Consider the following 72089-nt stretch of genomic DNA (forward strand, 5'->3'; position numbering starts at 1 on the left):
CACATAGTCTCTGCTCCAACCATGTCAGCTCCACTGCTAGAGAGAAAAGCAGCCCTTACTTACCATGTGGGAGTGAAGTGGGTTGGGGGGGGTGGTGGCTTTCTTCCAATAAAGCTATTAATAAACTAGGCTGGGGAGGGGCGGGATTTGGCCTGTGGGGCCTTCCTTTGCGGACCTCTGCTCTATGATAAAGCACTTGCTCAGGACTTTGACGCAGTTTGTAATTGGTTCGTTTGTCTTTCTCTTAGAGGTTTGTGCAGATTCTCTGCGGGCTCTGGATCCCAGTCTTGTGTTGTTAATTATCTACCATGGTCTGGAAATTGGAAGCAATGATGGTATTATAATGGACCACTGCTCCAGCCTTGCCTTGGAAGTTTCTACCCCAAAGTCCCTGAGGGATAGACGCGGGTGGTCACAGGGAGCCACCCCCCACCACATTCACTGCGAGGGGCATGCCTGCACACGCCTGCACACAGCAGCTAGAGCCCGAGTCCCTCTGCTCCTCCTGCAGCGTGTCTTGGAGCCAGGATGGGCCACAAGATAGATGTCCCTGACTTGTTCAGATGGACACATTTCCTCAAAGGAACATCAACTCCATGTGGATAATGAATCTTCGTGCCACCAGGAATTTTTTCTCAGCTGAAAGGAATTTTGCAGCTCTTCCCACCACGGATGATCAGAAGGCCGCAGGGGGGTGGGGCTCCTTCTCTGTTATGAGCCAAACGTTCTTAGGCTGGGCCTTGGCTGACTGGGCATTTGGAGGAAATTGCCCACTTTCCTGGTTGCTCCACAAGCAAAACAATCATTGTCTTTGCACTGCAAAACTTTTTTCACAGTCCCCCGGGTAGCCACAGCTAGGTCAATAGTGGAGTGGCCGCTTTGTTTGTGGGGTCTCATTTGAGCGAGTGTGATCATCTCATTTTGCAGCAAGAAAACGGAGGCTTAGAGAGAAGTTAAATGAGTTGAACAAGATCAGAGATTCAATACTGAGCAACCCAAATACTTTACCTCAAAACCCGGGCCCTTCCCCACTGGACTGTACTCAGATATCCCCTTACAAAGATTGGGCCGGAAGGACTGTAATTGGAAATCTGGTGAAGTTTTCACACCTAGTGTATGAGACCTCTAGTTCTGGGTTGGGGGGGATGGGTGTCAAAGGACTCGTTATCAGGGCCCCCCAAAAGCTAGCTGCAAAGCTGAGATGAGAACCCAGATTTTCTGGGTCCAAAGCTTTCCTCACAGCTTTTCCTATTTAAAAACTTTGATTGTATGATATCAACCAGGATATAAGCTGCTTAACAACAAGAATTTATTCTGTCTTTGTCTTGTACCTAGTGGTGTGTCTACAGGGCATTCATGATGGAGCCGCTCCATTTCTTGAACAAATGGATCATAAAAAAATAAGTAGTACGCGGTAAGTGAATTTGGACTTTGCTGTAGCTCAGTCAGTAAAGAATCTGCATGCAGGAGTGCAGGAGACCTGGGTTCATTCCCTGGGTTGGGAAGTTCCTCTGGAGAATGGAATGGCAGTTCACTCCACTACTCTTGCCTAGAGAATCCCATGAACAGAGGAGCCTGGCTGGCTACAGTTCGTGGGGTTGCAAAGAGTTGGACACGACTGAGCAACTAACCCCTTGTGTAAGTAGATTGATTTCATCCTGCAAGAACGTTTTTTTCTAATATTTTGGGGGAGCGGTTCTGGGTCTTTGTTGCTGCATATGGGCTTTCTCTAGTTTTGGAGAACAGGAGCTACTGGAGTGGGTAGCCTTTCCCTTCTCCAAGGGATCTTCCCAACTCCGGGATCAAACCCAGGTCTCCTGAATTGCAGGTGGATTCTTTACTGTCTGAGCCACCAGGGAAGCCCAAGAATACTAGAGTGGGTAGCCATCCCTCCTCCAGGGGATCTTCCCGTCCCAGGAATCAATTGTTGCAGTTCTAGGGTTTCTCATTGTGGTGGCTTCTCTCATCACAGAACAGAGGCTCTAGGGAAGAGTGAGTGGGCTTCAGTAGTTAGGGTGCATGGGCTTGGTTGGGCTTCCCTGGTAGCTCAGCTGGGAAAGAATCTATCTCCAATGCAGGAGACTGGGTTGGGATTCGATTCCTGGGTTGGGAAGATCCCCTGGAGGAGGGCATGGCAACCCACTCCAGCATTCTTGCCTGGAGAATCCCCATAGACAGAGGAGCCTGGTGGGCTGCAGTCCATGGGGTCGCAGAGAGTCGGACCCGACTGAGTGACTAAGCACAGCACATGGGCTTAGTTGGCCCGCAGCATGTGGGATCTCCCTGGACCAGGGATCGAACTTGTGCCCCTGCATTGGCAGGTGGATTTTAACCGCTGGACCACGAGGGAAGTCCCACCATCCTGCAAGACAGTTTTGATGCTGTTCCTCTCTCTGGCTCCCTCTCAGGTCTCCACTCAAAGAGGGTGGCTGGGTGCCCAGACGTCAGCCAGGACCAAAGGCCAAAAGGAAACTCATGCTGCTGCTAAGTCACTTAAGTCGTGTCCGACTCTGTGCGACCCCATAGACAGCAGCCCACCAGGCTCCCCCATCCCTGGGATTCTCCAGGCAAGAACACTTGAGTGGGTTGTCATTTCCTTCTCCAATACATGAAAGTGAAAAGTGAAAGTGAAGTCGCTCAGTCGTATCCAACTCTTAGCGACCCCATGGAATGCAGCCTACCAGGCTCCTCCGTCCATAGGATTTTCCAGGCAAGTGTGCTGGAGTGGGGTGCCATTGCCTCTTTTCCTTATATCTTACTAAAATCATAAGCACGAAATCGTTTGTCTCCTTGACAGAGCCTCTCATCACAAAGAGATATATAGAAATATGGGAAATTCTGCTTGTCTCATCCAAAGTGGCTTTAGATGGTCAACTGTTTTTCACTTGCAATTCTACCCATTTAGAACACTCAGTTCCTTAGGAATGAAGGGAAGCTGTTCTCAGTCCCTGCATGTGGGGTTTATCAACTCAGTGTGTTGCTTATTCTTGTGCAATTAGCAACATGATTTCTGCATTAAAAAAAAAAAAAAAAAAAGACTTTCAGGACTGAATAAAGCTATCTGTGTCATTTTCCTAGCAGCTATTATGCTTCTTTCTGCCTACTCTCATTTCATACCAAACTTGGTTTACGGGAAGTTTGGGTAAACAAAGCTCTTATGAGTAATTAGTATTTAATTAGGCTGAGTTTCATGTCTGTGTGAGTCAAGGCCTCTTTTTCCAACCTCTGGGAAGAATTAAGTATGTCAGGGCTCTGTTTACAGAGCAAGGCCCAAAGCGGACTGCCCTGGGCATTTTAAAAGTTGTTTAGTGGCTGGACCCCTGGATTAAGCTACTTGGTATTTTTGTTGGCTTTTGCTGCTGGTGAAAGGCTGAAGACTAGTCACCCAGTAATCTAGGTCCTTCTTCTCTGTGTTTGTCTTATAGGAGGTTCCACAACCCACCAGCGTCTCCACCAAGAAGCTTCACCCTGACACAGAGGGAAGGTCACAACACTGCCTTCTGGGCAAAAAGGTCATGACCCCGCCTTTCCCACCATCATCTTATTTCAAAACGAGAATTTGGAGTGAGAGCCTCTTGGCTGACAAGCATTTATGCCTGGTCAATTTTTCCCAACTTTGAATTATGAACACATTCAAGGATACAGAAGAGATAAAGGAGGAAACACAGTGGGACTTCCCTGGTGGCCCAGCGGTTAAGACTGGCTTCCAAAGCAGGGAGCTGGAGCGGGGTGGCAGTTCAATCCCTGGTCATAGAGCTAAATTCCCACATGCCTCACAGCCAAAAAGCCAAACATAAAAAAAAGAGAAGCAATGTCGTAACAAATTCAATAAAGACTTTATAAATGGTCCACACCAAAAAAATCTGGAAAAAAAAAAGGAAAGAAATACACTCACCAATTAGAGTCAAAATCTCAGCCTACCAATTGTCAAAATTGTCCCAAACTGTTTGAAAGTGAGCTGTGCTTCACATATTTCTTCCTGTATATCCTGAAAATAAGGATATTCTTTAATACACTAAGTAATACTGTGAAAAAATTTATCATTTCATTTACATTATTGAAGTAATTGGTGTAATATTGCTCATATTTTCTATTATCCTTTTAAATCTTTTAGTATCTAGTGATGCTTCTATTTCATTCCTGAAGTGGTCATTTGTATTTTCTTTCTTTTTTCCTGAATAAGTCTAGTTAAAGGTATATCAATTTCATTGTGTATTTTGTTTTCAAAGATGCAACTGTGGGTTTCATTCATATTGATATTTTGTTGTTTTTCATTTTGTTGATTTCCACTTTTATGTTCATTATTTCCTTTTTCCTGTTTTTGAATTTAATTTGCACTTTCTCTTTACTAGAATTTTAAGGTGGAAGTTCAACTCATTTTTAAAAACTGTACCTCACAAATTTTGCTTGCATTTTTATTCTTATTTAGCTCAAAATATTCTTAATCTCCCTTGTGGTTTCTCCTTTGGGCCATGGATTATTTAGAAGCATGCTGTTTAATTTCCAAATATTTGAAGGTTTTCCAGATACTCTTCTGTTGCTGATTTCTTATTAAATTCTGCTGTTATGCAAAGCATAAACTTTGTATGATTTCAATCCTTTTAGAGTTTGTTGAGGCTTATTCTGTGACTCAGCACATAGTCTATCTTGTATGTTCCATTAGCACTTAAAAAGAATGCTTTATTCTGCTGGTGTGGGGAGACCTTTTTTTGTCAGTTACGTCAAGTTATGAATAATATCCTCGCTGAGTTTCCGTTTACTTGTTCTATAAATTATTAAGAAAGGAATGCTAATATTTCCAACTAAAATGGTTGATTTGCCTAGTCTAGCAGGCCTGTTTGTTTTTGCTTTATTTACTGTATATATACACACATTTAAGATTGTTATGTTTTTGTGGTAAATTGACCTCTATCAGTATGAAATATTTTTCCTTATCCATGTTCATAATTCTAAAATCTATTTTCTTTTATGTTAATGAAGTGAAGAGAAGTGAAAGTTGCTCAGTCATGTCCAACTCTTTGTGATCCCATGGACTATACAGTTCATGGAATTCTCCAGGCCAGAATACTGGGGTGGGCAGCCTTTCCCTTCTCTAGGGCATCTTCCCAACTCAGGGATGGAACCCAGGTCTCCCACATTGCAGGCAGATTCTTTTACCAGCTGAGCCAGAAGGAAAACCCAAGAATAATAGAGTGGGTAGCCTATCCCTTCTCCAGGGGATCTTCTGGACCCAGGAAACGAACCCAGGTCTCCTGCATTGCAGGCAGATTCTTTACCAACAGACCTATAATAAAGCTGCTCAATTTATCTTGTTTACTATTTTCGTGATCTATTTCCACTTTTTTACTTGTACTTATCTTTGTCATCACATTTAAAGTAGGTTTTCTGAAGATCACAGTTTTGTCTTTCTTTTTGTATCTTAGAAGCTCTGTCTTTGGAGTGTAGACTATTACATTGTGGAAATTAAATTTATTATCTTGTTGCATTTTCTGTTTGTCCCATCCCTTCTGTATTTCTTTATTCTCTTTCCTTTCTTTCTTTTGGATTATGTGTATTTTTTTGCTATTCTATTTACATGCATTATTGCCAATAAGCTATTCTTTTCATGTTTTATTATTTTTAAAGTGATTACTCTTAAAGTTTATAATATTCAGCTTTAATATATCACAATCCACATAGAAATAATATTATGCCACTTCATGTATATTATACAATCATTAAAACATTATACTTCTGTTTTCCCCCTTCTATTTGTTATTGTCACATTTTATGTTTCATATATTAAATACACAATACATTTTTATATTTTTCTTAAATATTCGATTATCTTTTAAAAGAATTTTTAAATGAAGCAAAAAATATATATTAACCACATATTTTCCAATTTTTTTAACTCTCCATTTCTTTATCTAGATCCAAGCTCTCATGTGATTCCAAGTTTCATATTCTTTTGATACAAAGAACTTGGCTTTAATTTATTGAAGAGCAGATATCCTGGAAGTGAGTTATTGCAGCTTATGTTTGTCTGAAAAAGATTTTAATTCCATTTTCAAAAAGATTTTATTTTACTTCCGTTTTCAAATTCCTGAATATAGAATTATAGGTTGACAAGATTTATCATCTATCTATTTATCTATCATCACTTTATCTCTTTTCCTTTAATACATCATTCCTTTGTCTTCTGACCTGCACAGTTTCTGGCAGGAAATCTGCAGTCATTCTTACCTTTGCTCCTTTTTGCCCATCTTTTCCCTCTACTTTTAGAGTTTTTCTATCACTGGTTTTCAGCTATTTTATTGGGATGTTTTATGGTGTAGTGTGTGTACGTGCTTTTTTTTTTAATTGGAGGATAATTGCTTTACAATATTGTGTTGGTTTCTGCCATACATCAGCATGAATCAGCCACAAATGTATGTATGTCCCCTCTCTCCCAAATCCCCCTCCCAACCTCCCTCCCCATCCACCCCTGTGTATGCCTTTGTGTTTTTATCCTACTCTGGATTCATTGAGCTTCTCTGACTATACGATTTTCATCAAATTTGCAGGCATTATTTCTTCAAATAATTTTCTGCTTACTTCTCTTTCAGAGATTTCAACTACCATCATGTTCAGTTCAGTTCAGTTGTTCAGTCATGTCCGACTCTTTGTGACCCCATGAACCGCAGCACACCAGGCCTCCCTGTCCATCACCAACTCCCAGAGTCCACCCAAACCCATGTCCATTGAGTCCGTGATGCCATCCAGCCATCTCATCCTCTGTCGTCCCTTTCTCCTCATGCCCCCAGTCTTTCCCAGCAACAGGGTCTTTTCCAATGAGTCAGCTCTTCACATCAGGTGGCCAAAGTATTGGAGTTTCAGCTTCAACATCAGTCCTTCCAATGAATATTCAGGACTGATCTCCTTTAGGATGGACTGGTTGGATCTCCTTGCAGTCCACGGGACTCTCAAAAGTCTTCTCCAACACCACAATTCAAAAGCATCAATTCTTCAGCGCTCAGCTTTCTTTATAGAGTCCAACTCTCACATCCATACATGACCACTGGAAAAACCATAGCCTTGACTAGACAGACCTTTGTTGGCAAAGTAACGTCTCTGCTTTTGAATATGATGTCTAGGTTGGTCATAACTTTCCTTCCAAGTAGTAAGCGTCTTTTAATTTCATGGCTGCAATCACCATCTGCAGTGAATTGGGCTCCCAGAATCACCCAAATCCCGGGAGCCCAATTCACTGCAGATGGTGATTTGACCATTATGTTAGGGGGCATGAAAATTTTCCACGAATAATTGAATCTCAGTTCATTTTTTCTCAGTTTTTCTCTCGCTCTATGCTTCATTTTATGTAAATTCTGTTGTTATATCCACAAGTTCGTTGGTCTTTTCTTCTGAAGTATTAGAATGTACTATTATTCCTTCTGCTAATGCTTTTTAAATTTCCTTTATTGTAAGCGTCATCTCTTTAATTTCCATTTCAGTTCAGTTCAGTCGCTCAGTCGTGTCCAACTCTTTGCGACCCCATGGACTGCAGCAGGCCAGGCCTCCCTGTCCATCACCAACTCCCGGAGCTTGCTCAAACTCATGTCCATCGAGTTGGTGATGCCATCCAGTCATCTCATCCTTTATCGTCCCCTTCTCCTCCTGCCTTCAATCTTTCCCAGCATCAGGGTCTTTTCCAATGAGTCTGCTCTTCACATCAGGTGGCCAAAGTATTGGAGTTTCAGCTTCAACATCAGTCCTTCGAATGAATATTCAGGACTGATTTCCTTTAGGATGGACTGGAACTAAATTTCCATTTAGTCGTTTTAAATGTATCTCATGCCTCTCCTCATTATGTTTTCCTTTAAATATTAAAATCTACGTGTAATTCCTGATTTAATGTCCTCATCTACTAATTCCATCATCTGTAACTTCTGCTTTGCTTCTAAAGATAGGAATTTCTCCTAGTCATAGGGATTTTTTTGGTAATTTTTTCAGGCTACTGTAAATGTTATGTTTTAATGTCTAGATTTTGTTGTTTTCCTGTATAGAGTGATGGACTTTGTTTTGGAAGGAGAAAAGTTACTTGAAGGTCAGATTGATCCCTGTGAGCCTTGGTTTGCTAGGGAAGGGCCAGAATAACTTGACTCCACAGAAAGTTCAGCCCTGCCAGTATGGTGTGACTGCTCTGGGTTCCTCAATGAATGCCCCAGGCTGTAACTGAGGACTCTCCACTCTGACTGGGCAGAATTAACATTACACTTCCTTCAGCTTACAGCACCTAGCCAGTCTTTGCCTATATCCACCGCATCCAGAAGCAACCCAGGACTTAGCAAACATCCAAGGAACCTCGATGCACGTTCCTGCAGCTTTTTTTTTTTTTTCTGAGTAGCTCTTTCCTGTTTGGGAACCTGCCCTATAACTTCGTCTAGCCCCAATCTCCCTGAATTTTGATCTCTGTCTCTTCAAGTCATGAAGTGACTGGGCTCTGTCTTGGTTGCCCCTCTGTCACCTACGGTCAGAAAAATGTCTGGAGTTAGGAAGCTGGAGCAATCGAAAGGCTTATCTCTTTTGTTTCTCTGTGAGTAGGGAGGATGTGAATGTGAAGTCGCTTCAGGTGAGTCTGACTCTTCTTCTGTCGAGTGCAACCCTACAGACTGTAGCCCGCCTGGCTCCTCTGACCATGGGATTCTTTGGGCAAGAATACTGGAGTGGGTTGCCATGCCCTTCTCCAGGGGATCTTCCTGACCCCTGGGATGGAACCCGCTTCTCTTGCACCTCCTGCATTGGCTGGCAAGTTCTTTACCACTAGCGCCACGGGGGAAGCCCACTAAGGACTGTAGATCTATGCTATGTATTGTCTAATGTCCAAAAACAGTTGTCTAATCAATTTTGTCCAATTTTCAAATAGTTTACAGTGAGAGGGTAAATCAGAGCTTTGTCTTCTCTCATGGCCAGAGATGGTTCTCATTATATTTTAACTTCCTCTGCTTTGTTCATTATTTCCTTTGTCATTTATGTGATTATAGTTGTGCTTCTCCCTCTTTTCCTAAGTAGAGTTGTCTGCGTTCTTTGTTGTCTTTTTTTCCCGTGAACTACATTTGAATTTATTACGTATGCTATGTTTTTAAAATTTCTATCTGATTACTTATTGCTTTTATCTTTATTATTTTCTTTCTTCTGCTCTCTTTTGTCTTGCTTTCAAATACTTTTTAATTTGGAACTTCAATTTCTTATTTTCTTTTTTAGTTAATTCCTCTAGCTGAAGCTAGGACTGTACTTCATGCCATGACCTTGAAATTCAAATCTCATACATTACTTTTTAAATATAATTTTGTTGAGATATAATTCACATACCCCCAAATTCACCTTTTAAAAAATGTATGACTCAGTGGCTTTTCATATACAGGTGACCCTTGAACAATGCAATGGTTAGGAGAGTTGACCAGCCGCATCTGAAAATACATGCATAACTTCATAGTCAGCCCTCTGTGTCTGCCATTCGGCATCTGTGGATTCAGTCAACCATGGATCATGTAGTTCTATACCATTGGGGAAAAAAATCCATGTATAAATAGACTCACACAATTCAAACCTGTTTTATTCTAGGGTCAACTGTACTTACAAATGTGGGTGACCAACACTGTTATTTTGAAACATTTCCACCATCCCCAAAATTAACACTGTACCCACTCTCAGTCTCTCGTTTCTCCCCTCTTTCAAGCCTTTGCTGACCACTAATCTGCCCTCTGTCTCAACGAATTTGCCTAATACGAACATTTAGTACCAGTAGGATCATACAGTATCTGGTATTTTGTGACTAGTTCCTTTCACATAGCATAATGTTTTCGAGTCATCCATATTCATCACGTGTCAGTACTTCATATCTTTTTTATTATTGCTGAGTAATATTCCATGGAGAAGGCAATGGCACCCCACTCTAGTACTCTTGCCTGGCAAATCCCATGGGTGGAGGAGCCTGGTTAGGCTGCAGCCCATAGGGTCTCAAAGAGTTTGACACGACTGAGTGACTTCACTTTCACTTTTCACTTTCACGCATTGGAGAAGGAAATGGCAACCCACTCCAGTATTCTTGCCTGGAGAGTCCCAGTGACAGCAGAGCCTGGTGGGCTGTCGTCTACGGGGTTCACAGAGTCGGACACGACTGAAGCGACTTAGCAGCAGCAGCAGCAGCAGTAATATTCCAATCAATAATTGCTTATCTATTCATCAGTTGGTGGATATTTGGGCTTTTCTACTCCTTAACTAGCACAGATAATGATTATATAAGTATTAGTGTATAGATTTTTGTGTAGATATATGTTTTAAATATGAAATAGGTCCTTGAATTGCTGGGTCATATGGTAACTTTATGTTTAAATTTTTGAAAACTGCCAAACTGTTTTCCAAAGTCACTGCCACTGCACTATTTTAAAATACTATCAACTAGAGTCTACAGATGTAGCCCATTCTTCTCAAATGAAGCCTAATGCTCCTTCCTCACCTCAGAGGATGCAGGAGCCTCAAAAAAAAAAAAAAATACTATCAACTAAATCATACTTTAATTAAAAACAAAAGACCATCAATAAATGTAATTCACTATTTAAAAAATAAAATAGTACCATCTATGAATGAGAGGTCTAATTTCTCCAAATGCTTGCCAAATTTTGTCTTTTAAAAATTTTAATCTTCCTACTGGGTGTTCAGTTCAGTTCAGTCACTCAGTTATGTCCAACTCTTTGCAAACCCATGGACTGCAGCACACCAGGATTCCCTGTCCACCACCAACACTTGGAGCTTGCTCAAATTCATGTGCATTGAGTTGGTGATGCCATCCAAACATCTCATCCTTTGTTGTCCCCTTCTCCTCCTGCCTTCAGTCTTTCCCAGCATCAGGTTCTTTTCCAATGAATCAGTTCTTCACATCAGGTGGCCAAAGTATTGGAGTTTCAGCTTCAGCATCAGTCCTTCCAATGAATATTCAGGACTGATTTCCTTTGGGATTGATTGGCAATCCAAGGAACTCTCAAGAGTCTTCTCCAACATGGTTCAAAAGCATCAGTTCTTTGGCATGCAGCTTTCTTTGTAGTCCAGCTCTTACATCCATACATGATTGTTGGAAAAACCATAGCTTTGACTAGACAGACTTTTGTTGGCAAAGTGATGTCACTGCTTTTTAATATGCTCCTAGGTTGGTCATAGCTTTTCTTTCAAGGAGCAAGCATCTTTTAATTTCATGGCTGCAGTCACCATCTACAGTGATTTTGGAGCCCCCCAAATTAAAGTATGTCACTGTTTCCATTGTTTCCCCATCTATTTGCCATGAAGTGATGGGACCAGATGCCATGATCTTAGTTTTCTGAATGTTGAGTCTTAAGCCAACTTTTTCACTCTCCTCTTTCACTTATATCAAGAGGCTCTTTAGTTCTTCTTCACTTTCTGCCATAAGTGTGGTGTCATCTGTGTATCTGAGGTTATTGATATTTCTCCCAGCAAACTTGATTCCAGCTTGTGCTTCATCCAGCCTAGCATTTCTCATGATGTACTCTGCATATAAGTTAAATAAGCAGGGTGACAATATACAGCCTTGACGTACTCCTTTTCCTAATTGGAACCAGTCTGTTGTTCCACGTCCAGTTTTAACTGTTGCTTCCTGATCTGCACACAGATTTCTCAGGAGGCAGGTCAGGTGGTCTGGTATTCCCATCTCTTTCAGAATTTTCCACAGTTTATTGTTTTTCCAGTGGTCATGTATGGATGTGAGAGTTGGACTGTGAAGAAAGCTGAGCACCGAAGAATTGATGCTTTTGAACTGTGGTGTTGGAGAAGACTCCTGAGACTCCCTTGGACTGCAAGGAGATCCAACCAGTCCATTCTAAAGGAGATCAGCCCTGGGTGTTCTTTGGAAGGAATGATGCAGAAGCTGAAACTTTAGTACTTTGGCCACCTCATGTGAAGAGTTGACTCATTGGAAAAGACTCTGATGCTGGGAGGGATTAGGTGCAGGAGGAAAAGGGGATGACAGAGGATGAGATGGCTGGATGGCATCACCGATTCGATGGAGGTGAGTTTGAGTGAACTCTGGGAGTTGGTGATGGACAGGGAGGCCTGGCGTGCTGCAATGCATGGGGTCGAAAAGAGTAGGACACGATTGAGCGACTGAACTGAACTGATTGTGATCCACACAGTCAAAGGCTTTGGCATAGTCAATAAAGCAGAAATAGATGTTTTTCTGGAACTCTCTTGCTTTTTCCATGATTCAGCGGATGTTGGCAATTTGATCTCTGGTTCCTCTACCTTTTCTAAAACCAGCTTGAACATCTGGAAGTTCACGGTTCACATATTGCTGAAGCCTGGCTTTTAGAATTTTGAGCATTACTTTACTAGTGTGTGAGATGAGTGCAATTGTGCAGTAGTTTGAGCATTCTTTGGCATTGCCTTTCTTTGGGATTGGAATTAAAATTACCTTTTCCAGTCCTGTGGCCACTGCTGAGTTTTCCAAATTTGCTGGCATATTGAGTGCAGCACTTTCACGGCATCATCTTTCAGGATTTGGAATAGCTCAACTGAATTCCATCACCTCCACTAGCTTTGTTCGTAGTGATGCTTTCTAAGGCCCACTTGACTTCACATTCCAGGATGTCTGGCTCTAGGTGAGTGATCACACCATTGTGGTTATCTGGGTGTGACATGTATCAAATTTTCATTTAGATTCACATCTCTTAACTGATGATATTGATCATCTCTTGGTCTTTTCTTTGCAGAAATGTCTGTTTAAATGCTTTGCTCATTTTTAAATTGGATTATTTGTCTTTCTGTTAAGTTGCTAGTGTCCTGTATGTATCCTGGATATGTGTATTATCAGATATGTGATTGACAAATGTCTTCTCTCAGTCTGTGTCTTTTGTGCTTTTTTTTTTTAATTTTGATGAAGCCCAATTTATATGTGTATTCCCTTGTCATTTGTGCTTTTGGTATTGTAGCTAAAAATTACTGCCAATTCAAAGTCACAAAGATTTATTCCTCTGTTTTCTTTTTAAAAGTTTTGTAGTGTTAGCTCTTACATCCGAGTCTATGGTTCATTTTGAGTTCATTTTTGTGTGTGTTGTGAGATAGGGTTTCAGTTTTATTATTTTGCATGTAGATATCCATTTTTGAAAAGTCTTGAATCATTTTTGTCAAGAAAGAAAAAGCACTCTTCTAATATGTAAATGAATGACTTTTGAGTTTCATACAGTCATAGGGCATTGCCTCTAAAAACATGCTAAGAGGTAACTTGTTTGAATGTCTTCAAACAAGTCAGTTGATTTGCTGAAGGCCCTCCTTGTCCCCATTCTATTTCCCACTGATGCATCCATCATCTGCACCAAACCAGGAACGGTGCAGCTGGTCGACTACTCTGTTACTGTCAGAACTGGTTTTTCCTTTTAAGCCCCACATATTTATATTTCCACTCAGAAACTGAAAGTCTCAAAGACTAGTGGATATAGAGGTTTGTGGCATGGAGGGTTTGGGGAGAGATTGCTGGTAAGACATTTCATCTGAGAAAATAAAGTTCAGAACAAGCAGATTCAAGCAGAAGAAGCCTTAGAGTTAGTGTGAGAAAGAACTGTGGTTTGTTTGTCTGTTTGCTTTTTAAAAACACCCTTCTTTGGTAGAGAGTTCCAGAAAATCACTGTATTGTAAAGACCAGTACTTAAGTAGCAAAGTCACCAATGATGAAGACCTCTTGGATCTGGGATTGTGCACAGACATGTTCCATCTATCACTGAACTTTTGGGGCAGTAAACTTTTTACAGGCTCACTCAGATGCCATTGCTACTGCCTTTTAGTGAGGTAGATAAGTTTAGTTGCTAAGTCATGTCTGACTCTTGCGATCTCATGGACTGTAGCCCCTCCACCTCCCCCCCTGCCAGGCTCCTCTGTCCATGGGATTTTCCAGGCAATAATATTGGAACAGATTGCCATTTCCTTCTCCAGGGAGTCTTCCCAAGCCAAAGATCTAACCTGGGTCTCCTGCATTGCAGGCAGACTCCTTACTGACTAAGCCACCAGGGAAGTTCAACTTTTAGTGAGTCTTCCAGAATAACAGATGCTGGGAAACCAAAACCTTTACTTAGGGAGAGCCAGGATGGTGTGTGTGACTTAATTTCTTACAAGTCAATACCTACATGACACCAGAAGGATGCAACTGATACGAGGCAGTGCCAAGCACCGAGAGACTGGAGGTCTTTGCAAGCAAGGCAGCAGACACACTGGCTCCCCTGGGGCAGCTCTGACGGAGATTCTGAAGTCTGCTTCCTAATAACTTCGGTACTGAGCAGCGAGTGATGAGACTGAGGCAGTGAGCACTGACTGAGGTTTCCTCTAGAAAATCTCCACACACTGTTGGGCGTTTCCCTTGGTTCCCATTGCTTCCGGTTGTATAGCAATCAAATCTCATGTCCTGGGTCTCAATGAGATTCTGTCAGTTTCATAATACCATCTGAGAAACCACTTTCCTTTTTTTCTAACTTTAATTTTTTAATTGAAGGATGATTGCTTTACAATGTTGTGTTGAATTCTGCTGTACAACAATATGAATCAATCATAATTATATATATGGTGGCTACAGTCCATGGGGTTGCAAAGAGTTGGACATGACTAAGCACAGCACAACAACAACATATATATATACATACACATATATACATATATATATACATACATACATATATATGTATGTATAAAACTCCCTGCTGGCTCAGACAGTAAAGAATCTGTCTGCAATGCAGGAGGCCCAGGTTCGATCCCTGGGTCAGGAAGATCCCCTGGAGAAGGGAATGGCAACTCACTCAGTATTCTTGCCTGGAGAATTCTGTGTACAAAGGAGCCTGGTAGGCTACAGTCCATGGAATCAAAAACAGTTGGACCTAACTGAAGGACTAACATTTCATATATGTATATATATATACACTTATATATATATATATTTTTTCTGTTATCTGCCACTATGAGCCTTGACCAGTGTAATCAGCAATCTCATTAACAATAAAAGGACAGTGAATACGTTTTTCTGTAGGCCAAACTTAAGTCTAGATAATTGTCTCTTCTTGGAAGAGTACTTCATTTCTAAAAGGAAAAAATAGATATGTTACCAATTTGAATACAAAATTCAAAAAAGTTGAAAGAAGCAACAATCCTGAAGACTCAGAGGAGGATGAAAAAAACTTCTGAAAATCACTTACTAAAGGAAAAATAAATGTTATTTTGGAGATAGTTTTTCATCCTTGGTAGAATACAAGATGGTGATACCTCCACAAAACAAGATCAGAAAATAACAATCTAGGAACTGACTGTGGTGAAAGAGAAAGAACAGTGAGCATTAAAAACAGAAAGGTGGTAGGTAGTATACTGTGTGAGGGACAAGTTTGTCACCAGCTCCACAAGACTCTTGGGCCCGGTAAGGTGGGGGAACAGTAACTGTATGAGAACCTCGAGGAAGGAGCACAATGTGTGACCAACGGCCCAGGGTGTGCTCTGCTCTGTGCATCCGATGTGGTGGGCCCTGGCCTGGGGTGTTCTGCACGCACGTGGCACCACCTCCCTGGAGCATCAGTGGGAATTCAGATCCAATCTCTCCTTGTATAGAGATCACAGAGAGATGGGAACAGAGGAGTGGCGTGGGCTGTCTGGCTTCACTCAAGGTCCCAGGATGGTCTGAAGGCTCTTGGTTACCCTCAGTGGCTGTCCAGCTGCTGAAGGTTGGCGTGCCCAGCCTGCCCCTGGAGACAGGGCTGCAGCCCCACTGCCCAGGCATCAAGTGGGTAGGGGTCAGCACGTAACAGTCTTCACTGCTCTTCCACAGATGATGGAAATAAGGTTGATGAAAAATAAACACTGCAGGACTTCCCTGATGGTCTAGTGGTTTGGTTGAGACTCTGCCCTTCCATTGCAGGGGGCGTGGGTTCGATCCTCGGTTGGGGAACAAGGATCCCACATGCAGTGTGGCCAGTGTTACTGTCAAGTACTTCTATACACCGTCAGTTTGATTGCAATTTAAAAAATTAAAAAATAATAAACCTCTCTTTCTTTAAAAAGAAAAAATGTAAGATGAGCCAGGAGTATAAGATGAGGAAAACAGGCCTGGAGAGATGAGGAAGAATTCTAAGGAGACTAAAATGACAATAACCTAAATACAGTTTGCAGGAGCCAAAGACTACAGCCTCAGAGCTGATTAATGAAATACGCACTTGATTTGCTTTTTTCACCATTTAAACTTTTTACTTTTCATTGAAGTGTAGCCAGTTAACAATGTGATAGTTTCAGGAGGACAGCAAAGGGCTTCACCTGTACATGTATCCACTCTCTCTCAAACTCCTATCCCATCCAGGCTGCCACATAGCATTGAGCAGCGTCCCACAGGTTATACAGTAGGTTCTTGGTTATCCACTTAAAACATAGCAATGTTATGTATCTGATTCTTAAAAACATATATATATAATAGATAAACTCTAGACAAATATAATCAAGAAAACAGGGGGAAGGGAGCAAATATAGAAATGAGAAAAAAAATAACTAAATTTCAAGCAAATATAATCAAGAAAAGGCAAATAAGAAATTATATGTTAGAAAGTTCAAGGCAAACAGTGTTGGAGGGAGAAATATATATTCAAAAAAAAAATGTAGGAAACTTAACCAATCGTAAAGTATGGACTCAAATCATAAACATGTAGAAGATAATTGGGGAAAGGTGAAGAATAAATAGATATTTGATGGTAGTAAGAAATTATTGTTACTGTTTTAGGTGAACAGTAATATTCTCTTTAGCTTTTAGAGTCTTTGTATTTTAGAGATAAAAGCTAAAAGAGCTATAGATAAAATTACGATGGCATTTGTTCAAAATAATGGAGGAGAGGGGACAATGAGTGAGCCTGTGAATGAGGTACCAAGAGAATAAAGTTGTCCCTGAGATGGTCATTATTGAAATCAGAGGATGGAACATACTGTAAATCAACCATACCTCAATACAATTTCAATAAATAGCTCAGATTAGGAAAAAAAACACCAACGATGTCAGTAGCACCCACTTTTTAATAGTGGCTTAAAGGGAATCAAATTACACCTAAAATAAATTCACAAATTAAAAAAAAAATCCTCAGGGAGAACTAGAACTAAAAGATTCTTCTTTCATACCATAATAATTATACAAACACATGGCCAACATCTTACTAAATAGTGAATCACCGAAGGCATTCCTATTAAAATCAGAAGCAGGGCAGGCGTGGCTGCTTCGAGCATTAGTGCTTCATGTTGCTTAAGATCTGACTCATGTAATAAGATCTGAAAGAGAAATAAGAACTATAACTGTTGGAAAGGAAGAGACAAAATGTTTACTATATACAACCTTAAGATTAGGCGACCTAAACATCTAAGGGAATCAACTCTGTAATGTGTGGAATTTAAAGGAAAGCTTAGCAAAAGAGCCAGATTTTAAAATAAATGTGCAACAGTCAATAAGTTCTACACCAAAGAACATCAAGCAAGCTGAAAATATAGCTCATGGAGAGCAAAGATTTCTTATTAACAGCATGAAGAAAAGAATAAAGCTTGATGGAGACGCAGCCCAAACACAATGAGAAAAAGCACGTTAAAAATGGACAAACACAGCCCTTAAATATCTGCAGTGATGTGTGAAAACATTCTAGAAAAAACAAAACTGAATAAACAAAACCTAGAATCCATAAGAGTATATTCACTATGATTCCTTTTTGTGGGCTAGAAATGATATAAATCCCAGGAAAAGAAAAATTAAAAAGATTTCAAGTAAACTTAAGAGATTTAAATAAGTCTATAATTATTTTTATTTTAAAATTATTTATAATTTTAATAATTATTTTATGAAGATACACTTTCAGATCATTTTCACTTTCTCTATATTTTTATGCAGTATTATCTGCAACAAGCAAATATAACTTTTGAGCTGGTCCAAAATTTTTTGACTTGTTGAATTGACTTAAGTTTAAAACCAAACAAGTGAAATATAATAAATTTGTTGGCTACTTATAATTTTCAGAAGTCAAGATTATGCTCCTGTGAATCAATCTGAAGAGCTTTTCTAAAACATGGGGTAATACTCAAGAGCAAAGAGTCAGACGAAATTCAAATGGATGAGTGGAAATAATTCTCTGGCTGTCCCGAGCTGGCCAGTCTGCCTAGAAACTAATTTAGGAATTTGAAATGACATCACTGCAGGTGTTCTTTCAAAGTAATACATTCATTTATAATGCTCTGGTTGACAAACCTGGCAGGTAGACGAGAGTTTAAAAGCCTCAAATATTCTCTTTGTTGATGCTCACCATCTTTATCTTCGAATAAAAGTATTTCTACTTTTTTCCTCTGCCCCTTAGGCTCTAGTTCTTGGTTAAGAAGTGTCTCATAAACTTCAGAAGAGGAGAAAAAACATAAGATGATAGTCATAATCTTCTATTTTTTAAAACTATAAATATTTTAACTTCTAGAAGAGACCACCTATCATGAATACTTCAGTATTCCTAAGTCTTATAAAGATTAACTATAAAGTTTATTATAGTTTCCAAATTCAAGTAGTATATGCCAGATTGGCTTGACACATTTGGAAATAAATATACTGAATGTTTGCCAAAGGTCAAGATTAACGTCAAATTCAAAAGCTGAAAAGTAAAAGATGCTATCAAAAAATTAAATATATAAAATTTACTGAATAATTTTTTTAAAAAATCAACAAGTTATACCACTAAGCAGGCAGAGCCTAGCACTTGCTCACAATCCAATAAATATTAAGTACCTGCTATTGACAAAGAATGGTGGTGAGCACTGCAGTTGAGAAGTAGTAAAATATCTCAAGGAATTTGGAGAGTAACCAGGGGGAAAGACAGGTACAAAGGTAAATAACAGAACTCCTACAGATTAACATGAAACACCAAAAAACCATTTTAAAAACCGTCAAAAGACTTGAGCAGACATTTCACAAAAGAAGATATATGAAAGGTCAGTAAGCATATGAAAAGTTACTCAGCAGTATTAGTCAGCAGAGAAATGAAAATTAAAACTACAGCTAGATGCCATTACACACCCACTGGAATAGCTAAAATAAGAAAAAGACACACAATGCCAAATGTTGGCTGCAATGAAGAGCAACTGGAACACTCTTACATTGCTAGGAGGGAGTGAAATGGTCCAACTGTGTTAGCGATCTCTTTGGCAGTTCTTTTAAAGTTCAACAGTCATCTGTCTTATGACCCAGCAATTCCATTTCCAGGTACTTACCCCAGAGAAATGAAAGCATGTCTACAGAAAGACACATGCAAGATTTATTTACAATAACCAAAAAAATAAACAAAAATGCCATCAACAGGAAGAGGGATAAACAAAATTGTGGTATATTCATACAGTGGAATACTACTCAACAATAAAAATCATCAGATCAAATCAGATCAGATCAGTTGCTCAGTCGTGTCCGACTCTTTGCAACCCCATGAATCACAGCACGCCAGGCCTCCCTGTCCATCACCAACTCCAGAGTTCACTTAGACTCACGTCCATCAGGTCAGTGATGCCATCCAGCCATCTCATCCTCTGCCATCCCCTTCTCCTCCTGCCCCCAATCCCTTCCAGCATCAGAATCTTTTCCAATGAGTCAACTCTTCGCATGAGGTGGTACTGGAGTTTCAGCTTTAGCATCATTCCTTCCAAACAAATCCCAGGGCTGATCTCCTTCAGAGTGGATTGGTTAGATCTCCTTGCAGTTCAAGGGACTCTCAAGAGTCTTCTCCAACACCACAGTTCAAAAGCATCAATTCTTCAACCCTCAGCCTTCTTCACAGTCCAACCCTCACATCCATACATGACCACTGGAAAAACCATAGCCTTGACTAGATGGACCTTTGTTGGCAAAGTAATGTCTCTGCTTTTGAATATGCTATCTAGGTTGGTCATAACTTTCCTTCCAAGGAGTAAGTGTCTTTTAATTTTATGGCTGCAGTAACCATCTGCAGTGATTTTGCAGCCCAGAAAAATAAAGTCTGACACTGTGTCCACTGTTTCCCCATCTATTTCCCATGAAGTGATGGGACCAGATGCCATGATCTTCGTTTTCTGAATGTTGAGCTTTAAGCCAACTTTTTCACTCTCCACTTTCACTTTCACCAAGAGGCTTTTTAGTTCCTCTTCACTTTCTGCCATAAGGGTGGTGTCATCTGCATATCTGAGGTTATTGATATTTCTCCCAGCAATCTTGATTCCAGCTTGTGTTTCTTCCAGTCCAGCGTTTCTCATGATGTACTCTGCATATAAGTTAAATAAACAGGGTGACAATATACAGCCTTGATGTACTCCTTTTCCTAATTGGAACCAGTCTGTTTTTCCATGTCCAGTTCTAACTGTTGTTCCTGACCTGCATACAAATTTCTCAAGAGGCAGATCAGGTGGTCTGATATTCCCATCTCTTTCAGAATTTTCCACAGTTTATTGTGATCCACACAGTCAAAGGCTTTGGCATAATCATGGATAGATGCAATTACGTGAAAGCATCTCAAAAACGCTGAGTGACAGAGTCATGAACACAAGTAACACATCCTGGAAGAGTCCATTTAATCGAAACACTAGAACAGGCAAAGCTCGTCTGTGATGACAGAAGTTATACAGTGGTTGCCTTCAAGGTCATCAGAGTAGGCCGATAGCTAACTGGAAAGGAACAAAGGGGGACATTCTGGGTTGATGGATGAGCTCTACATTTTGATAGAGGTGGACAATAGTCCAAACTTCTCAAACAGGGAATTGGCTTCCCTGGTAGCTCAGCTGGTAAAGAAGCAGCCTTCAATGCAGGAGACCCTGATTTGATTCCTGGGTTGGGAAGATCCCCTGGAGAAAGGATAGGCTACCCACTCCAATATTCTTGGGCTTCCCTGGTGGCTCAGCGGTAAAGAATCTGCCTGTAATGAGGGAGACCTGGGTTTGATCCCTGGGTTGGGAAGATCCCCTGGAGATGGGAAAGGTTACCCACTCCAGTATTCTTGCCTGGAGAATCCCCATGGACAGAGGAACCTGGCAGGCTACAGTCTATGGGGTCACAAAGAGTCAGACACGACTGAGTGACTAAATACTTTGAACTAAACATGTAAAAGCTGTGCATTTTATTATGCTTCAATTATACTTTAAATGTTAAAAAAATGGTCAGAAAGTGTAAAAATAGAAACAGTAAACATTTGTGAGTTTGCATAGTAGGGACTACTCATCCTTGCTATCTTAACTCAGGGTGCTGTGACAAAACATCATGGACTGAGAAGCTTAAACGGCATGTATTTCTTGCAGTTCTGGAGGCTGGGAACACTGTGGAACATAGCCGAGGAAGAACAGCAGAGGCTTACAGAACAGGACTATGGTATACACCACTGCCCAAATCCTACATCGACCTAAGCGGGACTGTGAGGGGAAAGTGCCAAGAGATTCCATTCTTGGTGAGAGTCCTCTTCCTGCCTTCGTGCCATGCACTCACAGGAAGAGAGATTAAGTTCTGGTGCTATGTCCTCTCCTTACAAGGACACTAACCCCATCATGGGGACCCCACCCTCAGAAACTTATCTCACCCTAGTCACCACCCCAAGGTCCCACCTCCTTATACCACCATGTTGGGGGTTATAGCACCAGCACATCAGTTTAGGGGGAATGCAAGCATCCAGGGCACTGCACTTGTTAATATCACGATAGAGTACAATTCTGCTGATAAAATGTCCCTCTGCCACATGAGGCAGTCAAGAGCCAGCTCTGGATAATGAAGCCACAGTGAGGCCAGGAGTTGAGGGGGAGCAGGAAGCACCTCTGAGGACCATCTCTGCGGGGGGCTGAGTCTCAGAAAAATATAACTCCCCATACCTCCTGAACCTGTACAGTAGCTAGTCACTGGAGCGTCTGGGGAAGAGGGTTCAGGCAGATGGGGAAGCCATTGCAAAAGTCCTAAGGCAGGAGCATCAGACACATTCAAGGAATAAGGAGAAGATGGGACTTCCTGATGGTCCAGTGGTGAAGAATCCACCTTGCCACGCATCTGAGCTAGCAAATACTCAAAAGGAGAAACTTACATCCAAAAACGTATTCACTGTGCAAGACAGACTATTAGAAACATCAGATAAAGCCACAGAGAATGTCTTCAACGGGGTTTAAAAGGACAGAGAAATCTCGCACCCCAAGGAACAAAACCACATTAACCAAGATATTCACCCATCATACAGTCACCGCCCCTCAGAATCTAGCTCCATCTGAAAGTGATGAAGTTTACATTGGTTCTGTGATCCGAAATGAACTCGTGGAAAACTACTGGAAACCTTACTTGTTTCACTAAGATACACCCCTTCAGAGTCTTTAAAAAATTGTACCACATTAGTATATTCTTGGTCAGGATACTTTTGTTGGGACATAGATGATACAAATGGAGAGTTGCCTTAGAAGAGAGTTTGCCCATAGCAGACAAGAATAAAGGTTAGTTAATTTCAACGTGTCCACATCGTTGGTCCTCAGCACTCTCCCTCCCCTCACATGTGCAAGGGGCAAGATGCATCACTGCCCTTCAGCACTGATGCCTCCTTAAGACAGTGTGTTCTTCTAAAGAAGGGAGCTGTGCAAAAAGAGGTTCTGGGGGTTGGAGGAGCTATGCTACACCGCTCCCCTCCCCCACCAGGAGAGTCACTGATTCTATCAGGGATTAAAGGAATCCAGTACCATTTGCCGTTTTTTTTTTTTTTTTGACTCAGACCCATCCTTCATTCTCTGTATCCCCAACACCATACGTGATCTGACTCCACTTCCTTCTTCTCCAGCTTCGTGTATCCTCCCTTCTTGCCAACTTCTAACCACAGTGGACTTCTCATTATTCTTTTTTTCCCCTTTTTTAGAAATGTTGGCTGTGTGGGCTCTTCATTACACCATGCAGGCCTTCTCTAGCTGAGGCATGGGCTTCTCTTGCGGAGCACAGACGGGCTGTAGACTGTCAGTACCTGCAGTGCTCAGGCTTCGTTGCAGGGTTGAGCCTGCATCTCCAGCATTGCAAGGTGGATCCTTTACCATGGGACCACCGGGGAAGTCCCACCTTCTCCTTACTCCTTGAACATGTCTGACATTTCCGCCTTAGAACTCTTGCAGTGACTGTTCCATGTGCCTGAACACTCTGCCCTAGATGCTCCAATGACTAACTCCTTCACCGCTTGCAAGTCTTTTCATAAAGATCATATTCTTAGTAGGACTGACCTCTGTCCTCCCAACAAGTTTTACACACCCCTCTCATGTTCTATACTTCCTTGTTTACAGTGCCCTTATCACTTTCAACATCCCATAAGTTTTATTGTATTTGCTCATTTTATTATATTTATTACCTTACTGTATTATACTTAACTATTTTATCTTATTATGTTTCATTGTTTGATGTCTGCTCCCCCGTGACAACGTAAGTGCCCGTGTCAGGGATCTTTATTTTAGTCACTGACATCTTCTAAGCACTAGGACCCTACTGGTCACGTGCTTAACAATATTATCAACTGAATCAGGGTACATTTTTTATGCTCCTCTAGCTAACATATATAATGACTCTAATGTTGCCATGGTAAGAATTTATCTCATCTTTTCCTTCCACCTACCCAACCCTCCACTTAGGGAAGACTTACAAGGACTGTGCTGAACATCAAAGATGAGATTAGTGAGCTGTGTCTGAAAGCCTATAATGGCAAACAGGGGGAAACAACTGACCCCACATTTCTCTATCCAACGAAATCTGTGAACGGTGGCATCGACACAATGACAAGGTCTCCAGTCTTCTGGAGACTGCTTCTCTTACTCTAATATAGCTCTCATCCAGCCAAGAGAGGAAGGAGATGGAGCAGAAAGTGTCCTTGTGAGTTTCTTCTTCTACTTGGACTCCAGTCAATCTGAAGAGTCAAGTGAATTCACGTCACTGGCATTAGAGTCTCATGTGTGGTAAAGTTTCACCTCATTTGATGGTAAGGAGCAGACTCATGCAGTTCACCTTAAGAACTGGGGTTCTGTGATTTAGTTCAGGAACCATTTGGTAATAAGGGACACGAGAGTGGACAGAATCTAATGTACTACAGGCCCCACAGAGGGTGATCTGGGTGGTCGTTCAGCGTGGAAGGCAGCTCTGGGTTCCATGTTGTCCTGCTGGCCCCCTGGCATTAGGCATTCCTGCGTCTTCACTACAGCATCCCCATTAGCTTGAATCCGCTACTGCCCAGGGGTCTCCACTTCTCTCTGGATGCCTCCTTGCTTCTCCTTTAGGAACCAATTGACTGATTCCGTCTATATCTCTAGGAGAGAGGCCATAACCATCCTTGCTTATTGCTGCTGTCCCTGCTTTAGGCGACTATCCTACAGACCTTCACAGATCGTCCCTCAGCCCACAGAGCGCCATCCTTGGTTTGGGCAAGATCTTCGACCAACTCAGTCTCTCCGAGGCTGGGAAATATGGTTTGGAATTTTGGATGGTTAATTTTATGTGTCGACTGGGTCATGGGCTGCCCGGATATCTGGTTAAACATTTTTCTGGGTGTTTCTGGCTGAGATTTTGAGATTTCAATCAGTTGACCAAGTATGACAGATTGCCCTTCCTAGTGTGGGTGGCCCTCGTGCAATCAACTGAAACCCTGAAAAGAACAAAAAGCCCAATAAAAGGGAAAGCCTACAACGTCCCTGGTGGTCCAGTGGTTGAGAGTCCGCCTGCTAATGCAGGAGACACAGGTTTGATCTCTGGTCCAGGAAGATTCCACATGCCATGGGATAACTAAGCCTGCCCACTGCAAGTCCTGAGCCTGTGCGCCCCAGAGCCAGTGCTCCGCAACAAGAGAAGCCACTGCAACGAGGTGCTCCAGCACAACAAGGAAGACCCAGCACAGCCAAAAATAAATTAATTAATTGATTTTTAAAAATTAAAAAAAAGAGAGAGAAAGAAAACCTCCTGCCTGAGTGCGTGAGTTAGGACATTGGCCTTTTCTAGCCTGTATGCTGGACTGAAACATCAGCTCTTCCAAGATCTCCAGCTTGCCGACTGCCGACCTGGGGACTTCTCAGCCCAAATAACTGCATGAGTGAATTCCTTATAATAAGTCTGTTTGTGTATACAGATAGATACATATCCTATAGGATTCCCAGGTGGCTCAGTGGTAAATAATTCACCAGCCAAACAGGAGACCTGGGTTCACTCCCTGGGTCAGGGACATCCCTTGGAGAAGTAAATGGCAACCCACTCCAGTATTCTTGCCTGAAGAATCCCATGGATAGAGGAGCCTGATGGGCCACAGTCCATAGGGGTCACAGAGAGTCAGATATGAGTGAAGTAACAACAATCATATCCTGTTGTTCTTGGGAAAATCCTAACTAACAGAGACACACATCCTAGAATAAGAAGCAGGTTAGAGATACTTACCTCAGCTTAGCTATGAGCTGAGCCTTTGCCTTCAGAAGGGGCAGCTCTGGTGGTTGTGTGGGTCATGGCCTCCGCAAGGGCCTTGTGACTGCATGAGCCAGATGGGGAACCGGTGGGCTTCTGAATCTGACCTTCTCCCCAGGACCTCTGGGATTATAGTAAGCTCCCGGAGCATGTCTGCTCATTCGCTCAGGAGGCTCCATGCATGGCCTCAGATGTCCAGGGCCCACTCAGGACCCGTTGTTCTCATTCCCCACTTCCAACAGTCTTGGGAGGGTGCTGACGGCTTAACATGAAACAGCATCCCTAGAGCACGATGCTGCTGGCGTCCAGTAATTCTGCAGCTCCCAGATCACGGCAGCCAGAACAACCCAAATGCCATTCCTATAGGGCCCAGGATGGATTTTGATAAGCACGGAGAAGAAGGCAAACAGACAGAAAAAGACACGTACCATATGATATCGCTTATAGGTGGAATCTAAAATAGTGATATAAAATGAACTTATTTACAAGGCAGGAATAGACTCACAGACTTAGAAGACAAAATTACGGTTCCCAAAGGGGAAAGGGGCGGGGAAGAAGGATAAATTAGGAGGTTGGGATTAACATACACACACTGCTATATATAAAACAGATAAACAAAGACCTACTGTGCAACACAGGGAACTGTACTCAATAGTTTACAATAACCTAGAAGGGAAAAGAATCTAAAAAATAATATATATATTACACATGTGCCTGTGTACGTGCTGAGTCACTTCGGTCATGTCCGACTCTTTGAGACCACATGGACTGTAACCCGCCAGGCTCCTCTGTCCACAGGGATTCTCCAGTTAAGAATACTGGAGTGGGTTGCCATGCCCTCCTCCAGGGAATCTTCCCAACCCAGGGATCAAATCCATGTCTCTTATGTCTCCTGCATTGGCAAGCAGCTTCCTTACTGAGCCACCAGGGAAGCCCTATATTTGTAATATATATGTGCTCATGCTCAGTCGCTAAGTCATGTCTGACTTTCTGCGACCCCATGGACCGTAGCCCACCAGGCTCTGCTGTCCGTGGGATTTCCCGGGCAAGAATACTGGAGTGAGTTGGCATTTCCTTCTCCAGGGGATCTTCCTGCCCCAGGAATTGAATCTGTGTCTCCTGCCTTGGCAGGCAGATTCTTTACCCCTGAGCCATCTGGGAAGCCTATATATATATGCGTATGCATATATCTAGAACTGAATCATGTGGCTATACGCCTGAAACTAACTCAACGTTGTAAACCAACCATACTTTAAAAATTAAAAACAAAATTTAAAATATATGAACTATATTAAAAAGAAGAAGGCAAAAAGGAAGCCTAGGCTCAAGACAGCACCCACATGCCCTGGGGCTCCCCTTCGAGAGAGTCAGGAGGGTAAACACAGTGACCACATATAAGAAGGTAAAGCAAAGTAACCTTATAATGGAAAGGAAAGCAAGAAGCCTGGAAGGTTCCATGGCACGTAGCCACATCCACAGATATTTCGCTTTGGGAAAATTACAGGCACCGGACTCATCAGTTCAGAAAACGACCTGTGGGCTGCCGCCCCACGTGTCCCCAGGGCTGTGCAACAGGGCGGGAAACGGCTTGGAATTAATAGAGCCCTTCAGGGTTTGTTTTCAGCAAATATTTGCCGAATGCCTACGATGCCCCACGCTCAGTGGTTGAGAGCAAGCCCCCTCCTGTCAGCGTGTTCGTTTCAGAATCCCGGCTCCGGGCTTCACTTGGCTGCAAGCGGCAAGGAATTCAGTGCTCTGGGGGACAGGCCTCCACACGTCCAGAGGAGTCGGCTGAGTCTCAGATTCTCTCCACCATCCAAGAATAAAAATAGAGGCTGTGCCATTAAAACGATCCTGGGAGATTAAAGGATTTCTAAGCCAAAACAAGACCTGAGATAAGCTGCCTACGTGTCAGCGAGGAGGAGGCGGTGGCGTCGGTCTCGGACGCCAGCAAGTCCAGGAAGTGGCCCCCTGCAGCCTGATGAGACTTGTCCTGGGGCCTCTTCCCTCCTGTCCTGTCGAGTCCGGTCGGCTTGTCAGAGAGGGTGGCCGGGCACTTGGGCAAAGCCTTTAAGGCCCGGTATCTGAGCCACAGGGTCTCTGTCGCTGTCCTTTTTGGCCGGGTCATTTCCAGTTAAAACTGGCCTTTGGTGTTGTTTTCAACGTCTCCTCCACTCACCATAAGTGCTTTTAGTAACCAGTCACTCTCCTCCATTGGCTGAGCTTGCATATCTCCCCACCCCCTAGGAGAACCGGACTAGAATCTTCCTTGGCTTCCACACGGATTTCTTGTCTCCTCAAGGGCTTACCCAAGGTGGCCCAGAAAGGTAGGAAAGGCTGACATATAACCCAGGACACCTCCACAGGAGGGGCTGCCGGTGGGAGGGTCTTGTATAGGGCCACCCCAGTGAGCCTGCAGAGAGTGGCGTTTACACATGCCCGGACAGCACATTTGGAGCCTGTGTCCACAGCCTCTCAAACAGCCAACCATGTGCAAAAACGGGGAGACAAATCATACACATCTTTGCAATTTCCTCCCCCCAGTTTTGGAAAAGCCAACTACTATAGAGTTTTCTTTAGAAAGAGCTAGATTTGGAGCCAGGGGACATACTTTCTAGTCCCCCACCCCCACCCCCGTGCCCTCATTATGCACATTACCTCGGACAATCGCCCTGGACATCAGTTTCTGCATCTGCAACTCATGGGACATAACTTTCCCTTCTCGTATTTACGGGGCTGTCAGGAGGATTCAAGTGCTTTTCAAGTCTATGTGGGGGTGGTTTAGTTGCTAAATTGTGTCTGACTCTTTGTGACCCCATGGAGCCTACCAGGCTCCTCTGTCCATGGGATTTCCCAGGCAAGAATACTGGAGTCAGTTGCCATTCCTTCTCCAGGGGATCTTCCTGACCCAGGGATTGACCCTGCACCTCCTGCATTGGCAGGCAGATTCCTTACCCCTGAGTCACCAGGGAAGCCTATTCAAGTCTATAATACCAAGTAAAGACGAATTTATTGTTATTATTATTTTTTTATTGCTTTCATCATCATCATCTTTCATTCCAAATGGACAGCTTGACTTTTGCCTTAGGGAAATCGTTTTAAATTAAAAAAGGACTGTGTTTTAGGAATCTGAGTACAATGGAAATGGAGGTTTCTGTAACTTTTATCAAGAGGGAAGAAAAGAGTCAGTGCCTTTTAATTAGATCAGCGGTGTGGAATGTTCCAGTGGGATGGGATCTGAGAACACCATCCCCACCCTGCCCAATGCACAGTGCTCCCAATACTCAGACCCTCCAAGAACGGGTGCTGATGCTGATAAGAGCTCCTGGGTGTTGAGTGCTTGCTGGGCACCTGCCTTTCTGCTAAGTGTTCTGTGTGCGTTATCACACAAACACTCAGAACAGCAGCACCCAAAGGCAGCAGGGACACTAACGTCTGTGTTAACTCATGACAAGATTATGTCTTCACAAGACAAGGCTTTTCCCACAGCCCCATGGCCGGAAAGACAGAGCCCCCATGCCAACCCTGGGCTGGCTGTTGCCCCCCAAGAGAATCAGTGGCTGAACACCCTCATCAAAACAGGTAGGGAAACTGCAGCTCAAAGGAGGAGAAATGACTCGCCCACGTCACTCTGGAAACCAGCCAGTCTGAGACTAGTTCCTATTCCCAGAATAAGGTGCCTTGGCTATTTGGACCTTTTCAAGAAGAAATCCTGCCTGAATTGGCCCTTCCAAAATACAGCCCATGGGGTAGTCCCGGACAGCGCCGATGCAGCCATCTGGTCTACCCCAGGCTCTCTCTCTCTTCACGTCAGGTGACTTTCCTGACTGCCTGTGAACCTCACCTTTCCTGGACTCTCCCTTTCTTGGCCCACATGCTGCCCGAGTGACACGCTCAGTGCCGTAAATGAGGGTGCTGTGGCGTGTTCTCAGGTCTTACTGGAAGTGTAGCTATTAAAAAACAGTTCAGTAAACAGCCAGCCCAGTCAGTACACGTCAGCAGCCCTGCTCCAAGGCTCCAACGTCAGCAAAGGCGGGCTGAGGCCTCAGGCCAGCGCCCTCTGCAGCTGCCACCCCGCCCTCAGGCCAGCCCCCTGCCCCTGTTGGCGTGGTGAGATTGGCCAGGGCCTAGCAGCGCTGCACCACCGCCCCCCCAACCCCAGCTGGCTTCTGGAGTGCCCAGATTTCCTGCGGGAAATGATTCCCTGCTCGAAACCGGGACCTGGGAATTGTTCCCCAGGCAACCCCGTTCAGCTCAGCAGGAAAGGAACCAGAACACAGATAGCAATCAGATCATTGAGTCTACAAAGGGCAAGTATCCGGATTGGTGGCTAGAGCATTTACTGTGTAACTCAGTGACCCTGAGTTCCCACCTGGGATCTCCTTGTCAATTCCCCACAAATGAGAACTGCTTCTTTACCAAAAGCAAGAGGTCATGGGAGGTTTAAATAACCTAGTGGAAGAAAGAAGTGGAAGCGGATGTTAGCCCTGACCATTTCAGGCTTATTGGTAACAGACCACATGGGTCCCCAGGAGGAGAGGCAGGGTGGGCCTGAGTCCAGATTCTGGGCTTTTCTCTTTCTCAGCTGGAAAGAAAAGGCTGCGGGGAATAAGGAATGTGGTGGGTGGGAGCAGGTGCAAAGCCTGGACACTGGAGGAGGAAAGCCTGGGAGAGGTCGAGGTGGAAAGACAAGGCTTTGGTGGACGAGCAGCACGTGGACACTGGAGGGCAGAGGTTTGGGTGCCATCTCCTGGGTTTTGGGACCTGCTGGCTAGCTCTCCCTTCAGTGGGTGCTGTCTTGAGGCAAGTTGAGGATGAGGGCCCAGCAGTAGGAATCTGGAGGAGAGAGGGGAAGGGCTGTCAGAAGACCCCCCTCACTCCCTGCACCTAAATTCTGCAGCTGATGTCCATTTACATGAGAATATGAGAACATGGGTCATGTGGGGTGGTGGCATTTGCATCAGCACTGTTCACACTGTGGAGAGCATCTCTGCCCTTCCCACTGTTCACACTGCAGAGAGCATCTGTCCCCTTCCCACCATTCACACCGCGGAGAGCATCTCTGCCCTTCCCACTGTTCACTCTCAGGGAGCATCTGTTCCCTTCCCACCATTCACACTGCGGAGAGCATCTCTGCCCTTCCCACCATTCACACTGTGGAGAGCATCTCTGCCCTTCCCACCATTCACACTGTGGAGAGCATCTCTGCCCTTCCCACTGTTCACTCTCAGGGAGCAACTCTCCCCCTTTCCCACCATTCACACTGTGGAGAGCATCTCTGCCCTTCCCACTGTTCACTCTCAGGGAGCATCTCTCCCCTTCCCACCATTCACACTGCAGAGAGCATCTCTCTCCTTCCCAGATCCACCTGCAGGGGTGTGGGGTCCTAGGAACCCCCAGAAGAAGCTCTCTGTGGAGCAGGGGATCTAGATGCAAGACTCAGGCCCACTGAGAGCAGGGATGCTCCCGGACACATCCCAAAGCCAATTCAGTGCTAAGAACAGGATCCCTGTGCTGAGAGCTAGCGGAACTGCAATTCTGAGCACAACGGCTCCAGGCCTGAGGTGTCCTCACAGGTGATGGGGCTGAATCACTCCAGCTCGGCCATGCCCCCAACGTCTGGCGTCTGGACCTGCAGTGTGTCCAGCTCAGTCTCGGGCACACATCTCCTCCTGCACTTGGTCTTAACGACAGCAGGAATCTCCCAGGAGAGCCTGGGCTTCCTGATATGTGTGCCGCTAGCAGTCACTTTTAGCGTCACTCAGCGCTTGTCTCATGATTCCGCTCTCTCTGTTCTTTGGTTTCCCCAGTTGAGGGTGTCCTCATCTGCTAAGTACACTGGGATGCGTGATTCTGGTCTCCCAGTGACTGAGCTCCCCTGAGAGCCCAGGTGGCCCTGAGCTCTGCAGAACCGACCAGAGGGAATCCTCTAGGTGCGTCCTGAGACTGTGGCTGCCCGAAAGCCAGCCTCCCTCCTTATGAAAAGCAGCCAGGCTTGTCACCAAAGCCCACCTGGGCCTTGCTTCCCAGGTGGCACTAGTGGTAAAGAACCTGCCTGCCAGTGCAGGAGACATAAGAGATCCTGGGTTGGGAGGATCTCCTGGAGGAGGGCATGGCAACCCACTCCAGTATTCTTGCCAGGAGAATCCCATGGACAGAGGAGCCTGGCGGGCTAGAGTCCATGGTGTCACTAAGAGTTGGACACGACTGAGCAACGTAGCACGTGTTAGCATGGCAGAGAGGACTGTGGGATCTAAAGGGTTAACAGTGTCACCAGCTCACCTTGGCCGCCTGTGATTCTGGTGCTTAAGGACTTGTGAATCAGAAGGCACTCCCTTTAGGACACTTGCGCCTACAGAGCTGGACCCAGGCCTCGGGAACGCCGAATCCATTGGGGTCAGTAAGAAATGACCACTGACCTCACGAATGCCACAGGCCAGCTTCTGTATAAGCAAGGCAATCCCAGTCACGAGCCGCACTCTGCCTGGGAAAGAAAGCCCAGTGCGGTGTGAGTGGAGAAATGGCCAATTGTGCCCAAATAGCATGGTCTTCAGACCTGGGAGCAGGAAGCGGCCACGGCTCTCCCACCCCTCCTCCCACAGTCCTTAGGGTGCAAAGGTAGCCTCGCCAACCAGCTGCACCAACCCTAGGCAGAGCGTAGCTCTGACATCTGATGCGTCACCAAGGGCACTTGGCTGGTGTTTTGGGAAGAGCCCAGTTTTCACAGTCGACTTCAGATTGCTATGAATCACCCTATCTGATTCAAACGTGGGCTTGGGTGGACTTACAGATAGCTGATTGCCTCAGATTAATCCACCATTGCCTCAGCAGGTAATTTACCTCTGGGAGTTTCAGGGACTGAAAAGAAGTATCCATTTGCATAGTCTAAACTCAGAGTCCCGGCAGGAGGCTGTTCTTGGGCCAGCAGCACCCTGGGACAGGGAGGACTCCTGGGGTTCCGTATCCCCTTGTCCTCCCCTCCCTCGTTCCTCCCCGCCCTGTTCCTCCCCTCCCACATTCCTCCCCTCCCCCATTTCTCCCCTCCCCCTTTCCTCCCCTCCCCCCCTTCCTCCCTTCCCCCTTTTCTCCCCTGCCCATTCCTCCCCTTCCTCTTTCTTTCCCTCCCCCCTTTCCTCCCTTACCCCTCTTTTCTACCCTCTCCCCTTTCCTCCCGTCCCTCCTTCTATATCCCATAAATGAACAGCATTCTCCAGGTCATGACTTGGTTCCCAGCCGCAGCCCCTGATAAGCGGGCTCCTACCCCCATGCTCCCACCCCGGTGGTCTGTCTCTCCACTTTCGGGCCACACAATTTACCACCACACAGTTCTTCCTTGTCCTGTACTGCAATGGCTCCAGCCATGTCCAGGTCCACATGGCAGAAACCAACTGTCTTTGTCATGGGACGTGCCGTCAACGCTTGTGAAGTACTTTCTGGCTTCCCTCTGCAGACCAAAACCCTGGACTTCCTAATACATCAGGGTTCCAAAAATCTGCACCGTCCTACCCTTCCCCTCCAGGCTTGCTCTTCTTGGTGGCCTGCCTCTGCTGATGTGGCCTTTGCACCAGCAGTGGTCTCACCAGGGGCACCTCCCTTGTTTCAGCCACAATACTTCTACTAATACAACCTGAAATCACATTGGCTTTTTTGGCAGCTTAGCCCTGGCACCACTCTTAATGAGATTTATTAATATTTAGTGTAAACTAAAACCATTTTCTGGGCTTCCCTGGGGGCTCAGGGGTAAAGAATGTGCCTACCAAGCAAGAATATCAAGTTTGATCCCTGGATTGGGAAGTTTCCTTGGAGAAAGAAATGGCAACCCATTCCAGTATTCTTGTTTGGGAAATCCCATGGACAGAGGAGCCTGGTGAGCTACAGTCCACAGAGTTGTAAGGAGCTGGACACGACTTAGCGACTAAACAACAACTAAACTCCTTTTGTGCGTGTGCACCATTTGGCCTTCTTTCCCCCAGCCAGGAGCCGTTCTGTTGAGTTTGGGAACTAAATGCCACACTTTTACTTATTCCTGTTATCTTTCATCTTTTTAATTTGACCCATCGTTCCTTCCCTGTCATTCATGGCAACTTTCTGTCATTTGGAAGCCTGTTAGAAATGCCTTCTGCGGCTTGACCCAGATGATTATTTAAAAAGCATTTTCAGTTGTGGATGCACGTACTCATGCCAGCCTGCGGCTTGCATTTCTCTACCTTTTTCCAAAGGTAACACGTCCCCTGCTTTGCTAAAATGTCAGAAAAGGTTAGAGCCAGATGTTAGAGGCTGGGTGGCTCTAGTCCTTGGTTTGATGGATGAACTGTGGGCAGGGAGATGGAGAGGTGCTGGGGGGCCACGCATCTCCCCACTTGGGCAGAGTCGACCATCATCCCTCAGATACTCTAACCCGGGTATCCTTCGCTTATGCGCTCAGTAAACAGACTGTGTGCAGCTTGCACACAGCCCACTGGAAGCTTCCGACAGTGGACAACAGAAGCCCTGCCATGGCCACAGCAAGCTCATCAGCTAAGAATACACAGATATCGTGGACCCTGACCATTTCACGGGATGTTGTCCGGCCCTGGGCAGGAACGGAGCACTCACACATGCCGGAACATGGATGAGCCTGGACAATAATCGGGCAAAAGAGAGAAGCCGGTCACAAAAGGCCACACACTGTGCGATTCCTTGGATGTGAAATGTCCAGGCTTGCCAAACCCGCAGAGAGAGAGAAAGGAGTTGCCAGGGCCTGTGGGTGGAGGCGGAGACCCGGAGTGACAGCCAAGGGTCCAGGATTTCTTTCTGGTGGGGGTGGTCGTGAAAATGTTCTGAATTCATGCACAACTTCGTGAATATATTCAAAACTACTGAACTGGACACCTTCAAGTGGTCTAAATGGTGAGTTTTATAGCGTGGGCCTTATAGCTTGGGTTCCAGGTGGCAGTGCTCTGGTGAAGAATCTGCCTGCCCATGCAGGAGGTGCAAGAGACCTGGGTTCCATCCCTGGGTTGGCAAGATCCCCTGGAGGAGGACATGGCAACCCACTCCAGTATTCTTGCCTGGAGACTCCCAGGGACAGAGGAGCCTGGCCGGCTACAGGCACTGGGGTTTGCCAAGACTCAGACAGGACTGAGCACGCACCCACAATAATGGTTATATCTTAACTTTTTGAAAAGAAGCCACAGGGATCCTTTGCCCTTGTGGACCGTGAGGCAGAAAGGAGGTGCGGGGGCAGTGAGGGGGCGCTCTGGGTTGGGTAGAGCTCCCCAGGCCAAGGTTTCCTAGAGGAGAATTCCGGCGCAGGGCTCTGCAGCATCCGCAGGAGGGACAGCAGTTAGCCCCCCCAAGCCCTGATCCCCACCCCGATCCCTCCCCATCCCCCCATCCCCCCCACCCCGCTCCCCCGGACAGTGGCGGAGGAGGACCCAGTGGCCAGCGGGTCTGATGGATCCTTTTCCGGGGCGGGAGGCGAGTGTTGACCAAGGTCTGCAGAAATCGGAACGAAGAGAAGCAGCGCTGTGTGTGTGCGCCAGGCGGGGCGGGGCCGGGGCCGGGGCAGGGGGAGGCAGTGTTTAAATAAAAAAAAGAAAACTCCCTGTCTGTTGGAAGCTAATTCCTTTCACGTTGGCCTGAGTGATCGGCGTGGGCGGCGCAGCGTTGGCAGCCCGCCCCGCGCGGGGGCGGCCGCGTTGGTTCCCGGAACAAAAGTTCAAGGCCAAGGCCACGACGCAGATCACCTAGGGCGGCGCCGCCCCTCCCTGCCCGCCCCACACCCGGGTCTGGGAGGGTGCACGCCGCTGCGCACACACGCACACACACCAGTCACGCACACACACCAGTCACACACACAGGTGCGCACGCAGATCATCACGCATACAGTACATAAAAGCACACCTCCTCCCCCTCTCGCCCCGCCCCTCGCCCGAAGCCGAGAGCAGCTACTTGACTTTCAGAGCCTGTTAGGATTCGGCTTTCTCCAAAAAAAAGAAAAGAAGGGAAAACACTAAGGCCCCTCTCTCCCAGGAAGACCAGCCTCCAACGTCTTGTGCTCTCAGCACAGCCAGAAGCAGTGTTTGTGCAGCTCGGTGTCCTCACGGAGCTTCACCCCGGTAACTAATCACCCCCCACCCCCGCCCCCGCCCCCGCCCCGGCGGTGAGCTCAGCAGAGTCCCCGGCAGCCCTGGCTCCGGAGCACCAGCCCGGACCGGAGGTCAGACAGGTCAGAAGGCAGGGCCCAGCTCTCCAGGGGCTGGAGACTTACGAAGCGGGAGCAGGGCTGGCTGGGGACACCAGGTCAGCTCTCGGGACGCCGCGCCCTCACGGGGCACCGTCTGCTGGCCTCCAGCCTGGGGCGCCCAGGGAGCCAAGGGCAGGGGCCACGGGCCAGTGGGGCGGACCGGCCAGACTGCCTGGTGTGGCTCTCACAGGGCAGCAGCTGCCTGGCCTGGCAAAGGAAGGCCTGGCCGGGTGCCTCCACATCTGATTCATGATGTGGGTATCAACACACCTGACTCCCCGGCGGGCGAGGACCCATCCGGATGAAACTTTTGTGTCTGAGGACCAGCTCACACTCTGCAAGAACTCACTAGGGGTTGTCACCATGCTGGTGGGGTGGAAAAGAGAATTTTTCTTATGCGAAAGAGCTTCAGAGATATGTATCCCGGTTTGTGTGTGTTTTCTGGAAAGCTGAACCTGAGGAGCCTCTCCTACCGCTGTTTAGAAGCAGGCATCCTTTCTCTCTCAAAACGGGTGATGGGCAGCAGGACTCGACTCCCAAAGGCCTGGTCCTTAGGGCTGGAAAAGCGTGTTGAGATGGCTGCCTCAGTGAACCTCACCTGAATGAGGCGGCTTTCTGTGACCCCACCACCCCCTCCCAATCTGCTGGTGGAAAAGGAAGTTTAAAAGAGGAACTGTCCAACTCAAAGGCCGGCTTCTGTATCATCGCTTGGGCTAGCTGCTTGTCCTAGGGCTCATGATTGTTTTGGCACGTTACATGAAGCACAGAAAAATACACTCATCTCTTTTTTTTTTAAAAAAAAGGCATTAGATCAAGAATTCTAATGACTAAAGGAGGGACAGTGACAGAAGCAGCTATTCACAGCCTTATAGATCAGCTTCAGAAGAGAAAAATGAGAATTATTCTGACCCGGATTTCATTCTGAGCCTTTCATTGAAAATCGTACCCATTTTCCTTAAACTAGGATTATTAACTATTTTCTAAATGCTGCTGTGGACATTTTTAGGACTAGGCAGGGAACTCAGGGTATCCTTTCAAAGATACAGTTAAACCAAATCCATTGTATTTAGGTCAAAGTGATTTGAAATGCTAGGTTGAATGGACCTAGATGGACTCTTGATGAGTGCAGTGTGTACACATTTCCTTCAAAAGTAGGTTGATTTACATGTGACAATATGTGTTGGGTATATTTTTTGGCAGCTGGTTATAGTATCAAGCGTTCAAATTCTATTTCTGCCATTTATTAGCTAATTAACTCCCTTTAGATTTAGGGTCTCCATCTTCACATGAACAATGGTAAAAATAGTTCCCTGATAGGTTGTTGTAAAGATTCAATAAGAGACTGTCTGCAAAATCCTTGCAGTAGGCACTTCTTATAGTAGGCACTTCTCTATGCCTTGGATTATTTTTCCATTTTAAGTTCCATGCACCTTTGAAAACTCAAAAGATGACAAATCAATTCTCAAGTTTATATGGAGGCAAAAGACCCAGAATAGGCAATACAATATTGAAGGAGAAGAACAAACTTGGAAGATGGATGCTACTTGACTTCAAGACTTACTGTAAACCTGCAATAAGCAAGTGGAGAAGGAAATGGCAACTCACTCCAGTATTCTTTGCCTGGAAAATCCCATGGACAGAAGAGCATGGCAGGCTACAGTCCATGGGGTCGCAAGAGTCGGGCATGGCTGAGCGACTAAACTACCACCACCATAGTAATCAAGACAGTGTCAAAGAATTGATGCTTTTGAGCCGTGGTGCTGGAAAAGACTCTTGAGAGTCTCTTGGACAGCAAGGAGATCAAACCAGTCAGTCTTAAAGGAAACCAATCCTGAATACTCATTGGAAGCACTGATGCTGAAGCTGAAGCTCCAATACTTTGGCCACCTGATGTGAAGAGCGAACTCACTGGGAAAAAAATTGTTGATGCTGGGAACGACTGAAGGCAGAACGAGAAGACTGTAACAGAGGATGAGATGGTTGGATGGCATCACCAACTCAATGGACATGAACTTGGGCAAAGTCTGGGAGATGATGAAGGACAGGGAGGCCTGATATGGTGCCGTCCATGGGGTCCCAAAGAGTCAGACACGACTTGGCAACTGAACAACAGCAACGACAACAAATCAAGATGGTGTGGCATCAGAAAAAAAAAAAAAAAACCTGGCAAATAGATCAATGGAATCAATACAGAGCCCAGAAACAGATCCATGTAACATAGTCAACCAATCGTTGACAAAGGAAGCAAAGGCAATGCAATGAGACAAAGATGATCTTTTCAACAACTGGTGCTGGAACAACTGGATGGCCATGTGCAAATGAATCTAGACAGAGACCTTATACCTTCACAAAAATGACCTCAAAATAGATCTTAGGCCTAAATGTAAGACGCAAAACTCTAAAACTCCTAGGGAAAAAAAAAAACAACAACAGAAAATCTAGATGACCTTGGGTATGGCAATGATGTTTTAGATACAGCACCAAAGGCATGGTTCCTGAAAGGAATCATGGATAAATTGGATTTTAGTAAACTGAAACTTCTGTTCTGTGAAAGGCAATCTCAAAAGAAAGAGAAGACAAATCACAGGCTGGGAGAAGCTATTCGAAAAAGATACCTCTGATAAAGAGCTGTCATCCAAAATAGACAAAGAGCTCCTAGCCTCAACAATAAGGAAATAAGCAACCCAACTGAAAAATGGGCCAAAGAGCTTAACAGACTCCTCACCAGAAAAGATATACCGATGGTGAGTAAGCATGGGAGGAAATGTTCCACGTCATGCGCTACCAGGAAAATGTACATCAACAGCAGTGAGATTCCGTATGATTTGGTTATTTTAGTTACTGGAGCTAATCAAAAGCATACCTATTAGGTTGCTGAACTGTGTATTTGTGTTTTCTTGTGCTTTTGGTTAGAAATAAGCATTGATTAAAGGAAAAAAGGGGAAAGGAGGGAGGGAAAAGAAAGATCGAAGGAAGGAATGAAAGATGAAATATGCTAGCCAAGCAAACAGGACTCCTTAAAACAGAGCCATTCCATCTCCTCCTAGCCTGATTATCCACATGTAAATCTGAAAGACTTTGCTGACAGAGGTACATTTAGTCAAAGCTATGGTTTTTCCAGTAGTCATGTATGGATGTGAGAGTTGGACACAACTCTGAGCTGAGCTGAGCGCTGAAGAATTGATGCTTTTGAACTGTGGTGCTGGAGAAGACTCTTGAAAGTCACTTGAACTGCAAGGAGATTCAACCAGTCCATCCTAAAGGAGATCAGTCCTGAATATTCATTGGGAGGACTGATGCTAAAGCTGAAACTCCAATCCTTTGGCCACCTGATGCGAAGAACTGACTCATTGGAAAAGACCCTGATGCTGGGAAAGATTGAAGGCGGGAGGAGAAGGGTATGACAAAGGATGAGATGGTTGGATAGCATCACCGACTTGATGGACATGAGTTTGAGTAAACTCCGGGAGTTGGTGATGGACAAAGAAGCCTGGTGTGCTGCAGTCCATGGGGTCGCAAAGAGTCGGACATGACTGAGCGACTGAACGGAACTGAAATTCAGTTAATTTCAGAACAGAAATTAGAAAGAAGTAAAAGGTCTTCCCGGCCTTCCTCTTCGTCACGGGGAGCCCCTCCCCCAGCGCAGGCCGCGGCCTGTCACACCCGCTTATGGAGCCCTTCTTTATCTTGTAACAGTACGCTGAGTAAACGCTCCTGGAATTAGAACTATGTAAAAGCATCTGAAACTTTGAAAGAGAAAAAGCACACCAAAAAGGAAATACACAGTCAGAACGAGTTCAGTAAACGTTTGTGAGATGAAGGCATTCTAGCCCCTAACGGTAGCCTACTGTATCCCACTTGCCCGTGGGGACAGTAGGGCTGGCTGTAGGACGGTTGCCCCGTTTCAGCTTCCTGTGTTAGTGTCGGGTGTCCTTGCCCAGACAGGAACTGCTGTTTCATGTCACCTGTTTGCGAGGATTTAGAGTGCATTTTTCAGACCACTTGCATCACAGCCATCTGCTAAAACAGTAATATTCTAGGCCTTTCCAAACGCCCTGAGCTGGGAGATTCTAAAGAGAGGTAGTGCCGTGCAGCGCAGTTAACTTCTTTGGGAGGGAGGGGAGAGGTCTGGCTTCCAGAGAGGGGGTAAGTGAGAGCTGAAGTGGGTCCAAAGTCAGCATGATACCCTGGAGTGGGGGAGTGGTGGGGGTGTGGAGAGAGACTGGAAGGGGTCTGGGAAGTGGGGGTGGGATTGGGGGCTGGCAGGGGTGGTGAAGAAGGTCAGGACCGGACAATCCTTATCCTGCCAAGTGAGGGCCTAAGAAGCACTTGTGGGGGCGACGAATTCATTACTTTAACTTGCAAAGTCAACCAGCTGAAAAAGCCAAATTGTTTCATAATTATATTGGTGGGAGAGCCGAAAGAGAGAAGGACATTTTCATTTCCCATGACAGCAAGTCTATAGGTATTGCCACAAATGGGTCTTTTTTTTAAAGTGGTGCACATACTTTACTTAGCAACTTGGCAGTGATTCTCAAAGGACTAGGAAGAGAAGTAGTCTAAAATTTCATTTGAAATGGTTATTTCTGTAGAGCTCAAGTGCAGAGAACTCTAGTTTTCTACTGGTTGATTTCCGCCCCACCCCCACCCCCGCCCAGCCATGTCTGAGTTACAAAAAAAAGGTATGATTTATGTCTGAAGAGTTCTTTGCCCCCCACCCCCACCATCCTGGCTGTGTCAGACTTTCTGGTGGGGGAACCCATGACAGTATATTTCAAAAAGCCCCCATGGGAGCCCCTTGTCCGTGACTGGGAGCTTTGGGACAGAAATGAACAGATCAATAAATAATGAAAGAAAACTCTAACACCTTTTTAAAAAAAAATTCAAATATCCCATTTATTGTGTTTTTTTTATTATTAAAGCTATGCTTATAGAATAAAATATAAGTCTGAAAACAATGCTGGAACTTCATTACAAATGTAGATAACTCATATAAATTCAACCACGTGATAACACCTTTATGAGAAAGTCAATTCAAACCTGGCTATTCCAGGATTACAGTCATGATATCACTTCTCTACGATACTCCTCTTCCTCCTGAATCCCTTCTATGTTTTCTAACCCATTCTAATTTTTGAAATCACATATTTAAATATTAAAAGATTCATTGTATAAAAACCATCTCCCAAAATGTCCTTGGCTGGCACCATCCCCGGGTGTTCCTTGAAGTGACTGGATGACCATTTCATGTAGGCCCCTCAGCCATCCCCACCAAGGACAGATCTCAACCTACAGAACCTTCCAGCAAACCTCCAGCCTCTCAAGACTTAAGTGAAGGTCTCCAGCAGAAAAGGCCGAGACCAAAAAAACCAAAACCAATCTTATTTGCAACCAAGCTCAAGGAGCCTTTGTCAGAGCCAATCAAAGCTCTAAGGGGCAGCCAGTTCATTGCGTTGAATCATCAACCGCCCTTATCAGATCTTGGTTTGTAAGTCCCCCCCGCCCCACCGCCGAAGTAAAGAGGTGCAGAAAGAATCCTTTTGTGCTTTGGAGATTGACTTCAAACCAGGCCTTGAAGTCATCTGCAGAGATGCTTTAGTAGTAGTAGTGTTAGTCACTCAGTCATGTCAGATTCTTTGTGACCCCATGGACGGTAGCCTGCCAGGCTCTTCTGTCCGTGGAATTCTCCAGGCAAGAATACTGGAGTGGGCTGTCCTTCCCTTTTCCAGGGGATCTTCCCAACCCAGGGATGGAACCCGTGTCTCTTACCTCTTCTGCATTGGCAGACAGGTTCTTCCCCACTAGTAACACGGGTGGAAATTATAAGCAAGAATCAAAATGCGCTCCATTGATTTCACACAGTTGGGCAGGACCCCCGGGGTTCAGAATTACCACTGGGATCTAACCGTGGCTGAAGCACCGTGGCGGACCGCGCGTGGAGAGGGAGGAGGGACAGTGCACACTTTGGGGTCTGCTCTGACCTCCCCCCGCCACCCGGAGGTGCTCCTACATCCCAATACCTGGGCTGAGGCTGGAGGAGACATGCCAGATTTACCTGCTAGAAACAAATGCTCACCTTGTGGTCCAAGATTCTGGCATAAAGGGGATTCTTTGGGTTGTCTGGTTTGGCCTTCCTTGGCCAGTTCTTTACTTAGACTTTGGAGACTCTGGGTCTTTAGGTGGCATTTGATCCCATCGAGGTGGCCAGTATTCAGATCTACGGTTCCAATTTCCATATCCTCTCCTCGGGAGAGCACATAGGAAGACCTACGTGGATGATGGTAAAAATAATAGTAGACGGTATTGTTATCAGTGAAACCTGCAGTGAGTTGGGTTGTTTTGCTGGCACCCTGGAGCCAGCCGTGGTGCAGTGCCTGATTCAAAAACCAAACAACCCAGCAGGCAAAGAATAAAACAGAGAGCAAGTCCAGTTCCTGGAAAGGCCAAAGGAAAGAGTCTTTCACCATACACAGTGACGCTCCTTCCCGCCTTTCTCCTCCATTCTTCTCTGTGTCCGCATTTCAATTCTTTCAGACTCCCTCTCCTGCCCGAACTCTGCCCCTCCGTCCTACCACATCCTCCCTGCTTCCCCTTCTTTTTTCTGAGCAGCTGTAGTTCTCAAACCTTTCCACTGAAAATCCTACCATCGGCTCCCTCTCCCTCTCTTTTATTTTCCTTACATGTGCTAAGTCATTTCCGTCACATCCAGCTCTTTGCGGCCCCATGGACTGTAGCCCGCCAGGCTCCTCTGCCCATGGAATTTTCCAGGCAAGAACACTGGAGTGGGGAGCCATTTCCTTCTCCGGGGGGATCTTCCTGAACCAGAGATTGAACATCTGTTACGTCTCCTGCATTGGCAGCCAGGCTCTTTACCACTAGCGCCACCTGGGAAGCCCATTTTCCCCTATACCCAAAATATCAAGACTAACTGGCATTCCAAAAAGGGGGGGTTGGGGATGGGGTGGGAAAGAGAGTGTAGAATTGCTGGTGCCTTTACGTATGTGTTCCCTGAAGCACTACTGATACTCTGTTGATTACCTATTATGTGTTGAACACTGTATTAAATTACTGAATTTAACAGATATCTAAACTGCGGCTTTGTTAAGTGCTAGCTGAGGACACTGTTCCAGGGAGGTATTCCTTCATAATAGGCTTTGATGATTAAATACATTTGGAAAATGTGTTATCTCTTTTCTGTCTCCTGGAGATTTCCAGTGCACATTAAATTTCTGATAATTCCTACAGTAAATATGCATATTTGTCATTGGCTAACCCAGGATTTCCCTCATCGATTTGATCACTAAACTTACCTGCTCATGGAAAACAAGAAGCTAGCGTCAGAGCACCCTTGGCCCATACAGATCAAGACGTGGCAGCCACCGAGCTGCACAGGTGTTCTGTGTTTGCAGGGTCTGGAGATGGACATCCATCCTGGTTGACTAGGGTGTTTGTGTTGATGTAGACGTGGGCTTGTCTGTTCTTAACAGAGAGGTTTTGTCCCCCAGGCATAGGGGATGGATACGGATGAGCCAGTAAGACAGTGCAGTGATGGCTTAAACTCAAGACAAAAGTCCAAGATGGCACCCAGCGGTCCTGGTGGGAAGGAAAAGGGGTGGATACCTTGGAGACCAGGAGGTCAGACCCTGGCCCAGCAGCTAACACTGGTTCTCACAGTGGCACACATGATGTCATCCTGCAGCAAACACACTGAAGCCCTAAATTTAAGCTTGCTCTAGACTTTGGCTGAGGACTAAAAACAAATAAACAACAAAAAAAACCCGTTAAACCAACTTGGTCCTACTGAATGGCACTTATTTTAAAAAATGGTGATGCCGTTCCAAAATCCTTACATCCTTTTGTGTTCTTTCTCACACACCCCTTCTCCACCAACCCCCGCGTTTGTCCCTCAGCAACATTTTTCCTAAATCAATTAGAGACTTAGCGTGAGCCCCCAGCCTGAACCACCCAAGGAATGGTGTGGCCCTAGCCAGGGCCAGCCTCTGATTTCTGGCATTGAGGCTGCCATTTTGAAGCGCTACTTTGAGATCTGTGGCTCCAGGCATTATGCTGTTTTGCTGTTTGCTTTTAAAACTTCTTTAAAGCAAAGCTCAAAGAGGAGAAAACTACCGTCTGAAACATTCCTTTTAGAATCCAGGGAATGACTCACAGAGGCTGTTTTGGCATCTAAGCTCCCTGTTGAGTTAATATGATTAGACTCATAAATTCTATTTTTGAAGTGTAGACTCTGTACCCTGAATATTCTCCCAGAACAAAAAAAGAAAGGAGGGGGTAATGACACCCCTGTTTACCAACTTGGTATTACGTGCTGTTTGTCTGCTTGCTTTTGTCTTTCATGGTCTACTATTGCAACTGGATTAAAGAGACTGGGCAGATTATTCAGTTAAGTTGCATAATGCTCTTTAGAATAAATCATGTCCCTGTACAAACTAATAATGTGAAAAGTTCTGTTTTCACCAGATGTCCATTGACAGATGAATGGATAAGCAAAATGTAGTTCATCCACTCAATGGAATGTTACACAGCCTTAAAAAGAAGTGAGATTCTGACCCAGGTCACAACATGGATGAACCTTGAGGACATAATGTAAGTGAAACACACCAATCACAAAAAGAGAAATATTATATAACCCCGCTGATATGGCGTCCCTACGGTAGTCAGATTCACTGAGAAAGACGGCAGAATGGTGGTTGCCGGGGGCTGAGGGGGGAGAAGTGAACAGTTACGTGTTTAATGGATAAGAAGTTTGACTTGGGAAAGATGAACAAGTTCTGGAGATGAATGTCATCATGGTATTTCGTTGCTGTTCAGATGCTAAGTCGTGTCCAGCTCTTTGCAACCCCATGGGCCGCAGCACACCAGGCCTCCCGGTCCATCACCAACTCCCGGAGTTTACTCAAACTCATGTCCATTGAGTCGGTGATGCCATCCAACCATCTCATCCTCAGTCATCCCCTTCTCCTCCCGCCCTCAATCTTTCCCAGCATCAGAATCTCTTCCAGTGAGTCAGTTCTTCGCATCAGGTGGCCAAAGGGTGAATGCTGTTAATGCTATTGAACAGAATATTTTAAAATGGTTAAAGCGGTCAATTTTTGTTATGTGTCTTTTACACGCCCCGCTCCTCCGCAACGAACACAGAAATTTCTCTTTTCTCTGGAGCCGACATTGAGCAATACCTGTGTCCCAACTTCGCCCTGCTTATTTCTGATCTTCCTGACTCTGCTATTCCAGAAATAGCCGAATTCCTGGTTCTCCAGAGCTAAGACATGATAAACCTAAGTCCCCCCTCATCTGGAACGGGTACCACTCTGGCTGAGGGAGGTGGTATTCTCACACTCTTTGCCGGATGGTCTTTGGCAGAAGGAAGGTGAAGCCAGCCTTCCTGGGGAAAAATGTCTCAACCGATGAAATCTCATGGCTCCTGAGACATGTTCTAAGTCACTGCAGTCATTACAATCAGTTAACAGATCCTTTGTTCTTGTGTCATAAATGGGCCGCCACGGAGTGTTCAAAGACATGCAACCCTCCAACTTGGCCATAAAATTCACCCTAATCTCCAGACCACTCGCTCTGTGTTTTATTTCCAACTGTGTGGCCAGCCAAAGTGTTGAAGCCCTTTGTGTGTGAGATAATTTTTGATAAGTCCCATAAAGCGTTGAGGCTCATAATAACAGACTTCTTGATTGCCCATTAAGGGCGACTAACTGGGCTAGCCACAAACCTCAGAAGAAGTATTCTGTTGTTTGAGGTTAAAAAAAAGAAAAAGATCTTTATTCTTCCCACTCTAATAAAGGTCTTTGAGAACTTCGTTTTTGAAAGTGTCTCTGGCATGACCACAGAGGTCATAACACCCACATTGTATGTATTTTCTTGCTTTCTCTTTAAAGCATGTCACACATTTCAGAATGACATATTAAGAGATATCTACATAATGTGACCAGTCATAACATTCCAGAATAATCCCTGTTACGTATGTTTTCCTCTGTTTTGGCTGGATTTGCTCTGAACGTCTTATTTGTTGGATCGCCTTCCTGTCTTTAACAGGCATTTGGGTTAAATAAGGATTGGGTGGACCACATACTCAGTCCTCAGATAAACTTTCCAAGTAAAAAGCCTGCCAGATGGTTTTCACATGCAGATCATTCCCAATTTCTTAATTGGGGGTAATTTGGAGTGATTCAAATGTACTGTTGGTTGGCTGTAACCTCTCTCCTTCACGCCTCTAGGCAGAGTTGTTGATGTACCCTAGGGGCACAGGGGATGGGAAAGACGGATAAGAACTCAATTACCACTGGTTTCCAGGACAGTTAGGAAGGTCTCTTTCTGGCCAGGGCTGGGGGAGCAGCCATATAATACAGTGCAAATGCAGTGCCTAGGGCCAGGGACTTGGCTGGGCCTGGTTGTCGCCACTTGAGATGTCAGGCTGGGCGCCGTATTGCACCGGCCATGACAACTAGCTCAGAGTAGAGTAGGAAAATGACTTAGGCGTGGTTATCTCCCACTCCGCTCTGCTGGCCTTTGCCCACATTTCTTTGCTGCCCTCCTTTAAAGCCTGGGCAGCAAGAAGTACGTGCTTTCTTCTGGAAGTCCTAGGATAAGCCACGGGAGAGCCCTTCCCAATGGTGTCCACACTTTGTGGTCCTGGAAGGCAGGCGTGGTTGGAGCCCTGCACAGACATAAACAAGCCCGCTATGGACCCCAGGCAAAGACCCCCCTGGTGTGCTGAATGAGGGGGTGGAAATGGGGAGCAGAGGGGTGCCCCTTGCTCTGGAATGAAGGGCAGCTGGAAGAAGCTCGTCCCAGACTTTCCGGAAACTCCGTAGACTGTGAAGAACCAGAAGGGAGCAGGCAGGCAGGGGCTGCCTCTGGTGAAGCTTTGAGCTGGAGCCTCCATTTCTCCGTCTGAAAATAAGGGCAGCGCTGTGAAGAAAAGAAAGTGAAGTGATGTGCTGAAGAGCGCTGGGAGTGGGGCTTTGTTTTTGTTAACTTTTTAGCATAGTTGAGTAGCAATGTTGCATTAGTTCCAGGTGTACAGCAAGATGACTCAGTTATACATGAATCAATTCTTTTTCAAATCCTTTTCCTATTTAGGTCATCACAGAGTATTAGCAGAGTTCCCTATGTTATTCAGTAGGTCCTTGCTGGTTATTGCTTTTAAATATAGCAGTGTGCACATGTCAATCCCAAACTTCCGAACTATCTCCCACCACCCCACCCTTCCCTCTTGGCAACCATATGTTTGTGGCAGTGGTTTTAGATGGATGGTCAAGCTACAGCCAAGCTTAGATCTCAGGGATGCCAAGGGAAGCAAAGACACAGGAGGAAAAGCTCTGTGTGGGGTGAAGCGTCAGGTGCAAAGGTCCTGAGCAGGAAGGGTCTGAATTGTTTACATGGGTGTGTGCTCAGTCCTGTCTGGCTCTTTGGTGACCCCAGGGAGGAGCCCACCAGGCTCCTCTGTCCATGGGATTTCCCAGGCAAGAATACCAGAGTGGGTGGCCACTTCCCTCTCGCAGGGATCTTCTCAACCCAGGGATCAAATCCACATCTCCTGTGCTGGCAGGCAGACTCTTCACCCCTGGACGACCTGGGAGACTGAGGTGTTTGAGGAGCAGCCCAGTACGTGGCCAGAGTGAAGTGAGAGTGCGACCTGTCGGGGCTGAGTTTACAGAAGTGGGGAAGGGCCCTCACTCAGAGCATCAGTGAGGAGGGGGACGGCTTCTCGTCCTCTGAGGGCACTGTTCCCACCTGCAGCCCTGAACCACACAGGGGGACAGTGGAGGACCCGTCTGATTCCACAGCTAAGGACGCTGGCCTCCTGTGCCCCTTACCACAGCTTCTGGGGCTCTTACCTTCTCTGCTAGTACCTCCATCCACCTGGAACAGTCCAAACCTTTATCCTCACACAGCTTATCATAGCCTCAACAAAAGGGCAAAGCCAGGACACAGGCCATTCTTTCCACCCGTTCTGTTTTCCTTCTCTGTTGGGGGTGATTTATCCCCTAGGAGACACTGGGGACATTTGGAGACATTCTTGGTTGGCACCAAAGGTGGTGGAGGGCGGGGTGGGGGGGAGGTTGCTGCTGGCATCTGAAGAGTAGGGGGAGGGATGCTCTTTAGCATCCTACTGTGGGCAGGGTGTTCCCCTGAGAATAGAGAATAATCCCATTCAAAATGCTGATGGATGGAGAAAAAGACCTGCCAGGGAGTCTGCGAAGGAGGATTTTCTTCCAGAAAAAAAAAATGACCCATAAGCTGGCTCAGCTCCTTCCCAAATTAAACACCTCCCTCCTTTGTCACACATCGGAAATTTTAAATGAGTTTCTATTTCAGTCCGTGGGGTGGGTTTTCTGTCTGTTAAGCAGGCTTTCTGGCAGAGGCCGGATGTGCCATGGACAACTAAGTGTGGTTCACAGCGCATCATGAGGGGAAGTCCCAGGATGGGCCAGAGCCAGAAGCACAGGCCAATAGACCACCCCAGGATCCAGGGCTGCTTGGAGCTCCCAGAAACTGGACCACGCCCAGCTGGGTCCTCCTCCAGCGAAGCGCCTGGATGCACGGCTTAAAGTTGTAGGCATTTGCTGATACCATGGGCTTTCACTTTGAGATTTTTTTCCCCCTTTAACTCCATGGACTGTAACCTGCCAGGCTCCTCTGTCCATGGGGATTCTCCAGGCAAGAATACTGGAGTGGTTGCCATTCCTTCCTCCAGGACATCTTCCCAACCCAGGGATCAAACCTGGGTCTCCTGCACTCCTGGCAGATTCAAGGTGAGCTACCAGGGAAGCCCAGTCTTAGAGCTGGGAAGGGTTCGAAAATCCTCCCATGTCACCAGAGCCACCTTCTCCTTTATGGACGCACTCTGAGAAGCAGTCTGGTCTCTGATGATTGTCAGGGATGGGGCCTTGTTATTTCACAGAGAAATTATTTAGAAAGAGGTATTATTTTCCTTTTGCTGCTGTGACAAATTAGTGAAAACTTGGAAGTTAAAACGACAGCAATGCGGGCTTTCTTAGCTCTTTCTTGCTGTTACTGTTCAGTCACTCAGTCGTGTCCGACTCTTTGCAACCCCTGGACTGCAGCACGCCAGGCCTCCCTGTCCATCACCAACTCCTGGAGCTTGCTCAAATTCATGTCCATTGAGTCAGTGATGCCATCCATCCGTCTCATCCTCTGCCATCCCCTTCTCCTTCCTTCAATCTTCCCCAGCATCAGGGTCTTTTCCAATGAGCCAGTTCTTCACATCAGGTGGCCAAAGTATTGGAGCTTCAGCTTCAGCATCAGTCAGTCCAATGAATATTCAGGATTGATTTTCTTTAGGATTTGCTGGTTTGATCTTTCAGTTCTGGAGGCTAGAGATCCAAACTGTTTCACGAGGTTGTGCTCTCCCTGGGGCTACAAGGAGAATCTGTTTCCTTGCCTTTTCCAGCATTTAGACCTGTGTCCCTTGGTTCCTTGGCTGGTGGTCCCTTCCTCCATCTTTGAAGCCAGCAGTGCAGCATCTTGCTTTCATCATCACGGTGCCTTCTCTTCTGTGTCAAAGCTCCCTCTGTCTTCTGTAACACTCGTGAAGGCATTTAGGAGTCATCTAGGTGATCCAGGATAATGTCCCATCTCAAGATCCTTAAACCCATCAACAAAGTCCCTTGTGCCATGTGAAAGTCACTCAGTCGTGTCCGACTCTTTGTGACCCCATGGACTATACAGTCCATGGAATTCTCCAGGCCAGAATACCAGAGTGGATAGACTTTCCCTTCTCCAGGGGATCTTCCTAACCCATGGATCGAACCCAGGTCTCCAGCATTGCAGCTGAGCCACAAGGGAAGCCTAAGAATACTGGAGTGGGTAGCATGTCCCTTCTCCAGCATATCTTCTTGAACCAGGAATCAAACCAAGGTCTCATGCATTGCAGGCGGATTCTTTACCAACTGAGCTATTAGGAAAGCCCCAATGTGCCATGTAAGGTAATCTATTCAGGGGTCCAAGCACATACTTCCAGGAAGGACATTATTCAGCCCATGACACGCCTTAAGGTAGAAGGCTGGTACCAGGCCACTGTACTGGTCGTCAGCCAGCCTGGAGGACAGGCTCCGTTAGTTGTGGTCAGGGTCATTAAATCAGGACACAAGCCAATTTGGCACCCTGTGCGTTGGGAGGCTACTCCATGGGGTGTGGTAGACTCTCTTGCAAGGACTGCCCAGAATATTTTCCTGGAGACATTTCCATCTTTGAAGATAGTTTGGGATTAAAGGAATGAAGGTCAAATGACAAGGGCCAAGCTAGTTAGGGTTGAGCCATGGTCACCCACTCCGTTAAAGGAGGCAAACCACAGTCGAGCAGAGGGAGACTTGAAAACTCCCGAAGGGGCACCATCCCCAAGACTAACAGCTCCTTCCTTCTGAGCTTGTGCAATACTTTGCTTATGGGAAGTGAGGTCACCCATTCCTCTGTCCCTTTTGCTAGAGCACAGCAGGGTGGATGCAATCTGCAAAGTGTTTGTGGAGGTTGGGCTGAGCTCATTTTCATCTTCCAACCCAGCAGGGATTTTTTCCCCCTTTAAAAAAAAAAAAAAAGCATGCTTTTAAAGAAATGGCCTCCAGAACAGTCTCAGTGAACTTAAATCCTAACAAACACATCATTAAACGTATATGACTTCCTTCCAGAACATTCCTTCCAGATGCAGAGGATAGTTAAGGCATTTATTTTCAGACCACCCTCATATTGTCCACCCCCCTCCCCCCACAAACCCCTCATTTGACGAAATGGCCTCCAGGCCAAAAAAAAAAAAGTCATAAAGATCTAAGTTGATGATTCTCTTTTTTCTTTTCTCAATTAAATGAGGCTAAATAGGCAATCCCAGGTGGCTCAGTGGTAAAAAAAAAAAAAAAAAATCCGCCTGTCAATGCTTGAGACATAAGGAGGTCCAGGTTCGAATCCTGGGTCAGGAAGATCCCCTGGAGGAGGGCATAGCAACCCACTCCAGTATTCTTGCCTGGAGAATCCCATGGCCAGAGAAGCCTGGCGGGCTAGAGTCCTTAGGTCGCAGAGTCGGACATGACTGAGCAACCGAGCAGGCACACAAACAGGCAATAGCTGGTTTCAGAAAACAATCGAAGACATTTTGTCATTTTCTCTATTTTGTAGGTACCGAGAAGTTGTCACCACTTCTTCCGGGTCTGTGAGTCCAGCTGATTGCTGAGTTTGAGCAAACTCCAGGAGATGCTGAAGGGCAGGGAAGCCTGGAGTCCTGCAGTCCATGGGTCACAAAGAGTCCGACACCACTTAGTGTCTGAACTACAGCAGTGATGTATTACAGTGAGCATAAGATGAGGCTCGAGGTCCGCGGGAAGCCCAGTCTTCCACCGTCTTGGGGCCAGTTGGTTCTAATCTGTTTATGTCATGTCCTCAAAGGCTGAGTCATCCTTTCAAGGCCTGTGCCCTGCCCCCCTCTCTCTTGTCTCAGCTGTGTGTATTCAGAGTTTCTTTCCATTCATCCATGGTTTGAATATTGCTAAGTGTCCCCAGGAATGAATTTTGAGCATCCCCTGCAATCGTACAACTCAAACTAGAGATGAACACACAGACAGTGGGGATACCAGCCAGGAGGGTCATAAGGGTGGAGCTTGTCCTGTGGTTTAAGTGGGACAACCTCCCAAACCTCCCAGCGTGGTCCCAGGCAGGTACAAGGTTAATGCAGCAGAAATACTCATTTTTCTCCTTTTACTAAGGGGCTTCCTTGGTGGCTCAGTTGGTAAAGAATCAGCCTGCAATGCCGGAGACCTAGGTTCAATCCCTGGGTCAAGAAGATCCCCTGGAGGAGGGGATAGCTACCACTTCAGTATTCTTGCCTGGAGAATCCCATGGACAGAAGGGCCTGGCGGGCTACAGTCCGTAGGGTCCCAAAGAGTCAGACAAAACTTAGCAACTAAACCACCAACCAACCTAACTGAATGGGAGCTTTTTTGTGTTTGAAGTAAGCAGCTTTGAATTGTAGTCATACAGTGATACTCCATGAACTATAAGGCAGGAAAAACTTACCCTCCACCCTTCTAGGTGTGATAGCTGGGGCTCTGAAATCAACCCAAAGCAGTCAGACTGAGAGCAGAAAAGGTGTTTAATATTTATTTTTATTATTACATGCATGAGAGCATCACAGTGGGGGTAGGGGCTAATACTAAATAAACTGATGCAATGTGAGTGCTTATATACCATCTCAATAGAAGAAGCCGGGGAAGACGTGGTTCAGAGACCAGCAGAGGACTCGGGAAAGGTGAAGGCACCCTGAGAGGTGCAGATGGGAGAGGGGAGAGTCACTGAGGACGTCTGTCGGGGCGTGTGCCGGCTCCTGGTCTCCACCCTGGATAAGGGTGGATCTTCCCTGCTCATAGCGCTCCTGGAGGGGATATAGAACAATTGAGTTCTTTTCGGAGAATGTCTCTTTAGGCAGATGCGGAGAGTTCAGAGGAGGTCTCTTCCTGTGGTGACTGTTTTCCCAGTGGTTGCAGTTCAAAGTCATCAGTATGATCTGTTCAGATCAGTTCAGTCGCTCAGTCCTGTCTGATTCTTTGCGACCCCATGGACTGCAGCACACCAGGCCTCCCTGTCCTTCACCATCTCCTGGAGTTTGTTCAAACTCAAGTCCATCGAGTCGGTGATGCCATCCAACCATCTCATCCTCTGTCGTCCCCTTTTCATCTTGCCTTCAATCTTTCCCAGCATCAGGGTCTTTTCCAGTGAGTCAGCTCTTTGCATTAGGTGACCAAAGTATTGGAGTTTCAGCTTCTACATCAGTCCTTCCAATGAACATTCATGATCTCCTTTAGAATGGACTGGTTGGATCTCCTTACAGCCCAAGGGACTCTCCAGAGTCTTCTCCAACACCACAGTTCAAAAGCATCATACAGTGGCATGTTTTGGGGTGGCACGTTCTGAACTCTTTCAAAACCATATTTCTTTTCCTCTTGAGGAAACCTCTGAGCTGCTGTTTGTGTCCTCTTGTTTGTGAGTGCTTAGTAGCTTCATTTGTGTCTGACTCTTTGTGACCCCCAAGGACTGCAGCCCACCAGGCTCCTCTGTCCATAGGATTCTCCAGGCAAGAATACTGGATGGAGTGAATTGCCATGCCCTCCTCCAGGGGATCTTCCCCACCCAGGGATGGAACCTATGTTTCCTTCCTTGAGGGCAGATTCTTTACCACTGAGCCACCTGGAGGCCCCACGTCCTCTTCCTCAGTTCAGTTCAGTTCAGTCATTCAGTTGTGTCCAACTCTTTGCGACCCCATGGACCGCAGGCCTCCCTGTCCATCACCAACTCCCAGAGTTACTCAAACTCGTGTCCGTTGAGTAGGCAATGCCATCCAACCATCTCATCCTCTGTCGTCCCCTTCTCCTCCCACCTGCAATCTTTCCCAGCATGTCCTCTTTCTATAGAATTATAATGCCCTGTCTCAAAGATTAGCCCACAAACTCTGCTCAGGACACAGTGGCTTTGGCTTATGTTTATCACTGATGGTTATGAAACTGACAGCTCTCCCTTCCTGTCTGTCCCCAGGCCAGGCCGGGACCAGAGAGGGACCATTCGGGAAGGATCACTTAGAGAAAACCAGTCCCCGATACTTCGCCCTCTGTCTCTCTCTCTCTCCCTCAATCCCTCTCCAATCTCAGCTTCATAGAAACGGGCTGTCAGCCTTTCTACATTGGACACGCATGGATAGATCTACAGCGTGTGTGGTATTATAATGAACCCCAGTGAGCTCCCCACGGATCATGAGGTTCAGAGTAGTAAAAAGAACTCACATCCACTGACATGTCCCTCCCCCTTTAGAGGAGCACAAATCCTGAGAGCCGTGGGCGTTTTTTACCTTAAAAACACATGCACACACATAATTGTATTATACACTCATATTCCTGAAAACATACTTTCTAGTTTTAGTTGTTCTTCACTTTGACCAAAGGTTGTCAAGTTGAACGGAGTTTTCTGGGATTCACATTTTTCACTCAGTGTTTTAAGTTGCCCAGATATACTCCTCTGGTGGTGGGTTGTAGTTAACTCTTTCTCACCATTCTATCACATCCTGTTATATGATTCTGCCACAATTTGTTCATCTACTGTCTGGCTGGTGGGCAGTGGGTTATTTCTAGGTTTTTGCTATTCCTAACAGTGTTGACTCAAAAGATTCTTATGCACGTTTCTGATCAATTCAGGCAGGAGTTTCTTCTTGATATGTGCCTGGGGTGAATGTTCAACTGTAGGAGATGATGAGAAAATTTTTCAAAGGGTCTCTGCCCGTTCTGGTTTCCCAAAGAGCAATTTCTTAATCCTTTTACTGATGAAGAAAATAGGGATTGTGTGAATGGAGGTAGAGAAAAAATGCTTTTCCATGTGGAGGAAAAGAAACTGTGCCATTTTCTCACACTATCCACACCACTCCAAAGAGCTTAGAGTCTGAAATTCCAATAGCAAAGTTTGTACTAGAAAAGTGAGATGAATATTCTAACTTGGGGGTGGAAGGATTTCTTAAAACACAATAAGCATACACCATAAATTAAATCAAACCAGTAAATCCTAAAGGAAACCAACCCTGAATATTTATTGGAAGGACTGATGCTAAAACTGAAGTGCCAATACTTTGGCCACCTAATGCGAAGAGCTGACTCATTGAAAAAAGACCCCATGCTGGGAGATTGGGGGCAGGAGGAGAAGGGGACGACAGAGGATGAGATGGTTGGATGGCATCACCGACTCAATGGACGACTCTGAGCAAACTCTAGGAGAGAGTGAAGGATAGAGGAGCCTGAAGCGTTGCAGTCTGTAGGGTTGCAGAGTCGGACACAATTTAGTGACTGAACAACAACACAGAGACAGAGAGAGAGAGACCTCATCTTGCTCCTCTCAGCCTCCCAATGGCATGTGGACCTTCACCCCACCCTGGGGAGTCAGGCTCTGCACACACACTCACAGACATAAGCACGTACACACACACTCACTTTTATGCGCTTCATATATTTTATCTCTTTGAACCCTCGTAACAACCCTTTATGGCACCCCACTCCAGTATTCTTGCCTGGAAAATCCCATGGACGGCGGAGCCTGGTAGGCTGCAGTCCATGGGGTCGCGAAGTGTCGGACACGACTGAGCAACTTCACTTTCACTTTTCACTTTCATGCATTGGAGAAGGAAATGGCAACCCACTCCAGTGTTCTTGCCTGGAGAATCCCAGGGATCGGGGAGCCTGGTGGGCTGCCATCTATGGGGTCGCACAGAATCGGACACAACTGAAGTGACTTAGCAGCAGCAGCAGCAACAACCCTTTAAAGTTGGTATTATTACCACCTCCCCGCATTGTACAGATGACTAAACTGAGGCTCTGGGGCTGAAGTTTTATCTGAGGCATCAGCTCAGGGTGGCAGAGCTGAGCTTCTAATATCCTTATCACCCACAGGACACTGCAGCTTTGCACATCAACCGCAAAAAGGGCAGGCAAGGACCCTCTTGGTGCCCACACAAACCCCAAGATTCACTTGGAATCACCACATCTTCTGCTTCAAAGGGAGGAGGTGGAAGATGGGAAGTCACCACGGCGTATAAATAGCCCTTAAGAGCCTCCCCAGTCTCCTAATTGCAAAGTGAAAAGTGCAGGAGGGAATGGGTTGCTGCTGGTGCCTTTGTCCCCAGTTGGGGAAGGTTCCCCTTTCTCCAGGGAGACTCTGATGCTTATTGGGGCTCATGTGAAATGGGCTCAAGCCCCTGAGCCCAGCCTCCTGTAACTCTCCTTTGGCTTCCTGGTGCAGTGTGCAACCTGTACAACTGTAGCACATGGTAGCCCTGTGACAGAGGGAAGACCATCTCAGGTGCAGTGGGCGGGAGGTAGCTTTAACTCTGGGCTGGTTTTGTCAGACCTGCTGAGGTCATGCTTGGAGCAGAAGAGGCGCCAGGAGAGACACAAGCCAGCCTACTCCCAGCAGCAAATCTGTCCCAAGAGAAATGTGCCTTTTCCTAATGTCACCAACTTTACCGGAAGTGCTTCTCTCCATCTGTCTGTCTTTTTCTGTTATTACCTCTCTCCTTCTTCAGAAAAGAGATTCTATTTAAATTTGTTGCAACAAATAGATGCTCACATGGGTGGTGTATCAAAACCATGGAGGATGTTAGAGAAAGCGCTTCATTCAGAAGGCGAGCCTGAGCTAGGTCTGGGATTGGCCGGGGCACCGTTGCCAGGGCAACACAGCTGCAGCATCCTGCCTGCCTCCTCATCAGGCACCACCTTCATTTCTCCCGGCGACCTCGGGTTATTAAAGTGCCCTAGTTGACTCTGCTTTGGTCTGCTTTTGGGGCTTCAGCACCATTCCAGGGACAAAGGCCAGCACCCTCTCTGTGCTTGCCTGTGCCACCTCGCAGAGGACAGCCTGTGAGTCACTTCTTACATTTGGGGCTGTAAGCAGTTTATATCCCAGTGGCACTCAGTGAGATGCTGAGGACACCGGTGCAGCTGCCTCCTTGGCCTCCCACAGGACACGAGGTTCCCTTTATCTCCTGAGACACATCATACGGTGTAAATACCGCTGTCTCTGAGAAGACGATTCGTCCACTCTTAGATGTGTCTCTGCTATAGTGCTGTCACACCTGGGGTTCCAGGGCTGGGAGACCAAGACCAGGGCAGCCTAGCTCTATCTTCTGGATCCCAGAAGGAGGAGGGATGGAGGCCCGAGAAGGCGGGGAGGCACAGAGGAGAGGTCATGGACCAAGTCAGGAAGGTGCGGCTCCTTACCGGGACCCAAGGGCCTAAGTAGTAAAGGACATTTTTATTGTCATTAGCTTTTCCTCCCAACAGGCAGGCAGGCAGCCGCCATGGGCTGTGTGCTGTTCCCGTGACAATGACAACAGAAACCACAGATTGTTGTTTTACCCAAAGTTACGTTTACTGCCAACGCCTCCACACATCACTGCCCATCAGTGCTTCAAAGTGATCCTAGGAGTTAGTCCTGCTGTGGGTCCCGTTATGATAGAGCATGTATGTGTGTGTGCTGTGATCAGGCGTGTCCGACTCTTTGTGACCCCATGGACCGAATTCTCCAGGCTGAAATACTGGAGTGGGTAGCCTCTCCCTTCTTCAGGGGATCTTCCCGACCCAGGAACCAAACCCAGGTCTCCCACATTGCAGGTGGATTCTTTACCAGCTGAGCCACAAGTTACATGTAAATGAGAAATGATGGTGTTGACTCGGACTTTCTAAGGGGAAAAAACATATATTTAAAGAATAAAACCTAAGTCATGGAGATGATAACACAAAAACTCACTACAGACCGCAAGAGTCATTACACTTGTTATTTAAATCTAATCCTGTTTTAATTAATTCTGCCAAAGCAAAGACACCGAAGAAGGATATGCTCCAACTTACATTCAGCGCACGTGTACAATCAGGCTACTGGCTCTTTGATTGTTCATGTGGGGAAACAGGCAACAGAAAATTAAAAGGAGCTTGGCCAGATCTGCCCAAGGCCCTTTAGGAAACCCTCAGCGTAGCTCACCACCCTGCCCATTATTGCGAGGAAATGAACCATTGGAGTCTAAAAAGAAACTCGCGTTTCCCTGACTTTGCTTATTTTTCATCCTTCAAAGAACAACTGTTGTGCACACACTCAACCAGCATCAGATTAAAGCACCAGAAACCACATCTAATCCTTCATCTTTACTTGGGTGGCGACTTAATAGCCACCTGACCTGACGAGCCCATGATTACAAGCAAGTCTGCCACTCAGCACTTACACCACCCTTGGTCGTCAGTTCTAAGAGCCACGTGATGACCAGTGAGTTCATCTGCACAGCCCATGGGGTGGGATGTGAGATCCTGCTTCAATCTGATAGTGGGAAAAAGCAGGACCATGGAGGCCCAGGCACGTGCCTCAGGCCCAGCACACTCATCAGTGGCAAGATCTAAATCCATCTCAATCCTGTGAAGCTCCTTCTCCCAAGCACTCTCCACTTTGACTGTTCAATTAATTCTGTTGTTTAGTCGCTCAGTCGTGTCTGACTCTTTGCAACCTCATGGACTGTAACCCACCAGGTTCCTCTGTCCATGGAATTTTCCAGGCAGGAATACCGGACTGGGTTTCCATTCCCTTCTCCAAGGGCTCTTCCTGACCCAGGAAGAGAATCCATGACTTGAACCCTTGTCTTCTGCATAGCAGGTGTACTGTTTACCACTGAGCCACCAGGGAAGCCCTTTAATCTATATTATGAATGTGTAATTTACAAACAAATGTATGTATTTTGTTTGTATAGTTCAATGAGCTTTGGCAGATAGAAGCACATAATCAGCACCACAGTAAATGTATGAAATGGTCTGATAATCCCCCCAATTTTCTCATATGCCTTTGCAGTCTATCCCACTCCTGGCCCTAGGCAACCGCTGAATGGCTCTCTGACACTGCAAGCTTGGCTTTCCTTTTCTAGAACTTTAGATGAATGAGATCAAATATAAACTTCCTATAAATGGAAACCAGATGCAAGGTTTGCTGAGTGTTTACAGCATACTGGGCTCCAGAGAGGTCAGGAGCATAATCACATCAGTGCTATCTGAAGGTGCTTCTCCCCTCTAAACGGTCCACCCCTCTGGATGGCTGCTGATGGGAGAGCCTTGTTAAAATGAAACAATGAGGCTCCGTGCTGAGCTCCACTCCGCTCAGTACTTGGCGCTCCCCACACCTACGTGCACCTGGCCTTTTCTCAGCCTGGTTGCTATGGAATGTTTGCTCCACGTCGTCTTCACAGAGGACACGGTGAGTCGCCCTCGGTGCCCAGGGCAGCTCATGTCATCTTTTCTCATCGTCCCTTCTCAGCCCTCACCTTTCCCGGGCCTTGCAGTCCCCCCTCAACCTCTGCATCTTGAGGCCTGTCTCGGATGTCCAGCATCCCCTTCACTTGAACCATTTCCACCACTGGCTCCTCCACGGGCCCCGGCACTCTGCTCATTGTTGAAATTCCTTCCTTCCTCTTGACACGCCAGCATCTCCGTAACAGCAGAACACTGGCATCGGGATGTCCCAAGGCCAGCGTTTCCCAGTGGAAGTAAACAAAAAACTCTGGGTGCCTGAGGGGGCTGCCCAGGAAGAGAAGGATCTCAGGGAAGAACAGGACTTGCCTCCTGGTGTGGCCAAGTGTAGACTGAGCCTGGCTCTCCCATTTTCCTCTTCAGAAACCTAGGCTGAGACGGTGAGGGGAGCCCTGAACTCCTGGCCTTGCATAGAGCACGGGTGCTCAATAGATGTTCACTGTTGTGAACATACACTTTGTCATGGGGGAAAGCCAATATCAAAAAAAAAAAAAAAAGAGCTAAGCGAGGCACACCCAGCCAAGCCCTCCCCAGGGTTCACTTTATAAACGCCTCATCACATGAATAAAACCATGCCCTTTGTTTCAGAGATGCAATAGGCAGAATAATTGTAATCCCTGGAACTCGTGCATACGTCATGTTATGTGGCACAAGAGATGTGATTAAGGTTCACATTTTAAAATAAAGAGATTATCCTGGCTTATCTGGGTGAGCCCAGGCTAATTGCATGAGTCCTCAAAAGCAGAGAACTTTCTCCGACTGGAAGCAGAGGAGAGATGCAACAGACGGAGAATCAGAGGTGCAAGAATGAGAAGGATTCATCCTGGTTTTCTTGTCTCTGAGATACAATGACCAGAGACAGGCCTCTAGGAGCTTGGGCAGCCTCCTGCTGGTGGATATGAGGAAACTGGACCTCAGTTCTACAACCACAAGGAAACAGGCTCTGTTCAGTTCAGTCACTCAGACGTGTCCAACTGTTTGTGACCCCATGGACTACAGCACACCAGGCTTCCCTGTCCTTCACCATCTCCTGGAGCTTGTTCAAACTCAAGTCCATGGAGTCGGTGATGCCATCCAACCATCTCATCCACTGTTGTCCCCTTCTCCTCTTGCCTTCAATCTTTCCCAGCATCAGGGTCTTTTCAAATGAGTCAGCTCTTTGCATCAGGTGGCCAAAGTATTGGAGCTTCAGCTTCAACATCAGTCCTTCCAGTGAATATTCAGGACTGATTTATTTTAGGATGGACTGGTTGGATCTCCTTGCAGTCCAAGGGACTCTCAAAAGTTTTCTCCAACACCACAGTTCAAAAGCATCAATTCTTTGGCGTTCAGCTTTCTTTATAGTCCAACTCTCACATCCATACATAACCACTGGAAAAACCATAGCTTTTACTAGACAGACCTTTGTTAGGAAAGTAATGTCTCTGCCTTTTAATACGCTGTCTAGGTTGGTCATAACTTTTCTTCCAAGGAGAAAGCGTCTTTTAATTTCATGGCTGCAGTCACCATCTGCAGTGATTTCAGAGCCCCCCAAAATAAAGTGTCACTCTTTCCACTGTTTTCCCATCTATTTGCCATGAAGTGATGGGACCAGATGCCATGATCTTCGTTTTCTGAATGTTGAGTTTAAGTCAACTTTTTCACTCTCCACTTTCACTTTTATCAAGAGGCTCTTTAGTTCTTCTTCACTTTCTGCCATAAGGGTGGTGTCATCTGCATATCTGAGGTTATTGGTATTGCTCCCGGCAATCTTGATTCCAGCTTGTGCATCTTCCAGCCCAATGTTTCTCATGATGTACTCTGCATATAAGTTAAACAACCAGGGTGACAATATACAGCCTTGATGTACTCCTTTCCCTCTTTGGAACCAGTCTGTTGTTCCATGTCCAGTTCTAACTGTTGCTTCTTGAACTGCATACAGGTTTCTCAAGAGGCAGGTTAGGTGGTCTGGCTGCAGACCTGTATCCAATCAGTGCTGGTCCCATCCCTCCCTCTGCTGACCTCGCTAAGGCCCCCATCCATCACAGTGAAGTCCCACCCCTCCAGCACCATGAAGCCGGTTGCCTCTGTCTGGTCTCCACGTGCTCCTTCACCACCCTCTTTTCCAGCTGAGCAACCTCCTCCCTTTGCTGATAATCGCTCTGCACATCCCTTGCCCCTTCACCCTGAAAGCAGTTGCCCAGCATTGCTTCCTCCTCCTTGAGGGCTTTGTTCAAGTGTCACTTCTCAGTAAGACCTGCCAGGCCCCCTCCCCCAACCACCCTTGTTTTATCTCTCTCTGCAGTTTAGCACATGTGTTTTCACTTGTTTTGTTTATCATCCGGCTTTTCTGTTAGAACAATTGTTCTCAGCGGGGGTTGATGTCCTCCCAGGGGCCGGTTGTCCCTGTCTGGAGACCGTCTTGAATCTCACGAATGACCAAGGATGCTACAGGCATCTAGCAGGTAGAGGCCAGGGGTGCTGCTAAACATTCTACGATGCACAGACAGCCCCATAAGAGAACTATTAGGTCCAAAGTGTCAATAAGGCTGAGACGGAGAAGCCCTATCTAAAACTATGAATTTCATGAGGACAGCAATTTCCTGGTCATCACTGTGTCCCAGAGCCTAGGACACAGGCTGAAATGTGCTCCGTGGATGTTTTGGACTCAGTGAACATGTTGAGGATTGCTCCCTAAAGCACAGGAAATTCTTGCCCATCCATAACTGGCTGGTTGCTGGTCACTCATCAGTATTTCTTCCTTTCTCAACGTCAGAAAACTGGGAATCACTTTCAAATTTCCCTTTTCCTGCTTCTCCTCCACCCCTGGGGTCCCTGGTCTCCATCCTTCCAACCTGAAGCTGTGAAGGTAGGTGGGATCCCAGGGTCCTAGGAAATGGAGCAAAGGAACCCAAGCCGACCCTTCCTCTCTCTTCCAAAAAGAGGCATCATCTCCTCTTCCTTCCTGGCTTACTTGTGTTTCACATTTAAGAATTCAGGAAGGGAGGTGGTTAGATGGAAGTCCCTCTCACAGTGGGAGACAGCATTAACATTTTGCTCCCTCAGCTTGGGGATGACCAGGGTCAGTGCAGCCTGCTTTACACCAGCTGCTTTAACTAAATAAGTGGATGAAGAAGCCATGGGGTCCTTGCAAACCAGACCACACTCACTGGGGAAGCCCGCTGAGCTGAAAACTGCAGGAAGGAAAAGAGAAGAGACTTAAGTGATGAATCTCAAACAGGGGCTTTCTCCCAGAACCTAATGGTCTGAAAAATCTTCCTAATTAGTCATTAATTGGTATGTTAGCAGCACCGTGTGCCAGGCATTAAGTGGGTAATTCCCATTATTTCTCGAGAGCAAAGTAATACATCTAATCAGCCAGGCAGAGCGTTCCTTTGCTTATGTAACCGCGCAGCCAGCCCTCTGCCAGCTCTGCAGAAACAGTGCTCCTTTCTGTCTTTAAAGAAAACTCCGGAGTCTTCTGTTTCCCCAGCCCCACAGAGAAGCACTTCTATCATTTAGAGTTGGTCTTTGTTTCCCCGCTGTTGGGTCTGCACTTTTTTGAGAACGGACTTTTCCTCTTAAAGGATATTTTATTAAGTCTCGGACTCCTGCTGGGGAACTTGGTGTTTCCAACCTCTTGGTCACTGAGGAGAACACGGCAGGTAATTTTAGCATTGCTAATTAGCTCTGCTGAAGAAACTTATTTTAAATGAGTATGACTCAGTGCTTAGTCATAGCATTTTATTATACTGTCATTACCCCCCCAAAAAATAAAACCTAGACTTTATTCTACACTAAAAAGAAATAATGAAGCCATCTGAAAGCTTGGTTGTTCTATATAGGTGAAATTTTCTGTATTTCTATATTTCTATCAGATGTTTTGTGTCCAAGGGAACCGTGGTCCATGGAGGGATAGAGCGTCCTGGAATCAGAAGGCTTGGGTCTGAGTCCTGGTTCTTTCTCGTGCCTACACACTGTGTCTAGAGAGGGGTCCCTACCCTCCCAGGATCAGCTGGGACCACAGAGATGGGGCCGCCTCTCCTCTGTGGACTGGGAGGGCGTGACCTCTCAGAAGGAGAAGCAAAGGGGAGCTGAGGTGGGGGAGGGGTGATGAGCAGGGTGCAGGAGCACACGGGCGGGGCCAGGGCACAGGGAAGAGGCTGAACCAGCCCTGTCTGCTGCAGCTGGGGGTCCCCCGTGGGAGGTAGGGCCAGAGCATGGAGGGGGGGCACACTGTAATTACAGAGCAGCAAGACCTCTTCAGAGGGGCCAAGAGCACCCTCCTCCATCTCTCTCTCCTCCCAAGACTTTCAGAAACAGAGACGCTGGGACGGGGGAACAGATGCCCCAGGATCTTCAGGGGGAAAGCAGGACCCGAGTGAGCCTGGACCACCATGGAGATGTCTGCACTGTCGTCGTGTCTGCAGGGCCAACCAAGGACCTGGTTCATTAAGAGCCTGAGACTGCGAGGATGCGAGGGTCCCAGGACCCTCCTCTGTTTTTGTGTTCTTCCTGCTCCTCTAACTTGAGATGTCCCCTCCCCTTCTAAGAATCCCTAAGTCCCCTGCAGGCCAGGTTACACCGAGCATCAGTGCTCACCTTACAGCATCTCTGGGGTGCCTCAGACTGTGCCTCACACCTGGCGGGCACGCCATGCATGTCAAGAGTTTCTCCTGAGTGATCCAAGAGATGGGCCTTTCCAGATTGTGACAAAGGTACACACGCGAGACAGAGGACCCGGGTCTGGGTGAGACCCCGCCCTGGCTAGTGTCTGCATCCTGGGCATCTTGCGGGTGGGCTGCCGCTCTCCTCCAGGTAGTTCGCCTCCATTTTAGCCCCCAAAGTTTTAGATGTTAAAAATCTGCAAGTCAAAGAGTGGATGAGCATGTTCTATCTATCAGTTAGGATTTGCTATGATTGGTGGTGTTCAGTTACTGAGTCGTGTCTGACTCTTTTGTGACCCCAGGGACTGTAGCCCAACAGGCTCCTCTGCCCATGGGACTTCCCAGGCAAGAATACTGGAGCGGGTACCCATTCCCTTCTCCAGAGGATCTTCCTGACCCAGGGATCGAACCCACGCATCCTGCATTAGCAGGCAGATTACCACTGAGCCATCAGAGAAGCCCACTGCTAAAGTAACAGTGGTTTAAACAGAGTGAAAGGGGGCATCCCTCTCCCGAAAAGCCCGGTAGAAGCCATCTAGCTCAGCTCCCCCAAGCTCCATCATGCTTCCCCTTGGCCGCCCCTATGGTTAGGGCCTTGTCTCTCGGTCCAGGCGGTGCCCCAGTTACTGCATCTGTGTTCCAAGCAGCAGGAAGGCTCCAGGTGGCTCAGCCATCAGCGCCCCAAGATATGACAACCAAAAATATCCCCACACCCCACCAAATGTCCTTTAGGTGCAAAATCACAAACACCCCTCATAAAGACCATTACCCTAAATCCAGTATCAACAATTTCTATACCTCTAGCTGAAGCACCCTGAAAGATGATGTTGAAGTGCTGTATTAATATGTCAACAAATAAGGAAAACTCAGCAGTGGCCACAGAACTGGAAAAGGCCAGTTTTTACTCCAACCCCAAAGAAAGGCAACGCCAAAAAATGCTCAAACTACTGTACATTTGTGCTCATTTCACATGCCAGCAAGGTAATGCTCAAAATACTTCAAGCTAGGCTTTAGCCGTATATGAACCGAGAACTTCCAGATGTACAAGCTGGCTTTAGAAAAGGCAGAAGAACCAGAGATCAATTTCTATGACAAACCTAGATAGTGTGTTAAAAAGCAAAGATATCCCTTTGCTGACAAAGGTCCATACAGTCAAAGCGCTGGTTTCTCCAGTAGTCATGTACGGATGTGAGAGTGGGACCAGGAAGAAGGCTAAGTGCCATGGAATTGATGCTTTTGAACTGTGGTGTTGGAGAAGACTCTTGAGAGTCCCTTGGACAGAAAGGAGATCAAGTCAGTCAATCTTAAAGGAAATCAACCCTGAATATTCATTGGAAGGACTGATGTTGAAGCTGAAGCTCCAATATTTTGGCCTCCTAATGTGAAGAACTGACTCATTGGAAAAGACTCTGATCCTGGGAAAAATTGAAGGTGGAAGGAGAAGGGGATGACAGAGGATGAGATGGTTGGATAGCATCACTGACTCAATGGACAAGAATATGAGCAAACTCCAGGAGATAGTGGAGGACAGAAGAGCCTGGTGTGCTGCAGTCTATGGGGTCACAAAAAATCAGATATGACTTAGTGACCAAACAACCACAAAGCTGAAGCACCCAGGTTTATAAGACCCAGAAAGAGAGGCAGGGTGAGATCTCCTCCACCCATGACCAGGAGAGGTGTTATGGAAGAAAGCACATAGGATTTCAAATAAAGATCTGGGAAACTGGGAAGAGGGAGGCAGCCCTGATGACATCATCTGAGACCCGGATCCAGTGGGGCCTGAAGACCCCTCATTTTTAAAAAAAATTTTATTTATTTTTGCTTAAGTTAGTCAGAACTCTCAATTTCTGTCACTTATACCCAAAGGAATCCTGATCATTTCAACAAATGTTTGGGTAATATCAATGCTATGAAGCCCTAGTATCTTTGGATCTAAATGATCTTAATTTTTTTAATGTCTATTGAGTAACATGCTTTCTAATCCAATATCTGCATTTCCTCAACATGAAAGCAAAGAACAGAACAAACACAGACCTTATTTCTAACTGGAATCTTGAGACATACTTTGGCTTCTGGTGGGGCACATGTGCTTTCCAAGGTGGCGCTAGAGGTAAAGAACCTGCCTGCCAATGCAGGAGACGTAGGAATCTGGGTTCGATCCCTTGGTTGGGAAGATCCCCTGGAGGAGGGCAAGGCAACCCACTCCAGTACTCTTGCCTGGAGAATCCCATGAACAGAGGAGCCTGGCCAGCTACAGTCCATGGTGTCGCAAAGAGTCGGACACAACTGAGGTGACTTAGCACGCACGGGGGAAATGCCCCATTGATGGGAGTGGCTGATGGGCACTGTGGAGCATCTTTATCCAAGAGTCGGTGTCCTGTGCTTATTCTGAACCCTGTGGCAGGCCTTATCCACACCACAGATCAAGCAGAGGCTCAATTAATTTTCTCTGTTTCAGAGAAAGCAGCTAGATTATAACTCCCTGGACGACTTTTGTGTTTTCATCTCTTTGCAAGACTTGACTCAACTAACTGAAAGAACATAGGTAACAGGAATAAGATACGTGACACTGTTCTTTGATTTTTAATAATGTATTATTAACCAGGATTATCCATTCAAAGGAGAAGGCAACGGCACCCCACTCCAGTAAAGAGGCTTCCCAGGTAGCACAGCAGTAAATAACCCACCAGCAATGCAGGAGATGCCAGAGATGCGAGTTGGACCCCTGGGTCAGGAAAACCCCTTGGAGAAGGAAAAGGCAACCCACTCCAGTATTCCTGCTGGAATAACCCTATGGCTAAAGGAGCCTGGCAGGATACAGTCCATGGGGTCGCAAAGAGTTGGACATGACTGAGTGACCAGACAACAGCAATCCACTGAAAACTTTGCAAGGAGAAGACATTGTCCTTACAAGTTCTGCACAGTGTGGAATTATTTTTAATCTACAGAATAGTAGTACTATATGTATTATGAAAATTTTCTGAATACGGCACAGTTCACGTTAGAGCAATGAAAACCCAGTGCAAACGACCATAAGCTTAGAGACGACTGAAGAACAACTTTTACGTGTGCAATTTAAGTATCAGCAGTTTTTAATCAGCTCGGTTGTGTCCCAGAAATGCACCATGACTCAGAAGGTTATCCTGCTGGGGATCTCAAAAACCCTTGTTTCTACCTCTGGTTTTCTTTGATTCACTCAAGTACTATCTCAGTGCCGTCAGCCAGTGTTTTAACTTTTCTGTTTGTATGAAGAGTAGGGATGTTTTGTCCAGACACCAACTTGCATTTCTGGTCTGGATAACAATAGAAGTGGATTAGCCAAAGTCGAAACCTGGGTTAATGAAAAACTTCATTAGGAGGGGGAAAAAAAAAAATCTAAGCCCAGTAAGTTTCTATATGTTTATCATAAAAGTAACCTAGACTCCACCCTGGAGAGTATACATAGACAGACTGTTCACTGTGTATATTGACCTGGTTTTATGAAAAAGCTTTCGTAAACATATCCTATTAAACCGGAATGGCCACTTTCTTCCTTTTCTCAGCTAGCACAGGAAAGGACTGGAGCCCACGGAAGTATAGTTTTATTACGGGGGTGACCTATTGCCCAGTGGCCCTTGCCCTCTTGGTTTATGGGGCGGTCAGAGTTCATTGCTGGTGAGCATTGACTTCACACACTTATAAAGCATGCTTTAAAGACTGTCCAGACACAGCGACTCATTAAACATCTCTATATGTAAGTCTGCTTGCCTACATTTTTGGATTTCCTGGGTCACGTTTGTTTAAGAAAAACCCAACTGAGCGTCTTCAGGTCTGAAAGTCAAATTTCAACTCTGAATATGGAGGCTGAAAGCAGAAGATTTCATCAGAATTGAAACAGACCCAATGTAACTCCAAAAAGTCTCTAAGAATCGCGTATGTTAGGGGAGATGGGACAGGTTTCCATGGAGCGATGCCTGTGTGGGTGGGACCGTGTTCGGTGCAGCATCCTAAAGTCAGCTAAATTCTTCAAGGTTCGTTATTTCTGTCTCCTTTTTACCATGGAGGGCCGGTGGATCTGGATCCGGGAGACTTGCCTGGGAATGCAGTCAGGTGGCAGAACTTCAGGTCTTTGCACCGTCCTTACCATTAGCATGACAATCACCTGCTGGTCCTGGGACAGCCCAGGTTCTCATTCAGATGGGGGTGGGAGCAGGGCTGAGATTCTGATGTCTCACAAGCCTGAAGACCCTGCTCGCCCTGCTGGGGCTGGGACCACGTTTTGAAGGAAAAAAAAAAAAACAATCTCACCTGTCCAGCTAATGCAGAGCTGGTCACGCCCTGTTTCAGGTCCGTTCACATCTTCTCACTTCCCGGGTCGTGCTAGTGGTAAAGCACTCACCTGCCAATGCAGCAGTTGTAGGAGACGCAGGTTTGATCCCTGGGTTGGGAAGATCCCCTGGAGGAGGGCATGGCAACCCGCTCCAGTGTTCTGGCCTGGAGAATCCCATGGACAGAGGGGCCTGGCGGGCTGCAGTCCACGGGGTCACAAAGAGTCGGAGAGGACTGAGCGCCCGAGCACACAGGCATACTTGCTTTACAAGGTTGTGTTCGTTCCTACTGAACAGCAAAGTGGTCAGCCATGTACGTACACATATCCCCTCCTAAACTGAACGTCCTTCCTGTTTAGGTCGCTGCAGAGTGCTGAGTAGTGCTCTCTGTGCTTTATCACTGAGGCGAAGCTCACTTGGAAATCACTTTAAACAACTGGCATTGTTTAAGTGCAATTTAAATGCACTTTAAACAGTGGCATTGATCGCATTGGCATTGAGCTCTGAGAAGAACGTGCCCCCCCACACCAAGTAGCCACTCCCCACCCCTCCCTCCCCACAGCCCCTGACAACCACCAACTTCCTCTCTGTTCCTTAGCATCTATATGTTCCAAATAAATTCAGTCATACACTATGCGGTCTTTTGTGTCTTTCTCTTTTTGCAGAATTCTCTTGAGGTTCACCCACACAGGAGTGTGCATCAGAAAACTTCATTTCTTTTTATATCTGAGTAATATTCCATTGATATGCAGATGACACCACCCTTATGGCAGAAAGTGAAGAGGAACTCAAAAGCCTCTTGATGAAAGGGAAAGAGGAGAGTGAAAAAGTTGGCTTAAGGCTCAACATTCAGAAAACGAAGATCATGGCATCTGGTTCCATCACTTCATGGCAAATAGATTGGGAAACAGTGGAAACAGTGTCAGACTTAATTTTTTTGGACTCCCAAATCACTGCAGATGGTGACTGCAGCCATGAAATTAAAAGACGCTTACTCTTTGGAAGGAAAGTTGTGACCAACCTAGATAGCATATTGAAAAGCAGAGACATTACTTTGCCAACAAAGGTCCATCTAGCAAGGCTATGGTTTTTCCAGTGGTCATGTATGGATGTGAGAGTTGGACTGTGAAGAAGGCTGAGCACCGAAGAATTGATGCTTTTGAACTGTGGTGTTGGAGAAGACTCTTGAGAGTCCCTTGGACTGCAAGGACATCCAACCAGTCCATTCTAAAGGAGATCGGTTTTGAGTGTTCTTTGGAAGGAATGATGCTAAAGCTGAAGCTCCAGTACTTTGGCCACCTCATGCGAAGAGTTGACTCATTGGAAAAGAGTCTGACGCTGGGAGGGATTGGGGGCAGGAAGAGAAGGGGACAACAGAGGATGAGATGGCTGGATGGCATCACCGACTCGATGGACGTGAGTTTGAGTGAACTCCGGGAGTTGGAGACCTGGTGTGTTGCAGTTCATGGGGCTGCAGAGAGTCAGACACTACTGAGTGACTGAATTGCCTGAACTGAATATTCCATTACAGACCCAGGGATCAAACCCAGCGAGCCCCCGTCTCCTGCGTCTCCTTCACTCACTGAAGGCAGAGTCTTCACTGCTGTGTCATCAGGGAAGCCCCCAATAGTCCATTCTGTAGGCTTGTTTACTCCTCTGGCCATTAATGGACATTTTGAGTTGTTTCCACCCTTGGCCACTGTGAATTACAGCTGCTGTGAACGCTCAGGTGTCAGTATTTCAGTTGCTGTTTTTAATCATTTGAAATGAAGGCAGACCTTGTTTTATTGTGCTTTGCAGAGACTGTGTGTTTTTACAAATTCAAGTTTGTGGCAACCCTGCGTTGAGCAAGTCTATGGGCACCAGTTTTCCAATAGCATTTGCTCACTTCATGTCTCTTTGCGACATTCTTGGCAATTTCTGCAAGATTTCAATTTTTTTCATGCTTATTTGTTGTAGTGATCTGTGTGATTGCTACGGGGGGGTATGTTGACCATGCACCCCGTCACCAACTCTATAAGGGGCCATGTCGACCATGCACCCTGTCACCAACTCTATAAGGGGCCATGTCGACTATGCTCCCCATCACCAACCCTATAGGGGAGTAGGTCGACCGCACACCCCATCACCAATCCTGTGGGGGTCATGTCGACCATACACCCTGTCACCAACCCTATAGGGGGCCATGTTGACCATGCACCCCGTCACCAACCCCATAAGGGGGTATGTGGACCATGCACCCTGTCACCAACCCTATAGGGGGTCATGTCAACCATGCACCCCATCACCAACCCTATAGAGGGCCATGTTGACCATGCACCCCATCATCAACCACACTGGGACAGCAGCTTGGTTTCCCTCCCCTCTAAACCATGCTCTGTATCACCAGTTGGTGATGACACGGCAGCAAAACCCATGGATGTGCAGAGACATACAGATCATGTCTGCCCCATAGTGCCCCTTTTACCTATTAACCATGTGGATGGAGCCTTGGCCAGGAGGGCAGCCTGGAAGGAAATGTGCACTTAACCTCCCAGCTTTGAACAAGAAATGACCAGTGGAGGCCACAACCTCTATTAGTGAATCTGGGTCCCAGTTTCAAACTCAATCTTTTATGGAAATTGACATTGAGGATCTGCTTTAGGGTCTTTGGGGAAATGCCAACAGAACACACACATACTATTTTAAGTTCATTCCAGAGATTTCCATTCCTAATTAGGTCTTCTTTAGACTCACTGAAGGATCAGCAAACCTAAGAAAGGTCAGAAGAGTTCAATTTTTGAAAAGTGGAAAAATTAGAAAACCTAGCAGGAAGAAAAGGGGACGACAGAGGATGAGATGGCTGGATGACATCACCGACTCGATGGACGTGAGTCTCAGTGAACTCTGGGAGTTGGTGATGGACAGGGAGGCCTGGCATGCTGCAATTCATGGGGTCACAAAGAGTCAGACACGACTGAGCGACTGAACTGAACTGAACTGAACTGAAACTTTCCCCTCTTTCCTTTTTTTCACTTTCCCACATTTATAATAGATTTTGGGAATGGGGGAACCCTGCTTTCTGTCTCAAAACTTTTGGAGAAAGCAGTGTCCCACTATCTTTCATGTTAAATAAAGAAGACAAATATATTGGTTACACAGAACCAATATTCCTTCCAAATATGAATAAAGAAAAGTTTCCATTCTTTTGGACATAAAAATAGATGACTGTGTTCAAAATACACACACTGAAACATTAATAATTAAAAACGTATGTCCCCAAGGCAGGAGGCCTTGGTGTGCTCTGACTGGAGAGTACTAATGTCACCGTGCGGGCTTCCCTGCTGGCTCAGCAGTAAAGAACCCACCGTCAGTGCAGGAGCTGCAAGAGACGCAGGTTTGATCCCTGGGTTGGGAAGATCCCCTGGAGGAGGGCATGGCAACCCACTCCAGTGTTCTGGCCTGGAGAATCCCATGGACAGAGGAGCCTGGTGCACTATAGTCCACGGGGTCACAAGAGTCTGACACGACTGAAGCACAGAACAAGCATGCACGGTGTCATCTTGGCTGCTGAAACTCCAATTCCAGTTTAATGTTCCCAAGAGCCCCGCAAGCAGGCACTGTGATCTCTGTTTAAGGGTGAGGAAACCAGTACTCAGGGAGAATCAAATCACCCATGTCAGCCTCACTTGTTAATAGTCACTGGATCAGGCTAGAGGACTCAGGCCCTGCCTTTCCCATTGCATTTGAAAGGCGTTAATAAAACATGAAGGCCCTCGCAGAAGAATCTGCACAGTAACCCCCAGCTCTGCTGTGGCACCTCTGTCTGGCCTCCCCACATCCTCACCAGAGCCCTGGAGAAGCACAAGGCTCCTCAACCTACTCACCTGCACAGTGAGCCCCCAGTTCCCAGTGACCAGGTACCTACAGATGTTGTATATGCAGGACTCCAATACGAGGACACCTGAGTGCTATCCAATCACCTGCCAGTACCAGCTCACCCACTGGACGTGAAAGAGAGGAAAACTACTAAGCTACTCATTGGGTAAATAGTCATTGTTTATCTTTGTGCTAAAAAAAAAAAATCCTTCGGTAGGAATAAAAGGAAGTCTGGAAAGATGGAGGAAAAGGGCCCTTGAGGGGACAATCTTGGGTTGGATTCTGCGTCTCAGCTTGTGTGAACAAGCTGCCCCCATTCTAGCCTTGGTATTCCTCTCTATGAATGGGGGTCACACTCCAACCTCACTGTTATAAAAATTATGTTTGCCTGCGGTAGCCAAATGGTGGAAGCAAACCAAGTGTCCATCAACAGATGACTAGCCTAGGCAAAACAGGGTAGATGCAGAATTTAGCCTTAAAAAGGAAGGAAGTCCTAACATGGGCCCCAACAAGGAGACTTGAGGACACTGTGCTCAGTGAAATAAACCAGCCACAGAAAGACAAATACTGTGTGATTCCATTTCAGTGAAGGACCTGGAGTATCACATTCATAGGCTTAGAAAGTAGAATGGTACCTGCCAGGGGCTGGGGAAGGAGGGAATGGGGTGTCAGTGTTTAAGGAACATGGATTTTCAGTTTCATGAGATGAAGAAGTTCTGGATGTGAAAAGTGGTGATGGTTACATGACAGTGTGAAAGCAAT

General features: G+C 46.2%; 2 long non-coding RNA genes across 4 annotated transcripts; one reads left to right on the plus strand and one right to left on the minus strand.

Moving 5' to 3' along the window:
- Nucleotides 1–17026: 17026 nt before the first annotated feature.
- LOC133252204 (uncharacterized) lies at nucleotides 17027–37157 on the minus strand. Of its 3 annotated transcripts, none has more exons than XR_009737837.1 (4): nucleotides 35694–37157; nucleotides 25418–30277; nucleotides 18257–18395; nucleotides 17027–17295 (listed from the first exon to the last, which is right to left on the minus strand). It is a non-coding gene; the product is annotated as an uncharacterized LOC133252204 (long non-coding RNA). The 3 variants fall into 3 exon arrangements; XR_009737843.1 differs by lacking the exon at nucleotides 35694–37157 and having other exon boundaries at nucleotides 25418–25801; nucleotides 26859–32534; XR_009737832.1 differs by lacking the exon at nucleotides 35694–37157 and having other exon boundaries at nucleotides 25418–32531.
- On the plus strand, nucleotides 33158–50899 carry LOC133252225 (uncharacterized). The gene is made up of 3 exons (XR_009737853.1): nucleotides 33158–35541; nucleotides 44148–44273; nucleotides 50829–50899. It is a non-coding gene; the product is annotated as an uncharacterized LOC133252225 (long non-coding RNA).
- The last annotated feature ends 21190 nt before the right edge of the window (nucleotides 50900–72089 follow it).

The sequence above is a fragment of the Bos javanicus genome, chromosome 1 (assembly GCF_032452875.1).
Source record: "Bos javanicus breed banteng chromosome 1, ARS-OSU_banteng_1.0, whole genome shotgun sequence".
Lineage (NCBI taxonomy): Eukaryota > Metazoa > Chordata > Mammalia > Artiodactyla > Bovidae > Bos > Bos javanicus.